General features: G+C 37.0%; 2 protein-coding genes across 7 annotated transcripts; both read right to left on the bottom strand.

Annotated features, from left to right (window-relative positions):
* Window positions 1-16,971: 16,971 nt before the first annotated feature.
* LOC122006687 (probable E3 ubiquitin-protein ligase XBOS32) lies at window positions 16,972-32,045 on the bottom strand. 2 transcript variants are annotated; one of them, XM_042562277.1, is made up of 10 exons: window positions 31,473-32,045; window positions 31,319-31,378; window positions 31,075-31,146; window positions 30,800-30,975; window positions 30,559-30,719; window positions 30,315-30,373; window positions 30,187-30,233; window positions 18,414-18,554; window positions 18,189-18,280; window positions 16,972-17,670 (listed from the first exon to the last, which is right to left on the bottom strand). In XM_042562277.1, the coding sequence occupies exons 1-10, from the start codon at window positions 31,665-31,667 to the stop codon at window positions 17,246-17,248; spliced, it is 1,428 nt and encodes a 475-aa protein (XP_042418211.1). In that variant the 5' UTR covers window positions 31,668-32,045; the 3' UTR covers window positions 16,972-17,245. The 2 variants fall into 2 exon arrangements, with proteins under 2 accessions (XP_042418211.1, XP_042418210.1); XM_042562276.1 differs by having other exon boundaries at window positions 16,972-17,745; window positions 31,473-32,044.
* A 3,911-nt stretch (window positions 32,046-35,956) lies between these two features.
* Window positions 35,957-40,390, bottom strand: LOC122006685 (probable alpha,alpha-trehalose-phosphate synthase [UDP-forming] 11). 5 transcript variants are annotated; one of them, XR_006118742.1, is made up of 5 exons: window positions 38,306-40,390; window positions 37,252-37,525; window positions 36,309-36,838; window positions 36,217-36,226; window positions 35,957-36,141 (listed from the first exon to the last, which is right to left on the bottom strand). XR_006118742.1 is itself a non-coding variant. In XM_042562275.1 (3 exons), the coding sequence occupies exons 1-3, from the start codon at window positions 40,258-40,260 to the stop codon at window positions 36,518-36,520; spliced, it is 2,550 nt and encodes an 849-aa protein (XP_042418209.1). In that variant the 5' UTR covers window positions 40,261-40,390; the 3' UTR covers window positions 35,957-36,517. The 5 variants fall into 5 exon arrangements, 1 of the variants encoding a protein (XP_042418209.1); XR_006118740.1 differs by having other exon boundaries at window positions 36,217-36,838; XR_006118741.1 differs by having other exon boundaries at window positions 35,957-36,226.
* Between the last annotated feature and the right edge of the window lie 31,699 nt (window positions 40,391-72,089).

The following is a 72,089-nucleotide window of genomic DNA, read 5'->3' as shown; positions in this document are numbered from 1 at the left end:
TTTTGAAAGCTATAAAGGCTTCAGATTTTTTTTGCAACAAATAAATCCATATTTTGTGACTATAATCATCAATAAAGGTAATTATGTATCTTTTACCTCGATTAGAATGTGGTCTTATTGGTCCGCAAATATCTAAATGAATAAGCTCCAATGCCACCTTGGCTCTCCAAGATTTTCCTTGTGGGAATTGATTATGGTGTTGTTTGCTAACAACACATTCTTCACAAACTTGAGAAGGAGTTGTAATTTGAGGAAGACTATCACCATATTCTTCTGTTTTAGTGTTTTCAATCCACCAAAACTTCGATGCTCGTAGCGAAAGTGTCATAACCATGGCTCATCATCAAATTTTGCTGAAAAACATGAATGTGATGTACTATGAAGATAAAGTGGAAACATATAATTTGTTGTCATGTTAACTTGCACAATTAAGCCCAACTTTGCATCTTGAATCCGACAAACGCCTTCTTTAATAGAAATTTCATATCCATTTTCTTATAATTGACCCACACTAAGCAAATTAGTCTTTAAATTTGGTACAAAAAGAACATTAGGATAATATGGGTAGAATCACCTTTTGCTTGTATGGTTACCTTTCCTTTTCCCATAACAAAAATTGTAGAATTGTCGCCAAATTTTACAGAACTGCGAAAGGATTCATCTAAGTCTGAAAATGTATCCTTTTCTCCACACATGTGATTGATGCAGCCTGTATCTAAATACCAGAGACGGATTTATGTTATGGCTATAGTGGGTTGTAGCACACCCTAAATTAATGATTAATTACCAATAGTGAGGGCTCACACATCAAGATGTTGAAATGAGATTCATTTCCTTACCTGGTAGTTTGTTATGACATCTAATCAAATGGAAACAAATCAAGTGACACAATATAAATTATGGGGGGAATCATTCCTTAAAAAAGAAAATCTATCATGTCTAAATCATATTCTTTGATTGTGACGCACGTGAGAGGGGGGGATGAATCACGTGATTTTCAGAACACTTCCTTTTTGGTTTTAAAAACTCGAGTACGCAGCGGAAAGTAAAAGAAAAGTAACAAGATGAACACAAGCGATTTTTTACTTGGTTCGGAGCCTTCGGTGACTCCTACTCCAAGGCCTAGGTCCCACAGACATATCAATGGAAAATCCACTAAAAATCTCTTCTGGTATCCCTGGAAGAGAGAATCAAGTATAAAAGATTAGGTCAAGTGCAACACACTGCATTTGTCCTTTGATAGTAATTAGGTACAAAAGAAAATGTTACCAACACTCTTCATGGAAAAATGAAAGCTCTTCTTATGTTGATGTCTGTCTGCCGGGCACGACCGGAACTCCTCAGATCAGTCATCAGGCTCAGCAGCTTCATAGTAGAGTCGTAGCAGCAATCGGAAGTAGTCGGAGGCTCAGATGTGTGCGCAATAGCTCATATGTAGTTGTTTTGAAGCTCTGGTGGAGGCCTTCTTTTATATGAGTGCTCTGGGCACCCAGATCCTTTCCGGGCACCTGGATCCCTTCCGGACACCTGGACCGTGACGTCGTCAGACCAATCGACGCACTCCTAGCTGTCAGGATAGAATTTACCTTCCGGGCACCCGGATCCCTTACGAGCGCCCGGACCACCATTTTCCAGAAACTCATTTTCCTGCAAGAAAATGTTAGTCCGAGGCAAAATAAAAGTTATACTACCCTGCAAAACGAAGTGTTAGCACAATTATATTCAAACAGAGTAGTAATTAGATTCTGTCTCCCCGAGACCAGAATATAGTTACGATCTCAACTTAGATTTCTGAAATGGTTATAAGTTGAATCGACGCCTAAGTTCTCTAACTGGGAATGCATCCTCACCAAGTCACTCCCCTCCAGTGACTTACCTTAACTTACCTGCCAGGCATCCGGTCAACCCATCGCCTTGTCTGGACTTTGTGCCAACTATCCGGTCGTCCCGTTGACCTAGCTGGACTTCGTGCCAGCTATCCGGTCAGCCCGCCAACTTAGCTGGGCTTCGTGCCAGCTATCCGATTGACACATCGACCTAACTAGGTTTTGTGCCAGCTATCCGGTTGGCTTGTCGACAAAGCTGGGCTTCATGCCAGATATCCGATCAACCCATCTACCTATCTGAACTTCTCACCAACTATCTGGTCGGCTAGTTAATCTAGCTGGATTTCTCCTACACACTCAGTCAAAGTGTTAGATCACAATAAACCTAACTTAATCTACTTTGTCATTCATCAAAACCTAAGTTAGACCATTAGTGCTAACCGCACCAACACATATAACAATTTTATTACATAAATAATAAAAAAAATATATTTGGATGAATAAATTTTTTTGTAGCATAGTTATCCAGAATAATGAGTTTTCTAATTAATTAATTATGTCTGTCAAATTTAATATAACATTAATGTGATGTGTTAGCGTACTAATGGACACAACTGAGTATGCTTATGTGTAAACTGTTGGGTCTGCCACATTTCTTCATCGTATATCTCGATGATATTAAGGATTTCACCTAATGTAATAGACTCAATTTTATAAACCCAATATATTAAACGAGATTTAGTTAAGAATATAGATGTAAATTCTATTATAAATAAATTTATAATTCAAAATTTCATATGCACAATCTCATTAAACAATATCATGTACGGAGTATATCTTTAGTTTTTTTTTTTTTTTTTTCTAGCTCTCAGTTATGTCAATTAAATTTTATCTTTCGGATTTAGGGGTTGAGTTAATATTAAACACAAAAAAAATTAAATGAAAAAAACAGGTGCTATATATATATATATAATTTAAGCCCAGTCTATCTCTTATTTCTGGATCCGTCCCTACTAAATACCATATATTCCGTTGAGTTTTTCTTTCTCATGGTATACCATTAAAAGAGACACTTCTTCTTCTTCTACAAAGTTAGTCTTATCTTTATTTTGTTTCTTCAAATTAGTATAACATTTTGATCAAAAATGGTCATACCTATGACATCGATAACATTCAACATTTGACTTGTCTGCTGACTTTTTTCTATTAGTTGTAGAATAATGGCATCCACGCCCTCTATCTCTTTTTTTAAAATAGCTTTCCTGGTGTTGATTTTGTTATTGGTTCCCATGATCATTATTGTTTCTACCTCCTCTTCCTCTTCCTCAGCCCTTGCCTCTTCCTCGTCCTCTATCACTTTTACCATTTGTAGAGTGATTTTCTGATAAAGCTTTCAATGTTTGCTCGTCTTTTTCATATTGATTGATTTTCTACTCATGAACTAATAATGAACTTTGTAATTCATCAATTTAAAGTATACTTACATCATTTGCTTCTTCAATGGCATTGACAACAAAATTAAATTTTGGTGTCATAGATCGATGAATTTTTTCAATAATGAGAGCATCCTCTATCTTGTCGCCAAGGATCTACATTTTGTTAATGATTGTCATCGTTCTTGAAAAATAATTTGAAACTGATTCTCCTGATTTCATTCAGAGCATTTTGAACTCCTAATGAAGTGCTTGAAGCTGCTGTCTCTTAGCTCTTGTCGTACCTTGGTACTTTTTTTCCATAGAATCCTAAATATCTTTGGCAGTATCCTTGCAAAGAATGATTTCCAATATTGAGCGATCAATATCTTGGAAGAGATAATTCTTTGCTTTAAGATCTTTCAATTGCACATCTGTTAGCGGAACACCTTCTATCGGTTCACCTACTCCAAAAATCATGATCGTCCAATATTCTTTAGATCTTAAAAAATTCTCCATGAGCATGCTCCAATGGTCATAGTGACCATCAAATTGAGGAATGACAGGTTGTACAAAACTGTCGAAAGATATAATTCTCTTCGAAATCTCGTTCTGATACCACTGATAAGAAAATTGATGAGTCGAGGACAAAAGGAGGATAAAAAAAAAGTCTTCACACATTTTCATTGATCATTACATATCCTATTTATAGGCTAATACATCACACATATTCAAAAACCCACTAACTCCACTAACACCACAACGTTAACTACTAACACTACATCCTATTTTTTCTCTACCACTAACTCAACATACCAGTTCATCAATCCATTGACACCACATTACAACATACCAACTTATCAATCCACTAACACCACATTACCACTATTATCACTAACACACTAATTTTATCAACAGTGCAACCACCAACAACTTTATCAGTTTTTTCATACTTCCTCCTTCCTTCCATAATTTTCTTTCTCTTTCCTAGTAGAGATTTTTTCCTACTTTAATTTCTTTCCTTCCTAAATCCTCCAGAAACATAACCTAAGTGTATAAGGAAAATGGAGCAAGGATCAATTATCGGTGGACATATGGCCTAAAAAAATAACTCCTTCCACTCCCTAGCTACTTGGCAATTGGTTATAAGCCGACCTCGTAATTTACCTCCCTTCATATAACCTGGGGATGAATTGTGAAGGGTGTATGGGGTAGGGTTGTAAACAAGTCGAGCCGAGCTCAAGCCAACCTAGACTCTAGCTTAGCTCAACTCGATTTATACTGGCTCAACTTGAGCTCGAGCTCATTCGAGCATGTAGAGTTGAGCTTGAGCTCGAGCTTGATATTTAATTATAGGCTCGAGCTCGATTTTTTTTTGTTATTTTTAATATATATATTAATATATTATATATTATAAAAATATATATTATTACTAGCTCGTTTGGTTCGACGAGCCAGTAAACCAGTAATAATTAGGCTCGAGCTGGGCTCAATTTCTAATCAAGCCAGCACGAGCTCGGCTCGAGCTCGGTCAACTTCGAGTTCAAGTCGAGTTTTGATTGAGCCACTCGTGAGTGGCTCACGAGCGGCTTGACTCATTTGCACCCCTAGCCTAGGGTGAATGTAATCACCTTTTGCTATAATAAGTGATGCTGGATTAACCCAACATAACGTCTTGAACTTCAAACGATTATAACATTTTTGACTCGAGACTCAAAAGTTGGCTTTATTGGGGGCCATACGTGCAAAATTTAGAAATCTACGTTTGTTACTAGGGTACCCATAACCTCCAATTTCTATGCTTAAATTCTAATGTTTAGGCCCTCATTTGAGCCTCCAAAGACTTTATCACTATTTTTAATAATTTTTATTTTTATGATATTTAGGATATTTTTAGCATTCTTGATAATTATGAGGTCATAATTAGTCTATAACAATATCTTATTTTATTAATTTTAATTTCTGTCAAGAGATTTTTTTTAAAAATATCCCTCTTCTTTCTCTACAAAATTGGAATTAAGGTTCATATATTGAGATTTCTTTCATTTCTTTGTCTTAGGATCAAAAGTCTATATAAATGCATGTCTAGTTATATGAGAATTAATCTCTTTTTATTAATAAAGTTTTCTTTTCTATAAATCTGACGAGTTTTTCTTCTTTTTTTTTTTTTTGGCATTCTCTCCTCTTATGTTTCTCCTCTAATCTTCCCTCTTGTTAGCCCACAGGATAATCACTATCTTTCCCGATGTCAGTTGGTATTAGAGCCAGCAGTGTTTGATTAAGGAAGTTGAGCATCAGATTCAATAGAGGGTCATCGTGGTCGTGATTATGGTTGCAACAATGAGTAGGTTCACCATGGGCACAGTGTCTAGGATATAATGACAATTGAGGAATTATGGAGGCAAGTTGTAGAGTTAACCCAATAGATTGCAACAATGGTGGTGGCGTGAAATCTTGAAGGTCAGGAGTTTTCATATTAAGGATCTGAGTCTACCATCGAGAATCCTTATTACCATCAGACTGCAAGCTAGGAACGTCATGTTCATGAGTAGCCTTATGAAGACCATGGTTTTCGAGTTGAACTACTTGAATGAAGTTGAGCGAATCTTTGAATATAAGCAGGTTTCAAATCAGATGAAAGTGATGCTAATTGTCACAGACTCAAGGGGTGAGCATTAGCTTGGTGGGAATAGATGTGGCCTTCACGGGACATACAAGGCAACTCCAAAATAGATGACTGGGAGAAGATGAAGAAGAAGCTGAGGGGTCACTATTTACTTTTTGGTACACCCAGACTATGTTTCGACGACTTCACTCATTGCGACAAGGCGCGAGATCGGTCGATGAGTATGCGGATGAGTTCCACTAGTTGATTGCCTGAAATGACCTATCTGAGATGGAGGAGTAAACAATCGTACAATACTTACGGGGGTTACGTTAGCCCCTACAAGATGTCCTCAGTCTTCATTCGTTGTTGACTATGTCTAAGACCTACTAGCATACACTAGTTATTGAAAAACAATAGAACCGAAAGTCAGTGGTGAGGGGCGACTAAAACAATTGATCAATTCACCCTCAAGGCTCAAGTTTTATACTACAGCAGCCTTCTCAAGTTAATCCTAATGCTCCTGTCATGTGTTATCGTTATGGCGAACATGGACATAAGGCTAACTGATGCATGAAACCTTCTCCTGTTAATCAGAAAGGTAAAAATCTATTGATAGAGGAAGACATAGAAAAAGAGACTGAAGTAATTGATGACCTGAAGTATGATGCGTCTGATGAGGTGACAGCCAAGAGACATTGGTTGTTCGTAAGAGTTTACTAACTCCCAAGGGTGTTGAGGAAAATTGGTTGAGAACCAATATTTTTTATACTATCTACACCATCGCTAATAAAGTTTGTAAGATGATCATCGACATCGATAGTTGTGAGGATGTAGTGCCCCCTGAGGTTGTCCAAAAATTACAGCTGAAAATGGACCATCATCCTAAACTATATAAGTTATCCTAACTAAATAAAGATAGTGATGTAACTGTAGACCGACAATGACACGTGTCTTTTTCAATTGATAAATATTTTGATAGTGTTTAGTGTGATGTGATATTCATGGACACATATCATGTATTATTGGAGTGACCTTGGCATTATGATCGCAGTGCTATTCATGATGGGCAACAAAATATATATACCCTTCAAATCAAGGGAAAAAAGATTGTATAATATATTGGCGCCATGGCGAGAAGGAACCACTGCAATTCCGATTGTCAAGAATACTAATCTGTTTTCTATATCTAGGTCTTTTGATGAGATGGAGCATGGAGGCATTGTTTATGCTTTCCTACCATTCCAAAGCGAAGTCGTATCCACGGACGTTGACTTACCAACCGAAGTACAACAAGTGCTAATAGATTATGATGAGATGATGCCAGAAGATCTTCCTTTTGGGCTACCACCGATGCGAGGTATCCAGTATCAGATTGACCTTGTTTCAAAGTTGAGTCTACTTAACCGCCCAGCATATCGTCTCACTCCCAAAGAGGCTGAAGAATTACAGTGACAGGTGGTGGAATTACTGGAGAAGGGCTATATCTGTGAGAGCATGAGCTCATGTGTAGTTCTAGCCCTACTAATGTCAAAAAAGTGTTGGAACTCCAAGGTTGTTTTGGTGTGATCAACAAGTTAAGTTAGGTCCTGCGTTGTTTTAACCTTGTGTCTAAGTGTGCAGGAGGTTAGGAGCACAGGTACTCGAGCGGAAGACGCAGCTAGCGAGAAGGACGGCACGCGGTGCGTTTGAGGGACGAGGCGCTGCGGAAGAGTACCCCGGTGGACGAGAAGGAAGCGTGCGGTGGTTCCGAGGGACGAAAGCCGGAGCGGAAGATTGCTCGAGGAGCAAGAGACGCAGCTAGCGAGAAGGTCGGCACACGGTACGATCGAGGGACGAAGACTGCGGATGAGTACGTTGGTGGACGAGAAGGAAACACGCAGTGATTCCGAGGGACGAGAAGCCGGAGCGGAAGGCTGCTCGAGAAGACCGGAAGTTGGGTTCGGGTGAGCCCTTTTCCGGATGGCAGAGATCACCCAAGCGAGCGGATCCGGAGGAGAAGAACCGGACCGAGGCGGGACTGAACCAGAGAAGAAGTCCCAGACAAAAAAGTCAACAACTGTTAACTTTGGGCTCCGGGGCGCCTGGAGCAGTTCGGGGCGCCCGGAGCCCTCCAGGGCGCCCGGAACCCTCCGGGGCGCCCTGAGCAGTGAAATTGACCAGATCGAGTTTTGACTCGATCTGAACGTTGGGGGATAAGTTTTATCCCCCCTAGGGCGTCCGGAACCCTTCCAGGCGCCCCGACCAAGGCTATAAATATAGCCTTGGTCCAGAAGCTTTTGAATAAACTCACTGATTGTAAATCCAGTGCTTGCACGCTCTCTTTTAGTCTAAGCTTCTATTTTCTGCGCTATATTGCTGTACGAGGCTTCTCCGCCTGAAGGAGATTTTTATTGAGCTTAATCTTCCTTGGATTAACAATCACATCGGTTGTAACCAAGTAAATAATTTTGCCTCGCTTTTTCTTTATGCTTTTAATTTACTGCTTAGTTGATTTATGCAAGTGTTAGCTTAAAGAGTTCGAGGAGGGTTTGTTTTTCTTTTTGTGTTAGCAGGATATCCAACAACCCCCTCCTAGCCGGCCCAATGGTGCTACAAAAAGATGATTCATGGTGTATGTGCATTGATAGTTGAGTCATCAACAAGATCATGGTGAAGTACAAATTCCCAATTTCTGGCTTGGATGATATGTTGGATCAACTATTTGCTTCTAAGTTTTTCTCAAAATTGACCTTAAAAATGGTACCATTAGATCAAAATATGGTCTAAAGATGAATGGAAAACAACATTCAAAATGCAACATGGGCTATATGAGTGGATGACCATACCTTTTGGATTGTCTAATGTGCTCAGTACCTTCATGAGGTTTATGCATTAGATTCTATGATCTTTCATGGGAAAGTTTGTAGTAGTATACTTTGATGATATTCTCGTCTACAGTCCAACATGGACATCCCCTTTGTTTATGTCCGTGCTATTTTTGAAAACCTGATGACAGAGTGCTTATTTATCAATATGAAGAAGTGTTCTTTCTTTACTACATCGGTAATTTTCCTTGATTTTATTGTGTCTAATGATGGTGTGCACGTAAATCAAGCAAAGATAGATGCGGTCTTGGAGTGGCCGCAACCGAGAACCTTGCACGACGTCAGAAGTTTCCACTGCTTGGCTTCTTTCTACTGTCGATTTATCAAAAATTTTATCACTCTACTTGCTCCCATTATCGAGTGTCTCAAGGGACAAGACTTCAAGTAGTCTGAAGAAGTAGAGGCTAGTTTTCAACAGGTCAAATAGAAGATGATTGAGGCACCAGTTCTAGCACTTCTTGACTTTGGCGAAGTGTTCAAGATCAATTGTGATGCATCTAGCATTGGCATAGGAGGTGTTCTGAGTCAACATGGGTGTCCAGTTAGTTTCTTTAGTGAGAAGTTATCCGAGTCTAAGAAAAATTATTCTACCCACGACTTGGAGTTTTATGCCATTGTTCAGTCCTTAAAGCATTGGCGTCACTACCTAGTACAAAAGGCATTCATCCTGTTTACTGATCTTGAAGTATTGAAATATATCAATGGTCAACACGAGCTGAGTAGGGGGCATGCCAAGTGGGTGACTTATTTATAGAAGTTCACCTTTATGCTAAAACACTAAGCTAAAAGTCTGAATCGTGTCGCAAATGTCTTGAGTTATAGTTCTTTGTTACTCACCACCATGAGTACAGTGTTGCAGGCTTTGAGGTTTTTCCAGAAATATACATAGTTGACCCATCATTCCGAAGAATATTACAGGAGGTACATGATGGACACCGACATGATTTTATTTTGCATAATGGTTATCTATTTTGTGGGTTACAGTTGTGCATTCCAAATTGTTCTCTGAGACAACAGATCATGAGTGGGCTTCATAATGAAGGACACTTCGGACGTGATAAGATGTTGACCCTCATCTCTGTCGATTTTTATTGGCCCAAATTGACGAGTGATGTGGCCCACTTTATGGACCGATGTTCTGTATGCTAATGATCTAAGGGGGTGCTCACCAATGTAAGCCCCCTTGCTTGTCCCTAAAGCTCCTTGGTTTGATGTCAGCATGTATTTTGTATTGGGATTACCCCGCACCCAATGAGCCTCAGATTTTGTTCTTGTTATGGTTGACAGGTTTTCAAAGATGACATAATTTGTAACTTGCAGGAAGATTATGGATGTTGGCTGGATTGCCCATCTTTACTTCAAAGAGATCATGTTAGTACCCCAGGGTAGTTTTAATATGGTCAACTAAGTTCAGTTAGGTTCTGTTGTGTTTGATCCTTGTGTCTAAGTGTGCAAGAGCATAGGAGCATAAGAAGTCGAGCAGAAGACGTAGCTAACGAGAAGGATGGCACAGGAAGGGAGTCGACGGGTTTGGTACATCCGAAGGATGAGATGCTGCGGAAGAGTACATCGACGGACGAGAAGGACGCACGCGGCGGTTCAAGGGATGAGAAACCGGGGAGGAAGGCTGCTCAACGAGAAGGTCGAAGTTGGGTTCGGGTGAGCTCAATTCCGGTTAGCCAGAGTATCACCCATGCGAAAAGATAAAGCTCCTTGGTTTGATATCAGCATGTATTTTGTATTGGGATTACCCCGCACGCAATAAGCCTCAGATTCTGTTCTTGTTATGGTTGACAGGTTTTCAAAGATGACACAATTTGTAGCTTGAAGGAAGATTATGGATGTTATCTGGATTGCCCATCTTTACTTTAAGGAGATCATATTAGTACCCCGGGGTAGTTTTGATGTGGTCAACTAAGTTCAGTTAGGTCTTGTTGTGTTTGATTCTTGTGTCTAAGTGTGCAAGATCATAGGAACATAAGAAGTCGATTCATGACTTCAAACCATGATACCAAGTTTATCAGCAATTTCTGGAAAAACTTAGGGGGAAAACTAGGAATACAATTAAACTTTAGCAGTGTCTATCACCCCCCAAATAGATGGTCAGACTAAGGTGGTGAAGCTAAGAATGGCAATGGGGCGGGGTAGGGGCGGGTTTGCCATCCCCATCCCCACCCCGTCCTCATTTTTTCTGGTTCGGGGATTACCCGAACCCGAACCCATAGGGATCAAATCCCCATCCCCACCCCATCCCCAAATTTAATTTTATTATTATTATTATTATTATTATTATTATTATTATTTTATCATTATTATTAATGATAATATTAATATCAATATTAATAATAATATTATTATTAATATTTTCAAAAATTTTAATATTAATATTAACACTATTATTAATACTTTTAAAAAAATCTTATTATCATTTAATAATAATAATAATAATAATAATATTCGGGGCGGGTTCGGAGATGGGGATAGTATTCCCATACCCACCCCGAACCCGCCCCATCCCCGAAAAAATCAGGGATCCCCATCCTCGTTTCGAATTTTCCCCGTGGGGCTCCGAACCCGCAGGGAAAATTGTCATCCCTAAGAGCAGTGGAGTTTGGACAATCTTCTGAGGTGTCTAACATGAACTAAGCCAAAGTAGTGGGACTTAGCATTACCTTGAACAGAGTTTCCCTACAATAGATCAAAAAACAGGACCATAAGTTTGAGTCCTTTCGAGATTGTCTATGGGCAGAACCCATCGAGGGTTCTAGATTTAACCCCTGCTCCACGTATGAGACGATTTAATCCTAAAGCAGATAAGATGTCAAAATATCTTTGGAACACTCATGAGCAGATGAAACTGGCAATTCTGGATAGTAATACCAAGTACAAAACTCAGGTTGATAGTCATCATTGTCAAGTATTTTTTGAGGTCAAAGATTTTGTCTGGGTTGTTTTAACTCTTGATCGTTTCCCTGTTCGTGAATACAATAAGCTGAAGGATTGGAAAATTAGATCGTGTGAGATATTGTAAAAGATTAATGACAATACCTACATGTTGCACCTTCCTAGTCATCTAAAGACATTTGATGTCTTCAATATGAAACACTTGACTCCTTATTTGGTGGATGATGATGAGGCTACTATGAACTCGAGGGTGAGTTCTTTTCAAGCTGGAGAGACTGATGCAGGATCAACTCAACATAATCCCTTGAATTTCAAACGGTCATAACTTTTGACTTGGGACTCAAAATCAAGCTCTGTTAGTGGCCACGCATGTAGAATTCAGAAATCTACATTTATTTTCAGGATACCTATAATTGTCAATTTTCAAGCCTAAATTCCGCTATTTAGGCTCTCATCCGAGACTCCAAAGATTTTATTATTATTTTTGTAATTTTTATTTTTATGGTATTTAGGGTATTTTTAGTATTCTTGATAATTCATAATTAATCTATAACAGTGTCCGGTTTTATTAATTTTAATTTATATCAAAAGATTTCTTTTTTTGGAAAGATATCTTTTTTTCTCTACAAAATTAGAATTGAAGTTCATATATTAAGATTTCTTTTCTTTTTTTCTCTTTAGGTCTAGAGTTTATATAAATACATGTCTAGTTGTATGAGAATTAATCTCTCTTTTATTAATAAAACTTTCTTTTCTGATAAATCTGTCTGTCGAGTTTTCCTTTTTTTTTTTTTTTTACATTCTCTCCCCCTATGTTTCTCCTCCAATCTTCCCTCTCGTTAGTTCACAGGATAATCGTTATCATATTCGGTATCAATAAGGGAGAAGAGATCAAAGAAAATTTAGTTAATAATAATAAAATAAAATAAAATTTATTTAAATATGGATAAAAATATATTATAAGATTGAAGAAATGCTTTTTCAATGATTATTTTTATTAAAAAAGTACTTAAAATATCATAGCGTATAAATTATTTTATAAAATAACATATAGTCATATTTTTTTATTAAAATAAATTCTTTAGACATAAGAAAGTACTAATATTTTAGCTACAGTTTAGAAACTCAAAATAATTTAATGATTTAATTATTTTAATTTTGAATGTGCATGATGATTTGCGAATTATTTTATTTTTGACTTGCACTTATAAAATTAGATTAAAAAAATATAAAATTATATACGGGACGATAATCCAAAGTAATATTTATATCAGTCGAAAATTGAATCATACCTCACTAATATTTATATCAGTCAAAATTTGAGTCATGCCTCACTCTGATGATAAATCTTATCCAAGTACCAAATCGATTATATTAGGGAGGGTAGAAACTTGATGTTCTACAAAGCATATAATGATCGCAATCAATAATTTTGAAGGTATAAGTTGATTAGCAAATTAGTTTGCACCCAAAAAATTAGCATACAATAGGTGTACAATGTTTGAATTTTGATGGTTATTACATCTATTAACATTTAAGTGTAAAATATTTGAATTTTAAAATAAATTTGCACCTCCAAAATGAAAGATTTTAACCATTATGAGCCTCAAAATATCCTAAGTTGAATTATCTAAAAAAAGCCTTATTTGAATAAAACTCTGTCCCCAAGTTCTTTAATTGTTTTGTACAATAACACGTGCCTTATAATCAGAGTATTCTTCTCTCTATGAAAATTATAATGCAGATTGATAACAGAAGATTATAGAAACGTGTTTTAGTAATTATTCATTGTAAAGGTTGTATTTTAATCAATTTCCTAATTTTATACTACCATTTTTATTTACAAAAAATAAAATTTAAATAAAAATATAATTAATTTATAATCTAAAATTACTATACATGAAATGTTATTATATCAAAAAATAATTTATCAATTGGATCGAAATCACTGTTATTGTACCAATGAAAGAAAAATATACTAATTTATCAAAATACTTTATCAATTTGATCAAGAAAAATATTTTATTTCTTGATCTTCAAAATATTTTATTTTACAATGGTTCTCAATTCAAATTAGAATTTTTACCATCGTTCTCTGACTTTGGGTCTCTTCTGAGATCTCCTATAAAATTGGAACGATACTAAAAAAAAGATTAGTATCAGGGCATAATCAAGATTTAAAATTACCTGAGGTTAATCGTCGATGTAGATATTCCGACGATGATGGTTGCGGCCTAGTTGTGACGACAGGACAGAGTTGATGTCGTTTGTGGTAAAGAGAGAAGCGATGACGAAATTATCAACTAGGATAACAATGAATATAATGTCATGGTGGTCAGGGAGGAAGGTAGCGACGACAAAGTTAGAGGTCGCGGTTGTGGCAATGTCCCACATATATAGTGTACTAACAGGGAGAAGGTTTGTCGTGGTTGTGCTAGTCAAGTCAAGGCTAGATGCCTGAGAGGAGAGACAAGAAAGGCGGCAGTGTCGACTGCTCGTGCGGCAGATAGAGTAGTACACGTAGGGAGGTGAAACAACAAATAAGGAAAAATTTAGGTTTAATTAAATTTTTTGGCAATTCAATATAGAGAAATAAGAACTGAAATAAAATTATTATGGACTATATAAGCTAAAATAAAATGATGATGAAATTGAACTAAAATTTTAATTATAATTTTTAAAAAATGGGTGGAATTGGAGCTCACCTTAGCCCAAGGATGGCTCCGCCTCTGATTAGCTCCGCAAGGATATATAACATATAAATTGAAAAATGTTCTAAATTTTTGCCCCCATGGATCAACATCATTGGTAATTACAGGGGTGGATTCAGCCACACCCTTAGTATTATGGGATTTCATCGATGGAAATAAAGGATACCGTCCCTTGTTAATTATGATCGCTCCTCTATACTTGAATTTCTAAATTTGCTGCTCGGTAATTACACATGATGTTACTATAATAGATTATAGGATCAATTTATAATAAATGTGAAATGTATTATAGATCACCTAATCATTCATGTAAAAGAAATTCGTATGAGATAGTCTTGAAGGGCCGAATGAGAGTTATCATTTTTTTTTTTTACTACAATGATATACGTCAGGAATCTTTCGAGATTTCTTGATGTTCATGTGTAAAAAAACACTAGATTCTATTTCTATCAATCGTCCTTTTCCTTCGGGGACCCAATCTTTTATATTTATTTTAGGTCCATTTACGTTATCAGTCCATTAGAAATAATATATAGAAACCGGACAACGACAAACCTTCACATAGTTAAAATATTAATCAGATCATTATATTATTGAACTTAATTCTTGATTGATGATAAATTTGTGAATTATAAATTTGCATAGGTAAGTGTACGTATAACAGAGAAATAAATTCCAACAGAAGATAGTTATGAGTCTCACAAGAGTAGATGAGACTCACAAATCAGACGTTACGATATGAACGCGAGTTTTGCTTGGTCTCTACTCATGGAGTTAATGAGCGGATGGGGATGAGGATTCATTTGTGAGTAGTCACATCTGAACAACTTAGACAATTTATGATGATTTGGAATTGGACTTCGAATTGGATGCATCTATCCTTCACCCACATATAATACAGATCTATGTCAAACAATTTCTCTAACTGATTTAAACAATTGCAGTCATTTTTTTTTTAAAAAAAAATTAAACTTATATTCTCTCAGTCTCTCTAACCCTAACAGCTGCCGTGAGTATCACCTTTAAGTTTAGGAGCATTTCACTGTCATTTTGAAGATAACTATTCAAAAAAGAAAAAAAAACAGTGAAGCACAAGAATGGTAAGAAAATTATTTCTTTAGAATCTTCTAGTGGAAGCAGTCACTTTTCACATAAAGGCATATGACACAGCTCAAAGAACATTATCCATTGTTGACAGTGAGTTTGTAAATGTTTATTTTCAAATGAGGATGCAAGAAAAGATCTTATAGAATAATTTATTGTAAAGTCCAAGTTATCATTCCCAATGATTAGTATGAGCGACTTTGAATATTTTTGTGAGAATTTAAATTTGACCTCAACTTTGAAATGTATGCAGAGGCACAATAGTGACTAGGGATTAGTGATTGTTCTTACATATAAAAATTAATACTACTTTTTTTAGCAACAGAAGTAAGAGACATAAAGAATTCAAGCATACTAAGAAGCTAATAGGCTCCAAATCCTTATTTCTACTTCATGACTTATGACTGTAAATAACCTACGTACCCATTGGATGGATAAGTTTGTTGAAGTGGTCAATTGAGTCGATTGGAAAGCAACGAGTTGATTGACTTGGATTTAAGTTGATTCGTTGACAGATAAGCTTACAATCCTGACCTGTTGAGTCATTTGAAGGAGTTGAATCAATTCAAATGGATTTGAGTCAATTGCCGATAAGATTTCCTTATTAAGATTTAAGTCAATTGAACATAAATTAATCAGCCAGAAGCTACCTAATGAGCATCTTATCCTCTATTTAAATGCTACCTTAGTAGTATAAACGAGGGTACAAGAGGACATAAACACACAACTATAGTTATTATTCTTCTCTATAGAATACTCATTCTATGCCTTGTAACTATTTTAATGTGATATTTTTTTCTCTTCATCTCCTACTTTTGTTACAAAAAAAAGATATCTTTCATATAGGTTTGTCCTCCTCTAATAAAGGAGTATTTTAATAGTAGGCTTCGGACCTAATCCACCAAACATATATCTTGATTCATGCATATGCAATAGCTCTATAGCAGTTGTTGTAATACACTATAATTTTGCAAATATGTACACCTTCCTTTATTACCATGTACTCAACTTCTGTTACTCGTGGGGCAGGGGTGAGGGGGCCGCTGGGCGGCGGGACCCGCCTTTTGCAACATGTACTCAACTTCTGTTATCAAATTTGTTATAGTATCTAAATTTGAACTTGTTGGAGAGTAAGATTGATCAAGATTTCTATTTTGATATTTGAGCGATATATTGTCTGGCATGGTTGTATTGTGTTAGCACCTCAAGGCTAAAAATGGTTTCCTATAAAAGTAGGGGCGCAGCGAACAAAAGAGAATACTTTGTTTGTCATTGCACTTCATCAAGGAGCATCATGTGGTTTCACAAGAGCCTATAATGTAGGATAGAATCCTTTAATCGATGCAATTCCTTTGGAGAAACTCTAGTTTAGCATGATATAGAATGGAACTCTGAATCAGAAGATGTCGATTGGGTGACCATGAATTGGTAGGCGGAGATAGCCAGATAGAGCAAGCAACAAGAAATCTTGATAAATATCGAAAACAAAAACAAAAATGGTAGTGAAGAAACTTAAACAAAAGGTTGCATGAGATGCAATAATTCATGGAGAGTTGAAAGTAATTTCAGTAGAGGCAATATGAACAGCGTTGTTACATGTCACCATGCTGGTTTCAGATATCAATACACAACATTCACAAAAACAAAACAAAACAAAACAAAACAAAAAACAAAGAAGGCACGCACACAAAGAACTTAAAATAACACTAGGCATAAACCAACATGCATATACAGAAGCAGAAACTTCTCTATGTACAGCAGTACCACAGCTTGAGAGGAAAGAATAGGTATGGCAAGGCACCGATTATTCACACATTCAATTGTTCTCAGCTGTAGCAACAATATGGCTGAAGGCAAAAAGGCAGGATCTTCTACTGCGATCCCCATCCGAAACCGATCGCGTCAAACTAGACCCTGGTCTCGAGCACCTTGTCAAGCATGGGCTCGTCTCAGGAACTCCCATGCAGAGCGTGGAGTGGAGTTTCATGGAGGGGAACCGTTGGCAGCTCAAGGATCTGAAAGAGGAAGAGCCTAAAGGTGGCACCCCTGTGCAATGGATGTCAGGTTTGCAGAATTGAGTGGGTTCATTAGACTCAGATCCCTCAACAGTTGGGCAAGTGGTGCATATAGATAACGAAAGGCTTGTTCGGGGCAGCTCCCTGACTGGACTCATCCCAGGAATCTTGGTGAACGAGACGATGGCATGCCGGCACAGTGGGCAGGGTATCGATCCTGGTGGACCTGAAATAATAGTTGTCGTGCTGTTGGTGGAACACAAGTAAAGCGCACATCTGGTGCAGAACTCGTGATTACAAACTGCGACATGAAGATACTATGGAAGTAAATATGCATATTTTGTAAGTTAACTTCAGCATTACATTTAAAATAGCTTATTGCCTAAAGAAGTGCCTCGCACCAACCAAACCCTTGTAGATTAGATTTGATTAGCTATATGTGAAGCAATATTTCAGCAGTGATCATATCTCAAGATGCATCAAAGTTATATTCCACACTAGAATGAAGGTATGGTGACGACACAACTGCATTTTTGATACATGTCTAGTTCCATTTCTGAATAATCAGATGAGAGGGCATTTAAGAAAATGAATACAGCTGCATTAACTTGAGCAAATAAAGGACAATGTAACAGGATAATTAAGCCGAAAGAGGCAAAAACATATTGGCTAATAAAAATTGCATGCTAGATATAAACTAGCGCCAAGAATAAACATGCCCCGAAAGTGGAAAGAGGCTTGTACCTTCAGCAGCGACTGTGCATCTTCTTTCTAAACAAACTACACATGGATCAATACATGCAGGTGAATGGATTGTGCTTCTCCAACCAAATTCTCTAGAAGAGGTGAACAGGTACATAACATTATTAAATAAATAAATAAACACCATGAGAAACAAGAATTAAGAAAGTGCAAGCCAATAGTATTGAGCTGGTACAGTTAATATGAGCAAGAAGCATATAAACTCACCGAGCAATTTTTATGATGCTCATGAGGGGAAGAGATAAATATGGAGAAGGAAGAATCTTTATGTTAACATGTAGTTGCTTATTCAGAATGCCTTCCAGCCAATTTCTACGCCATGAATGGGCTACCGTTAAAGGAGTGCAACTGTTTAGGAAAGCAGCAATTTATGAGATTATACAAGCATTTCCACATGTGTCAATGGCAACATTGAAACAAATGAAGTAGAAAATTGGAAATAAGTAGTACTCTAGGAACATAAGATCAGGACCTTGGATTATTTTCAATATATAATGATAAAAATATCAGCATTTACTTAGGGCCACTTACACACCTGTTTGAGATAATTGGGAACATTTTGCAATCTTCCTCGATTTTATTTTTTTTCTTTCCTTCAAAGCAGGAAAACTAAATCTAAACTATTGGGTGTCACTATTCAAGCAATTTGCTTGTGTGCATTTTCTAGTGTAAAATGAAACTATTTTAACATCATTTCTGTGACACTTTTAATTTGCATTTCTCCATGTCTGTTTGGCTAATCAACCACAATTCAATGTAGACTCTAAATATTGCTTTTAAATCCATGTAAACTTCAAAGTTAATCTCATTATTGAGTAAAATCTACAGAAACATGTCCAAGCTAAGAGGCTTTTTAGTTGTGAAGTAAGCACCAGTTTTTCCATTCAACTAACATCAGTTACATATATGACAGCCATAACAAAAAAAAAATCAAAGATAAGAAACTGTCACATTTACTATTATTTTGTTGAGTGTTTATGAGAACTACAAAAATTGACTAAATTAGAGTTAATGATTGCAAAATCAGTATTAAATAGCCAAAAAAATTTGAGCATCAGATGGATAGGATCAATGAAGCCAGAATTAAAGAAAAATCAAAAAATATATATATAACTTCAAATTATTTCATACATAAGATTACAAAATGGTGTTCACTAATCTTAAAAAGGATGTTGAATTTCAATTTATTAATAATGGGAACAATAATTAAAAAACTAGATTAATAGCATGCAATATATCACCATAATATCAATATTATAAGTATTATTATAAGACTAACAATATCTATATGATATTATTGGATATTACCAAATATATTTTGATAGTTCAAGTCAAGGTTTAAAATTTCGACCCGTGCCGAGGTTTCGGTCTCAGACCGGAACGATACGGTTTCGGTATCGTATCGTGCCGTGCCGATACAGTTTCGGTATTTTTTATTTATCTAATTATAAGATAAATATGTTTATGGTATATATAAAAATAAGTTGTATATTGATTTACTATAAGTTCTCAATTATTGAATAATTTAATATTGTTAGAAAAAATAATTAAAAATAAATTTATTTAAATAGAATTGATATAACAATAATTCAAATTAAAATGGAAGTATCTATAATAATAATAACAATAATAATAATAATAATAATATTATTATTATTATTATTAAATAAATAAAATAACTATTTATTCATTTAATTAATTAATAATTAAATAATATATATTTTAAATAATAAAAAATTTTAAAAAAATAAAAAAAATCAGAATATAAATATAATTTATTAGAATTTTTAAAAAAATTTAGAATTTTTAAAAAAAATTTAGAATTTTTTTTAAAAATTAAATGAAATTTAAAATAATAAAAAATATATTAGAATATAAATAACAATTATTATATTTTTTTAATTTTTAAATAAAATTTAAAACATTATTTTTTCAGAATATTAATTAATAAAATTTATTTAATTTTAAATATATTTTTTTTATATTTTATTAGGATAATTTAATTAGGTTTGTAAAAGCCTCTTCGGAATATCACACTCCTCCTTAGGAATTGTTTAAATTTATTAAATAAAATAAATAATTATTAAAAAAAAAAAAAAAAAAAAAGGGGCGTACGCGAGATCGCCCGCGATCCCACGGGACGCCTCCGGCTGTGCCGAAGTCGTCGCGCACGACGCCTTCGCTGCCGAAGTTGTCGCGGGACGCCGCCGGTGGCGTCCCGCGTCTCCTCCGGCACCGCCGAGACGGGAGGTGCTCCCGTGCCGGTTTCGGCCGCCCGGCGGAACGGTAAAAACCGTCCGTGCCGGGCGGCACGGAACGGTATTTTATACACTGGTTCAAGTTATATTGTCTATTCTTGCAGCAGCATCACCTCCCTCATCCCTGCCATGTACATATTAGAGGTTAGGATGGCAAGCTCGCAACAATAGGTAATCTTTGATGTTATATCTACTTGAGGAAGGAAGAGAGGAAAGGAAGGGTGTTGAAGGAGGGAAGAGAGGAAGAGAAAATGGAGGGATTCCCTTTTTTTTTTGCCTACTTGAAAGGATAGGAAAGAAGAAATTAAAGAAAAATGACAAGTTAAACTATGATTTTGTCATTTCCAAGACCATGTAGGGTTACATAGGTCTTTTAACACTTTTCTCTCTCTCTCCCCTCTTCTACCCACTTTTGGAAGGAACCAAAAGTGGGGAAAAGATACCTAAATTCTTCCTTTTCTTACTTTACTTTTGATTTTTCCAATCAAAAAGACAAAGGAAATTATTGTGTTACGCCCTAGTATGAAGTAACAATAAGAATTGTTGTGTATAAAATTATCTAAAAAAATCCATCAAAAGACCATATACTTCTTTTTCACAACAAATTGAGTGTTAGCTACAATCTTCTTTTGACATAGAAATCTCACTCCCTCATGCTAACACCACTGGAGTATAAATTTCTCATAGCAATCTCACTAAGTAGGTCTTCCCTAGACTAATGTCAAGCATAGATAAAGAATTTCGGAGATCAAATAATAAAATATAGAGATCATTACAGAAAGAAAACATAGTGCTACACATGTATTGACAAATTTAACATAAAACATCATTACACGTAAAGAATGTGCAATAACGTATGAAGTGAAATCATAAGCAAGCATATAGGGTATCAACAAGATCAAAAGTAACATGTGAAATATAAAAACTTAAGGAATTGCAAATTGGAGGTATTATCCTCTTTATAGGGATCACATACAGTTTTATCCAATGACAGAGCTATCTCAATCAGATGTCCAAAAGACTCAATATCCACGAAAAGCAAGCACATACCCAGGCACATGGAGAATCGCTTGCACTCCTTTGGACAACATGACTACTAATACTAGTTCCCAATATTGTGGCACAAAACAAGTGTTCAAGCATGCTAAGTTGAGTGCATTATTATAAGTCAAATAGAGTCATATCGAGTGTTCAGGTTAAAGACGATATAATGATGACTATTAAGGAATTACTAGATCAACTTATAAAACAACAACCATGAGTAGCAATTAAGATTATCATGGTTCAAGAGTGTTTTGTGATTTATCAAGTACAATATCAATTGTCATGACTTAATCATTAGATTTTGCATTGAATAAGTCGATTACGATCAATTTACCATAGTGGGCATATTCTTTTATTCTATTATGAAGATCACATAGGTCACGATCAAGGAATAAATAAAAGCATAAAGTTATATTGTGTTAAATAATCAAAAGCAATGATTGGTTAATTTATGTTGAGTCTACTAGCCTAGATTAAATATTGAATCAACATCTTTAACTAGTACCATCCTATATATTTATACATATTGGTTATTATAGTTGTATATCTTAGCTAGGTTTATAAATTTAGTTAGGTTTAAGAATTATGTGTAACTAACTCAACACCACCATATGCTTTAATAACTAGGTCATGTGTGCAAATGCTATGAACTTGGCATAAAATCAAGGTTACGAACAAGATATAATGAACTAATTTGTGCTTAAAAACTAATAGTTATAATTTATCAATCCAAATTAAATTAAATCTAATAACTAAATCAATATTAATCAAGGACATTAGTAGACTATAGATACCAAATAGGGAAATTGTAACCCTTGCGTGGGACAGAAAATGCAGCTCTAAATTATACAAATTCAAGTTCATATAAATTGATCCCTACTCCAAAAGTCCGATTAAGATTTCCCTTAAAATATCTAAGTTAGGTTAATAGTGATCAAAATTATAATTATGCTTGCAACCAAACAAGATAATGATATGTTATTAGATATGATAAGAAGGTCAATCCAAGTAATTAGGATATACTACCAAATGAAATTAACTGATTAGGTTAAGATTTGGCTAGAACTGGGTGACAAGCCAATAGATTAAATCTAAATTGAATCATGGTTCAATTATGGTCACAGTTAAAATCAAGATTCGGGCTCCTGTTTGATCTTGGCTAAATCAACGACGGTTGAATCTAACCACATAAAAGGTATTAAATTTAATTGTCTAACATTAATACTAAAGCATAAAGATTTATGTCAAGTCAAACTTATCAAGAGATAGAGTTCAATTGTCAAGATTAGACTCTATTAGTTCATAATTCAAAATAAGTATCCAGTTAAGATTTAATAAGTCAACAATCATTAGATTATGTATTTACTTAAAGAGAATAGCTATTAAGGAAAATATCTAGTGATCACAATTTAACTAATTCAAATTCAATTTGATTAAAATTTTATTTAGAATAAATTAAGATTATGAAATATAACCTTAAGAATAATGAGAAACTCATGATATTCAAAGCTATATAGTATAGAAAGTCCACACTAGTATAATGAACGTGTATCTAACATGCATATCTACTGGAGCAACAGTAATTGTGGATTATAAAACTTATGTTGTATCCACAAAGGAATATGGGTTGAAGCATCTATTAGCATTTACTCACGGAGAAATGAGGTTGTATAAATATATCAATTAAACTTCTCTACTTTCATGCCTACTAAAATTACATATCATGCCTCATCTATTCAATGTATTTGTCTAATTTATTTAATCTTTGTATTCCATCAATTTACACTAGCAACTAAAACAATCATCAGTAATGTCCAGTAAGTCACAACAAATACCACAATGGAATAAAGATAATGATAGAAAAAGAATGAAAATCCCCTAAATATATGCACCGCCAAGATAGAAGGGGAAGAACTACCTCAATTTTGAAAATAAAACTTCCTCTTCTAGTGGCAAAGCCGATCCCAAGCCCGGTTGAAAAAAGGCGAGGGTTGCGCGTTAGGTTGCAAGTCAGCATGAACTTTTAGCTAAATGTTCAATGAATTAATTCATCAAATTATTATGCTAATGTAGGATGTTCGAATGAACACATTGCAGGTCTGACTATAACGTCTTGGCAAGAACAGCTACATATTCATGAGAACTCGGGTGTAGTGCTAAATATGCAAGAATTTGCATTGTAGGATTCGACTATAATGTATCGGCAAAGACAGCTACATCTCCAAAAGAACTTGAGTGTAGTGTTAAATATACAAAAGTTCTCACACCATAGGTTAGATAAGAACAAATATTATAGAAAAACTAATGGTCCAAGATTTGAAACATGAACATGGGAACGCTCATAGGTAAAGCAATGGAGCTAGTCGATTATATGATTAGAAGAATAAATATTTTATGTGTACAAGAGACAAAATGGATAGGAAAGAATGCAAAAATGATAAAGAATTCAGGTATTAAATTATAGTACACAGAAAGGAGTAAAATAAGAAATAGAATAGGTATTATTGTCAATAGTTCACTAAATGACAAAGTAGTAGTAGTTAGAAAGGGTGATAGGATTATAGCTCTCAAGATAGTAGCGGCGAAAAAAACTATTAATCTATGGTAAAAGGTGAAACCGTTATCTTGGCGGCCCGTCCAAGGCAGCCCCACTCTTCCTTGAAGGGGTAAATCATGGGGGCATCGTCCAATAACAATAGCATATGAAGGGAGGGGTGAGGCAACTGGGGCATTCCGCACCCTTTGAGAATTGATCCAAAAGAAACTATTAATATAATTAGCATATATACACCTCAAGTAGAATTAGATGAACACACTGAATCTAGATTTTGATACGACAAAACATTTCGTCAACCGAAATGATTTTAATATGAGATCTAAATGAGCATATAGAGTGAAAAATGAGGAATATGATAGGGTACATGAGGGTCATGGGTTTGGAAAAAAAATGAAGGGAAAATTATATTAGATTTTGCAACGACATATGACCTTATACAAGCTAATACGTTTTTTAAGGAAAGAGAAGAACACTTGATCACGTTCAAAAATGGGAATAATAAATCACAAATTGATTTTGTTATGGTTAGAAGAATGGTAGAAAAATTTATAGAGATTGTAAGATCATCCCTGGAGAAAATTTAACTACCCAACATAGGTTAGTAGCGTTGGATATACACCTCAAGCATAATATTAATAGAATGAAAAAATATACGACTCCTACAATTAAATAATGGAAGTTAAAGGATGGAAAACAAAATATATTTAAGGACAGGGTAGAAGTACAAGTATTAGAAGAAATATACGGTGACTTGAATACGACATGGGATAAGATAATATCAAAGTTAAAAATAGTAGCCAAAAGAATACTCGATGAGTCAAAGGAACGTGTACCACTAACTAAAGAATTTTGGTAGTGGAATGAGAAAGTACGAGAGAAAGTGAAGAAAAAACGAACAACCTACAAGTAATTATATACTTATAAGAAAAAGAAAAACTTAAAAAAACATATAATAGCCAAGAAAGAGGCTAAGAAAATAGTGAATGAAGTTAAGAAAATAGTGAATGAAGTTAAGAATGAAGCGAGAGAGATGAATACAAGAGATCTTATCAAAATAAAATGTATTAAAGATGAATGCAAATAAGATGTATTAATAATGAATGCAATAAAGTACTAGTAAATGATAAAGAAATAAAAGAGCGATGGAAAAGGTATTTTAATCAACTTTTTAATGGTCAGATGACCAACTTAATTTAGGTAATTTAAGTAGGTCAAATGAGTATAGAATTTTAAATTTTTATCGTAGAATTCAAACATAAAAAATAAGAGCAAGCTTTAAATGGGATGCAAAATGGAAAAATAGTTGGACATATTCCGATAGAGGTATGGAAGTGCCTTGGGAAACAAGATATTGAATGACTCACAAAGTTATTCAACTTGATATTGAAAACTCAAAAAATATTTATTGAAGGGTAAGTACTCTAGTTCCCTTATATAAAAATAAAGAAGACGTACAAAATTATGTAAACAATAGGAGTATTAAACTAATGAATCATACTATAAAACTTTAGGAAAGAGTAATAGAAAAAATACTAAGAAGACCACATTGACCGAAAATCAATTTGGATTTATACGAAATTATATGGAGAACCCTAGAAAAGAAAGGTGTTAGCATATCGTATATTGAACTAATTGAGAATATATATGCGGATGTAATGATAAAAGTGAAAACTTAAGATAGATTAACCGAAGCGCTTCCCATAAAGATAAGGTTACATCAAGAATCAACTCTAAGTCCCTATTTTTTTACACTAATCATGGATGAACTCACTAGACGCATCCAAGATACAATACCGTAGTGCATGTTGTTTGCAAATGATACTATTTTGGTTGATGAAACATGTCAATAAGTAAATGTTAAACTCGAATAATGATGGGAAACGCTAGAAGTGAAAGGTTTTAACCTTAGTAGGATAAAGACATAATATATGAAATTTAAGTTTAGCAATATTAGACGTAATGAGACAATTGTTAAGATAAGAAATGACGAGTTATGTATAACTGAGAGTTTTAAAGTATTTAGGATCGTTTTTGCAAAAAGATGGAGGGATTGAGGGAGATATTTTACATAAAATACAAGCGGGATAGTTGAAATGGAGAACGCCAGATTTTTTTGTGATTGTAAAATACCTCTAAACTTATGGGAAATTTTACAAAACAACGATTAGACCTGCTATGTTATATGGAGCTGAATATTGGACTATGACGCGTGCACATGAACAAAAGATAAGAGTTAAAGAGATAAGGATATTAATGTGGATGTACGGACATATAAGGATGGACAACATAAAAAAATAAAAATATTAGAAAAGAAAGTCGAGGGGCACCTATTGAGGGAAAACTCCGAGATACGTTTAAGATTATACAAACATGTAAAAACCAACAAATGTTCTAGTTAGGTGATGTAAAACTATGACCAATGTTTATATCAAACGAGGAAGAGGAAAGTAAAAAAAAAAACTTGGTTAGCAACAATAAAATATAATAAAATTTATTTAAACATAAATGATGATATAGGAGAGGATAGAATCCAATGATATAAAAAGATTCATATAGTCAACCTCACCTAGTGGGATAAGACTTAGTTGTTGTTGTAATAACCAATGGTTCTACAAAAAAAAGAGAGGGGAGGTTTATTTACAATACCTCAAATTTGAAAATAAATACTCTTATACTCCTCTTCTGATGATCTGATGATCAATGGTTCTACTATAGAAAAGAGAGGTCTATAATACCAAGTTGAAGGAAAATTAGAAAATTTTCTCACTAGGAATTAAAAGAACATCCTAGCTCATAAAATTTGAAATTCACTAAAAATAGGAGAACTCAAGCCTTTAGAATTTAAAATCTAAATTACAAATTTCAATTTTAGGTTATAACATTTAATTTTAAATTATCATAAATTAGGTTATTATAGATTATTGTTGATGTTGGATGCACCAAATAATCGAACCTAGTTTTAATATTGCTAAAGATTTCAAAGTTAAGGTGTGCTATGATCTAACAAGGTTGACCAAGTGTGCAGATAGCTCAACCTGGGCAAGGAAGTTTGGACTAGGCAGGAAGACTTGGTGTACACCAAGCGAGAAGTTTAGACATGTTTGGAGGACCGAACGTCTAGCAGTTCAATGGGTCTTGGAGGACCAGACATCGAGAGGAAGTCATGGAGTCGGAGGATCAAATGGCGAGCGAGAAGTCCAAACGGATAACTTCTCCTAAAAGGAGTAGGTAAGAACGCATGAACAATAAGTGTCAGTTCGACCTAGGGTTTCACGTGAAATCCAAAAGTCAAGACCGAACAATCCAAAAGGTGACCAAAGTTAGGGCATTCTAGGCGACTGGAAGGTATCCAAGTGCCTGGAGGTCTGGGCGATCTGGACAACCGAATCCAGCCACGCAAGCAACTGAATTGGCGTGCCCTGGTTGGTTGGCACACATCAGCTTTTAGGCGCTCGGGAGTAGTCCAAACGCCTCGGAAGGGATAAAGGTGACTCAGATAGAGCTTCAACCTGGTGCGGCCACGTCAGCGGTCCAAGCGCCTGAGGTGGTCTAGGCGTCTAGATATGGATAAGTCAGCAATGAAAGTGGATCGGATAGACCTCAGTAGAGGCGCCTAGAGCTGGTCTAGGCGTCTGAGGTCAACCTATATAAAGGCCCTTTGTCCAAGAGCTCGGAACAACTTTTTCTAACATCTTTAAGTGCTCCAACTGTGGTCTCTCTCCCAAAACACCCAAGCTACGCTGAGACTCTACTCCGACAAACGCGCATAAGTCTACAACTTAAGATTGTCGGTATACTTGGTGCATAATTTCATTTCGTCTTATTCATACTTCGTTTTTGTCGGTAAAGTTGTTACCGATCTTAACCTTTGTAATTGACGGATTGATAGTGAATTGTTCATCGAAAGCGATCAACGATATTGGGCCTTGGACTAACAGCACAGGTTGTGAACCAAATAAAAAGAAAGATGTTAGTATTGTTTCTGTTTTTTGTTTCTGCTGTTTTCTCTCAAGTTTTCAAAAAACATGAAAAAGTGACATGTGTTATTCACCTGCCTCTAGCGCTTTTTCGATCCTATAGTGTTGCCTCCTCCCTTCCCTCTATTTGAGCTCTTTCTCTCAAGTAGACACAACATGAATGTCCACCCTCCTACATGAATATCACCTCACTCGAGATCAATCACTAAGATTTATGTTACTTGTGATGACCCTAGAATTTTCCTTTCATTGTGCAACCCTACACATAACCTCCTAGTAGCTTTCACTCAACATAACATTAGTGCACAATCATGCAGAACAATACGCACTCACACTAGCAATGATATGTAGGTACATGCACTCATCTGTCATTTATAATGTGCCATCATTTGCACTAGCCCCTTTTCTTTCAAGGCACCAAGCCTATCACAATTCACTTGTAAAAAATAAAAACATCTGGCTCTTAGTTTAAATTTAGCTACTTTTTTCTATTGGCTTGCTAATCATGGATTTATATTCATGGATTTAAAATTCAGAGCGTCAATGGAACGCTAAGTAGGCATCAAATTTTCAAGTACAAATGAACCAATTGATGCAAGTTCTTATCTCCTTCCCTTTATAGCAAGCAATTCTTATAGCCTCTGAACCTCAAGGACCCTTAAATAGTTGTTCAATGCTTTGCAATGAATTATTAGACTTATAAAGATCAAATTAGGTGATTGATCTATCCTTAGGGCTACACTACAAATTAAGAAATTGTTGCCAGGTAGAGGTGCAAAGCCACAGTTGGTTGAGGTTGGCAGTATAGGGATTGAGAAACAAAAATGATTTAGATTTTTAATTATATTTGTTTTATAAAATTAATTGATATAATTAATTGAGAGGTGTGAAGTGGATGAAATGGCGACTAGGCAAGTATAAAATCAGTAATTAATAGATCATTGATAGGATTCTAACTATTAGATTTATTAGGCTTTAATAAAGTACATGATAGATTAGTAAATTTTGAAAATTGATGGTAGATTGTGTTGTTCATGTTGTCGGATATGCTGAACCCTGCATTGTGGTTTTGTATATGATGTGTTCAAGTGTTGTTACAGCATTCACACATCTATCATGCTCATTATATTGAGGATCATGACACCTTTCACATTATAAGTTGACCATTCGTGATAAAATATCACATGATGCTAATATAATAGTCTACATGATAATAACCAGGTGTCCATAATGTCTACACATTGTAGTTCAACAATGTTGATGTCATTCCATGATGCTGATATAATAATCAAAGCATAGTGATTTAGCTTCAGTGCATATATCAGTTGGGACTTCGACCAATATAAACATATAATAGCTATTAAGACCTTTTGGACAATTATTAGTTATTACAGCTCATAAAGAAATCTTACACGTATTTTATATCAATGAGAACTTCCAGTTGCTGGATGTAACATCATTAGGGCTACCCAATTGATGGTAGTCATACCTGTGTTTAAGAGAACACATGGTATCATTCTGGATGGATGTATGGGGAAACACAAGTCAGGCCAAATACACTGTGAATGCATTGACATGCCTATAGGTTATATTGATAATTGCAAATCATATAATGCAAGATATTCGAGTGGCAGAATGTATTGAAGGAGACAAGATAATGCATGAAAAGGGATGGTTAATGCAAGTGATTGTAATTCCTTTTTTACAAATTTTTTCCTTAGTTCTATGATACAGTAATGAAACTGTCGTTGTCAAGCCTTATTTAAGTTTTAACCCATACCCATGTTGTCATGCAATCTATTTTGCGCATTGTGCTCACTTTCCTTATTTTGCTTCTAATCTCAGGATGATTTTCTAGTTGCTCACACTAGACACTTCTAGTTGGTTGTTTTGTGATTGTGATTGAGGTATGTTGCATAGTTATGTTATTTACTCCAACATGACTATAGATCATGTGTGTCATGCAAAATCTATTATTTGGTAGATTGAATACAGAGGGGGAATGACAATTGGTGTAGTTATTTCACCATTGAGATTATTTAAAAACATAAACAGCAGTAAGTGTTGCATGTGATCAATCTCCAGCTCCAATTAAAGTTAACGTTATGAAAAGTCTAAACAGGTTTAGCATATTCAAAGCATACCCATTCACATTCTCAGTGCTCAAGCTGGCCCCTCTAGCAATAAGAACCTGGATGCACACATGTAATATATAAGCATAGCAGTTAAATATAGCCGTGGAAGAAATTGAATGTCTGCAAAAATTACTTACTTCACAACACACAGCATTTCCACCACAAGCAGCATAATGAAGGGGTGTACTTCCAGCACCTGGTAATTGACATCAATAGATATGTCAACTAAAAGACATACCAGTTTTGGGATCAACACCACAAATAAACTGAAGTGCATGTAGTATATAGAGATCTCATGCAGGAATAACTAAAAGAAATAATGGGATGAACTAGTTTTTTAGTGAAAAAAGGAAAAATGATGTAGTATCGTGAGAAACAAACCTATCAGATCAATTGTTGAGCCATCTTCCGTTGTGACCTCGGAGACTGAAGCACCCAAGTCTAAAAGCAAGCTAACAGTCTCTGCATGGCCATTTAGTGCTGCCATGTGAAGGGCTGTAATGCCCCCATCTGCTTTTTGGTTAACTAATTTAGACAAGGCACTGCCAATCACAAATTGGAAAGATCTAACTTTACGATGAAGACTAAAAACACCAAGAAAACTGCATAGCAAAGGTAATACCTCTTGTCAAAGTCAGAAATAGTAGATTCATGGGTAGATTTTCCCATCATGCTATCCCAAAACTCAGGTATACTTGGAACATAGTCAGCAAGGATAAGCCGGATGCAACGAGCATGACCATTTAGAGCAGCAAAGTGGAGAGCTGTTCCCCCATTGACATAATCTGTTCTGTGAATCTATTGACAATTTCCAAATATTATATGAGAGCTATTAGTAAGGCATAACGAGAACAAAACCAACTAAATATGAGAAAATGAAATGAATAATAAACTTACATTAGGTTTGAAAAGCATTAGAGTTTGAACAACCTCCCAGTGACCATATTGACAAGCTTGCATCAAAGCAGTCTGCAACAGAAAAAGATTTATGATATTAAAATATGAAATAGAATTTTTCCACTATCAAAACATACTACAAATTAAGGAACTTGTGATCTTGCAGTTTCAACAGGAAGAACGTAGGACAATAATAACCAAGAACATGAGTCAATTGGGAACAAACTAAGGGTTTTAGTTCTACCTGTCCTCGTATGTTCCTCAGGTTAATGTCGACTCCAGATTCAATCAAAAGAGATACAATCTGCAGATTAAAATCTCAAATAAACTTCCGCATACGTAGATGAGTAAATCCCGATCAAAGTATGAAATGAAAGAGGGGAAAGGTGAGTAACTACCTCGTGGTGGCCTTGAGCTGCAGAATAATGGAGAGGCGAATTCCGAACACCAAACGTCGAGTACCGGGCGAGCCGGGGATTGTACTCCAAAAGCGCCTTGGCCTCCTGAAGATCCCCATCCCTCGCCGCCGAGACTAGCCTCTCCCCGGATGCGGAGCACCCGAAGGAGTTACCCATGATGCTAAGGAACCCCATTATCTCGAAAACACCGCGACAAATCCGAGAATAAGGGGGGAAATCGAATTTTCGGGGAGCCAGAAACTCTTACCACCACCGCCAAAAACAATCTAACAGAAAATTTTCGGACATCTACAATTCACCGCTATATCAAAACCACCAAGAGCTAGCAACAAACTCCGTTACAATTCCAGTCCACGGCCCAAAAAATATCATCGTTAGGATGAAAAGCACGAAGTTACGCCGGTGTCCCGGACCACTCGACGCGAGTCTCCATCCTCTGCGTCCTGAACTGCCGGCAGATCGGATTGAGGCAGGGAAGGCGCCTGCATCAAGAGAAGAACAATGTCGACTGAATCACCAAAGACGCGGAAATGGTACAACAACAAATGCAGAATAATAAATAGGGGAAAAAAGAAGTGGAAAGGGAAATACAGAGCTGTTAATGGAGTATAATAATTATTATTATTATAATTATAATAAATTATTATTATTATAACCAAAGCCTGTCTCCGTAGCTCCCTCCCCACTGGCAACACATGTCTAATAATAATAATAATAATAATAATATATTATTAGAGTGGGTTGACAAAAAATATAGAGATAGGAGATGAAAACAAACCTTCTATTAAGTCTAAATATTACAATTTAATTCGTGAGATTTATAATTAGTCGACTGAAATAGATATTTTCAGACAATAAACTGTAGTTAGGCAATTTATAGTTGAATTTTAGTGTGTCTGGTGTTAGATGACTAGTGTTTGATTAGTTGGATGGTGCTTAGAAGGAAAGATTGTGTTTTTTTTTTGGAACTATATGAGAGTATTTCTTCATATAGTCTTTGGAGATTCTATCTCTAATAAAAGAGTAATAATTCCCATTTTGATGTTATCATTTTTGAAAAGCTTCAAATATGTGATCTCGAATTCGATCTTGATGTCTAAAACCTCTTGTTCAATGTATCTTTATGTTAATCACCTCATTCTTTGTATTGTGTTTCTCATATTCATTTATTAATATTATTATACTTTGTCTTGGGTGAGTGAATATAGTAAATTGGGAAACTGTATTACATTTCCTTGATCTTTGGTTTTCCTATTTAGCTAGTCGATGAGAATGGAAGAGAGTTCTTTACTTATTATTATGGCTTAAGATGGAGGACGGTGAATTAATTGTTTAGATACATAAAAGATTTAAGGAGATTTGTAATGAACATTTTGTTATTGGTGAAAATTAAGGTAGAGAAATGTGCTTATTAAGTATTTAAAGCCCCACTTATTGTAAATTTGAAGATATATGGAATTACATGAAAGCTCGAATTTATAATACTTAGATGAAAGAAAGAAGAAACAACATCCAAAAACGAAAAAAAAAAAATGCAACAATTGATTTAGGACGATAAAGTTGGATATATTGCCGTAGAGATAATTACAAGCTGTCAAATAAGAAAGGAGGAATGGTTTAGGATAGATAAGCTATCTGAAAGATTGGACTATTTTGTATGGTCGAGCTATCTTATTAATATTGCAGAGTATCAAGCTGGCCGGGTATTTGAGTGTCAAGTTGGCCGGTCATCGAATAAGTCGTGTCAGCCTAGTGCCTAGTCACCAAGTCAGCTAAGTGTACTGTCGAATCAGCCAAGTGCTCTGAGTGTCGAGTGGGTCGAGCCGGAGTAGATTGTTGTACCAAGTTAGGAAAGGAAACGTTGAAGCTTGCGTTTGATACAGTTTCCTTAAAATATATTCGTCCGCTTCCAATTATGCTTCAAGATTACGAAGGATGTTTATTTCCTAAGATACAACGGGAAACTACAATCACCACTAAGTACTAGTCGATTGCAACGAACTGAGTTCATATTCGAATATTATCATCGGTAGACCGTCGAGTGAAATGCATGATAGAGACGACAAAATGAAAGGGGGAATAAAGTGGATGGAGATTTCTTTCTCTTGTATCTACTTTTATTTACTTAGGTCATGGAGAACCTCTTTATATAGGAGCTTCATACCTCCACTGTAGTAAATGACCAAATAAAGTTCATTTATCGCTATTACAAGTCGAGTTGCAAACATCAGCCGTTGACAAACAATAGTCAGTCGTTTCACTCGACGACAATTAGTCATCGATTAATTCATTTGTTACACACTTAAGCAGTTTGCAAAAGAAGAATCCATGTGGCAAAACATTAGTTGACCGGTCTGACATTCAACGTGCGTAAATTGTACTCACACACAATTCAATTTGGTTCAACCCAATTCAGACTCTAGATTTACACCCCCAAATCCATGCATGAAAGTGAATATCTCTTCATTGGAGTAAAAAGATGATGTCATCATCTTAGTGACCCCTCCAAGATGGCCCCACACTCTCTAAAAGAAGGTAAATCATAGGGAGTATTTGCCCTAGCACAATTACTCTTTGCATAAAAAAGATCAAGTAGCTAGTGAGATATTTTGCATCTACTGAGAATTGACCCTAGTGGTAATAATGATGATTATTGAAAAAGAATTATCACACTCTATAAAGAAGGCGATTTGAAATTGTTCGTGTAATCATATAGTAGTCATATTTAACCAACATATTTTATTATATTTGAAAAGAAAAATATTTTAAGTTAGTTAATTGTCTATGCTAGCTACTGAGTGTGCGTGAAGTTTGTAAACATTGATGGCAAAAGGTGAATATGTTCACCCTCAGCGCCTCCGCCAATCCGTCCAAAGGCCAACACGGAGGAGGTAAATCACGGGCGGCTACTAGCCTTTAGAATAGTGACTAGCACATAAGGGAGGTATTTACCTCGACTTTGATGAAGTTTATAAATATGATAATATGGACATGAGCTTGTAGAATGTAGAGCTTAATTTGATGTGGTTGAGTTGTCATGGAGACTTGTATCAACCAAGATTGGTTGAGCTCAAGACTCAAGGTCTGTTGAAGTTCAACCAAAAAATTATAAGATGAATAGGTTGAAGCTGGTTTGAATAGTAAGAAATGGACTTTGGAGGTGAAAGTGAAGGATGACTGGGGAGCAACTTGTGAGCTTGGTGTACCTGAGAGAGACTGAAAAATCTAACAAAAGGTGAACTCTTAGATGATGTAAAGTTGCAACAATTGAAAGATAGTGAGATATAAAAGATTGTATGACTTGTAATCTAATTTTGTGTTAGATAGGCTTCATTGAGAGCCTTCTAGTTGTTGATGGTAGTCTAGTCATGAGCTTGATCTCAAATAATTATGAGGATTTATAAAGGTCTAAATCAAGCAAAATTGAAGAAACTATTCCATAAATTATAAGATATGTTCGTGTAAATAGCTTTCATAAAAAAGGTTTGTTATGTTTTTTTAAAAAAAAATCTATTAGAGTTTTTATTAGAATAATTAATTTTTTATTAAAAAAATTTACTGTTTTATAAAGAATAAGTGATATTATTCCCTAAAATGAAAAAGATAAAATTCCATATATTGGATAAAATTTAAATTAATGTAATTTTTAATTTTTGACATAGTATTAAAGGATTAGGATCAATTTTGAATTTCTTTCTTCCATCCTTCATTTGGTTAATTTAGAGCCAAACTAATTTTTTTTTATTAATTCAGAAATTTTCAAGAAGACCTTTATCGGATGGGATAAAGCTTGCCATTCTCCCATCTTGAAGTGCTCCTATGACAACCAATGATGAAGTGTTGGAGTTATGCTTGTGCATCCTTCTAATGACCATGAATCACAATGGTGATTTCCACCCATGGAGGAACAACTAAAAAGATCAAAATTTGAATTCCAATAGGGACAACAGTTTCACATTTACTCGATAGACGAACTAATAAGATAGGTCATCATCTATATCTAAAATTAATTGGACAAAATTTGAATTATCAAGCCGAGTATTAGAATTAACTGTCAATTCATAATCCCCAACTCCCTCAAGTCAGGCATCCCATCAAAACAATAATAATTACCAATAATAGAGTCGTAGCTCCTCACGATTCTCCAGCCGGCCAATTAATCATAGCAACAGTTGAAGAACAACGATCAAGCCATAGCCACGTAGAGTCAATCAAGTGTCAACTTAAATCATTCAGAGAGAAAGACAAGGGAAAACTTAACATCCACAACTACCTGTGTAGAGGACCTCTTGGTGCAAACTAAGAGGAGAAATCGAGATCATAAACAGAAGCAAATAACGAATTCCATCGAGACATCAGGTAGATAACAGAGGCAAATTAACTGTAACATCAAGTGCTCATGGCAACCAGCCCCGTATCCCATGACTGCACCCCATTTGGAGGATTTGTTTTTGAAAAATGCATCATAAACTGAGATCCTTCCGCTGCACTATAACCGCGGAAGACCTCGGAAGACGATGATAGGGTAATCCATCTGTGGCAATTAGAAAGAGAAGCATCAGATGGCTTTACAGGTTTGCAGAGATCATTGTAACCCGAAAACCAATCGAGCCCCTTCAAAACATCGAGCCTGATATCATGCTCATAGCTGTCCAAGTAAAGTGATGCAGAAGATTAAGTAGTGGCATTTAACTGAAAACACAGAGTCTGTAACTTCATTTACCTGTTAAAATCTACAGAGGAGAGCAAATAGAAGAAAAACAAATAGTTTAGAACATATTTACAATAAAAAAGGATGAACTAATGCTTTTCTACCAGTTCTGTTTATGTGTAATTGAAACTGTATGGAATTCTTTGTCGCTTTAAAAAAAGATCGTGTATCATTTGACTGTCAGCGTAGCTGTTTCCTGCATTCTTTGCCCAACTTGGCTAAATGTTGATCATGTTTGGATAAATATATCGACATCGGTAACCAGGGTAACCAGGGTAACCAGCGCTTGCCAGAAAGAGAGCATATTATTCCTTTATAGAGAATCCTCAAATGACACTCCCAGGTATGCATTTTTATCTGGCTGTGTTGATACATGAGCTAGGCCTTGGAGCATTTTTATGACCTCAACTGTATCATCAAGATAATACCTTGCCTTGCTCGGCTTCTTACCAACTGTGCAAGCAAACACTTCATCACTTGTTGGCAGCAACACATTATTTGCAGAACTAACAATGCTCTCGAACATATCTTCATCAGACTGATCATCACCGATGCACAATACAAAATCTGGACGCTTTCCAGTGCTTGACATGGTCTGCAAAAGATTTCCAACAACTACACCTTTGCTTATCCCCTGCAAATAATCCCACATTATAAGGTACTTAGATATGCGTATTCAACTTAAACATAGGATGAGAAAAGAATTGGGCTTTAGAATCTGACATCTAATTTTTTTGATCTCATAATAGATAATTCAAAGCATGGTCCCTTGTAAATTCACTAATATACATCTTTTATATGGAAATGGTCTGTGTTAGATGTATTGCTTGTGCAACACATATAATACAGTCAAATCAATCTTAAACATGCTCCTTTACTTGATTACGGAGTTACTAGGAATGTGACATTGGAATCAATCTTAAACATGCTCCTTTACTTGATTACGAAGTTACTAGGAATGTGACATTGAGAGTGGTTATTTCTTCAGATGAGAAGAAAAAATTCTGACAAAGTTGGTAAAACAATGAGCATAATGTGGCCACATACCTGGGGCTTCACTTCAACTATATGTTGGCCTCTTTTCACAACCACAGGTTCATTAGCAAGCACATTTTCTAGGTGATCCAGGAGTTCTTTAGCCTGACAACAGCTAAAATCTGGATCAGCATATTGATGATGCCAAACTAAGCCAGTGTCTTTGAACTCAATGTAGGATCCATCTGTTGCCTCAGTGTACAGTTGCATTACAGGTTCTGCAATTTTTTTCCAATCAAAATCAATAGCTAGGGTGAATGACTCCCATGGAGAATCCTTATTCCACCTACAGGAAAAACACCACCATCAAAGAGTATTAGTATTAAACGAATAACATGGACATAATAATAAATGCCACCTCTTGATTTGCTGACTTCCATATGAACAGTTTGCACAAATTCATAAGTGCTTATATATATATATATATACTTCCAAGGATTTGGTATCTATTTTTCAACTCACATAAAAATATCAGCAACCACATCATCTGATTTGATTAAACTAAAAATGGCTTCAAAATTAAATCAAATGCCAAAACAACATTTCAACATAAAATTACAAATTCTAATATAGGTACTACTGAGGATTCAGCATCTATTTATGAATTATAAGATCCAGCATATCTACAACCAAATCATCTAATTTGATCAAACAACTTTGGATGTCTTAAAAATTATATGGAGTGCCAGAACATCACCAGAGTAACTCTGCTCATAATGATAATCACACATCAATAGAATCATCCATTGAATACAATCCAGATCTTCATGCAACACTTCTATCAGCAATAGCCCTATTTATGACAGAATTAATGCAATCCAACAAAATTAAGTATTGGAAAAGTAACATGCAATAATACATATAAGTTTCAGCAAATACACAATCAGTATGATAAATTCATCCGCAAGTCAGAACAATTTGCATACAAATAACATACTGGCATGCAATTAGTATCAGATTAATTATTGTTAACTTGTTATCTTTAATAGAAGGGAGAACTAGCAAATACAACAATGTAATAAGGATGCTAAATCAAAATATAAGAATTGAATGTGTGTAAATATACCTTGTGAAGTAGCCATGTTCTGCAGAGATTCCCAACTTCTCACAGGGAGCAAACCACTTGCTCAATTCATCCTTGCCTCTTCCACTGACCACAAAAACTACATTCTTCGGGTCACTGCACAATTCATTCAAAATTGCAATAACCTCATCACTTGGTTTTTTATCAATAGAAGTCTGAGGCATCATTGTACCATCATAATCAAGCAAAATGAGCCTACTGGTCATACTCTGGTATGCTGATACTATATGCTCAACTGACAACTTCCTAAAATTAGGACCTAGAGCGACAACTCGGAAACTCATTCCAAAGCCAATACCCCAACATCTCCTAAGGAAGTGGTCTTTGCAAGCTCGCTGTAAATCCTGATCAAAAGACCTTGCCCAGTAAGCAACATCATGCGAGCTCACATACTTGTAGTGTTTTTCATGCCGCAATTGCTTCTCTATCTCTGGCATTGTGATGGCTAAAAACATTGCCTCTGCCACAGCATCCACATTCCATGGATTTACCCGAATTGCTCCGCTAAGGGATGGTGAACAGCCAATGAATTCTGAAACTACTATCATGCTTTTCTTCACAGCACCCTCCAGAGCAGCGCTCCGCTGCCTAGACACTGTGTACTTGTAAGGCACCAAATTCATTCCGTCCCTCACAGGATTCACCACACAGCATTCAGCCAAGGCATAGAATGCTGCCTTCTCATGAGTTGGCATTCTTCGATTTATCAACACAACAGGTTCATACCCTGGCTTGCCAAACCGCTCATTGATCCTCCTCGTGATTGCTTGAGCCTCTCCTTGGACCTCCTGCACATCTCTGCCCTGGCTCCTGGCCGGGTTGGCAATTTGGACCAGGATGGCCCGTCCCCTTAATTCCGGATGTTCTTCCAACATTTGCTCCATCGCCAAGAACTTCAACCCAATACCTTTGAATAAGTCCATGTCATCCACCCCGAGCAACAAGATCTTGTCTTTATACCTGTCCTTAAGCTCCTGGATCTTGGCGATCGTCTCAGAAGAAGATAGTACCGATTCAAGCTGACCTAAGTCGATGCCGACCGGAAGGATCTTGATGGTGACCGTGCGCCCATAGTACTCGATCCCGATATATCCTCTCTTGGACTGGTAATCGAGACCAAGCAATCGGGAGCATGAAGAGAGGAAGTGGCGAGCATAATCGAAGGTGTGGAAGCCAACAAGATCACAGTTGAGGAGGGCACGGAGGAGCTCATCGCGGACGGGGATTGAGCGAAATATCTCGGAAGAAGGGAAGGGTGAATGGAGGAAAAATCCGAGCTTTACGCGGGGAGATCGCCTGCGGAGAAAAGTCGGGAGCGCGAGGAGGTGGTAATCGTGGATCCACACGAAATCCTCATCCGGATTGAGAAGCTCGATGAGGCGTTCGGCGAAGAGTTTGGTGGCGGAAAGGTAAGAAAGCCAGAGGGCGCGATCAAAAGGGAGGCCGCCGAGGGAAGAGGGGGAAAGAGGGAGGAGGTAGTGGAGGAGCGGCCAGAGATAGTGCTTGCAGAAGCCATGGTAGAAGCGCTGGTGGAGGTCCGGTGGGAGGAAGACAGGGAGACATCGAAATCGGGCATAGAGCTGGCGGGAGAGGTCAGCATGGTGGGCTGGGTCGACGGCCGCTGGGAGGGTGCCAACGCGAAGGACGTCGGCTTCGGAGGGGAGTCCAGCGCGGAGCTGGAGGGCGAGGGCGTCGCGGTCGGGGGAGAAGGCGAGGCCGGAGGAGGCGGCGGGGTCGGGGACGGCGAGGAGGGGGAGACGGTGGGAGACGACGATTCGGCGTTCGCGGGCTGGGGTGGGAGAGAAGGAGGCGGCCTGGTCGTTGTCGGCGGAGTCGGGCATGAGGAGAGTGGCAGGGGGGAGGCGGGGCGGGCGGAGCGGATCGTCAGCGAGGTTGAGGACAGTGGAGGAGGAAGAGGAGGAAGAGAAGGCAGACATGTGAGTGGGATTAGGGTTGCAGAGGTACGACGAGGAGGAGGAGGAGGAGGAGTGGAGGAAGTGGTGGCGGGTAGAGTTTCGGGGTGGGATCTGTTGGGGTATGCATAGATTGATATATAGAGTGGAGGAAATGGATAAGGGCTAACACTTAAAGGGGAGGATGGAATAAGTATCTCTAGGAAGGATATCTACCTACGTTGAGTTTATTTTGCACAATTAAGTGGAGCTTGGATAAGGGAGAAATAATAGGACAAGGGCGGTTGAATAAATAATAATAATAATTAAAAAAATTAAAATAAATGTTATATATATATTATTCTACTCATTCTGGGCACTTGCGGTGGATGGAGTCAGTTTGATATATCAAAATGTACTTTAGCGAAGGATGACCCATTAGTATATATATTTTATCATAAAAAATACTCCTTAAAAATAATTGAGAGATGGAGAAATATCGTATAAATTCATAACAAAAAAATTAATAAGAAAATAAATATATATTATAATAAATACCTTGATTGATCCCTTGTATCGTAGGGATGTCTCTTGGTGATGAAAAATACAAGAGCACTTATTCTCTCAAACCCTAAGAATCGACCATCAAAATGTGTGTGAGTGTTGTCTTTCAATTTGTGCGAAAATATCTTTTTAGGGTTTATCCGACACCTCTTAATTGATTAAACTTTTCCTCAATCGATTGTCACGTCATCCGACCATTGACGCACCTACAGAACGGTTCTTTTTTAAAAACTTTAATCGATTGGTGAGTCATCATAATCGATTCAGAAGGCTTTAATCGATTACCCAATCGATTTCACAACCCTCTGTGCTCTCGCGAACAAGTCTTAATCGATTAGCCCAATTGATTAAGCTTTTTTAATCGATTATCTCAATTGATTCTTCCTTCTCATGATAAAACACTATCTAATCGTTTGACCCAATCGATTAGCAGTGACTAAATTGATTAGGTCAATCAATTCAACCATTGTTTTCATGATTTCTCTTCGCGAAGCTCCCAATTGATTTGGAATCCATCCTAATCGATTGAAGAGACCCTAATTGATTATCCCAATCAATTAGTCTCGACTTAATTGATTGTCCAATCGATTCGAGCACTTTCTATGTTCTCACAAAAACCTCCTAATCGAATCCAAGTCTAGGGTTTCCTTGCCTAACATTCGATCAACCGTGACCTGTTGAGACTTCGCCGCCAAGTGTTTAGTCAACCTTTGACTCACTTGGACTTTGCCAACTTTCCGTTAGACTTTCGATCACTAAGTGTCCAGTCAACTTTTGACCCACTTGGACATTGCCAACATGTGGTCCTTCTTAATCCACTTGGACTTTCCTTTGCCAACGTGCATTCATATTTGACCCACTTGTACCTTTCTTTACCTAATCACAGTTAGGTCTTCCCACTTGCCAACGCGCGGTCCTCCTTGATCCACTTGGACTTTCCTTTGTCAATGCGTGATTCTCTTTGACCCACTTAGATTTCACCCTTGCCTGACCCTCGTGTTAGGACTTTATCTTCTTTAACCTCTAGTTAGGTCTTTCCAATCAAGTATCCAGCCCTCTATGACCTACTTGACTCCCGTCTCACATACCGTCAAATATCCGGTCTTGACATATTTGACCTCTTCTCACATATTACTCCACATATTATCCAAAGATCAAAACTCAAGCTCGAACTTACTCGAGCTTAGTCAAACTAGTCAACCTTGACCCGAGGACGATTGCATCAACAATTTCCCTTTTTTTGATGTTTGATAATATATTTAAGTTAAGTTAACCTATTAGCCCAACTTCATCCCATACCTAAGCATGAATGAGGCATTCTAACTTAAACCTTATATTTTTATCCCCCTTTGACACATATCAAAAACTCTCCTTGAGAGTCAATTTTGTCAAAAAAAAAAAAAAAACTCAATGAAAGTCTTATACCTTTCATTGTATCATATACTGAACCTTTAGCATAATTCTATCACAATGAAGATTTTCAATCTTTCATTGCTTCCAATGCTCATCCTTGAGCATTCATAACAATAAAGATTTCCTACCTTTCATTGTTTCTTCATCCTTATAAAAAAAATTATGCTTTTAAGAAATACCTCCCCCTCAAAACATACACTAAACTCTATTATTGCACCAATAATGATTTGGAGTTCCTAAATCTTTAGAAAATCTAAAATTAAAGTTTGGAGATTCAAAATTCAACTCTAAACCTAAACATCCTCCTAAACTCCAATTTAGTCCCCTTTAACCATTCATTTCTAATTTTCATCAAGAAAATTTACCCTTAGATACTTATCAAAGCATTTTAGAGGCTTAGGAATGGTTAACTTAACTAAACATGACTTAATATAATGGATTGAAATCAAACCATTTCAGCCAAAATCAACATTCTTAATCAATTGGTTTCAACTACCAATCGATTATAACCTCTCTAAATCAATTAAAGTTAAGATTCAATTGATTATACCCCTGTTAATTGATTGTCTCAATCGATTATGGCATTGTTAATCGATCACCTGATCAATTCCGTGAGCCTCTATACTCGTAGAAAGCATTCTAATCGATTTAACCATGCTTGATCGATTACCTAATTGATTACTGTTTCTAAAATTTTCTGATTTCAATTTTAGACCAAAATTTAGAAATCCCTAAATAATTCTATGATTTTCTAAAACTCATGAAATTTATTTTAGACATTATTTATATCATATATTATAATGGAAAAATAGCTTTCTATGAAAAAAAAAACCCTTATTTTCAAGAATTGATACAAAATTAGAAACCATTGAAAAACTTTAATGTTTCACTCTACTTTGTATCTAACTAATCAATGGTAATTTCTATCAAAAGATAGACTTCACTAAGGTTTTCCAAATAATTTTTAAAATAAATTTCTAACTATGTTCTTTAGGTTAAATGCACATAACTTGTACACTTGATTTTCCAATGGTTGGAATTCACATAATCTTATGTTTTGATGATACTAAAACTTCAAAAGGATGCACTAAATCAACATTTTAAGTTTTGTTCATCTTTCTAACATCTCACTTGTATCTAATGTGTCTCAATACATATACAAGTCAACTCTATAGTTCTTGTGAGATGTATAATAGGTTTTTCCTAAACTAAGGGAACATGCACTTTAACTAGACATTTAAAATTTTGATTATCCAACTTAGAATGTCAATTTATGTCATTGTCCTTAGTTACTAGGATTTTCAAAAAATGCATGAAAATAATTATAGCATACATTGAAATGAGTATTTCCAAAAAGAAATCTATCATATCTAATAATGTATGTATGTCATTGAAGGATCGGAATAGCGATAGAGAGGGGTAAATATCACTCGTTATCGTTTCTTTTATCATAAAAGTGGATCAGAGTAAGTAGCGGAATAAGATAGAAAAAACAAAACTCAAGAGATACAGTTAGTTACTTGGTTCGGAGTCTATGTCGACTCCTACTCCAGGACCTGTGATCCTTAATCGTACTATTGGATAATCCACTAAAATTCCTCTTTCCAAAATCTTCAGAGAAGAGATAATTCGTACAATGAAGTTTACAAGGAGTTATGCAAGCTAAAAGTAAATGTACCAATAATTAAGATATAAGATGAAGATCATCGTAGCTCTTTAGTATCATAGCTTGCACATAGAGTTGAAACATAGAGCAATAGCAACACGAACAAAGAGAAAGAAGATTAAAAGGTTGTACAGAAGTTATTCCTGGCTCGGAGCTTGAGATGTACTTTTATAAGCATTGTTTGGTGGACCGAAAAAGCCTTCGGTCAACGGATCCTTTAGGTCGATCGATCTCCCTATCAGTTGATTGATCAACCATCTTTCCTTCTTTAATGAGATCCGATCTTCGTGCCATTAATGTCATTTAATATTCGATTGACTGATCATCTTGATTGGTCGACCGATCCCTATATTTTCTAACTTTGTCGAGATCGATCGAATCTACCACTATGTTTACCAATTTAGGTTTGGTCGACTGATCCCTGGGATCGGTCGACTGATCTGTCTAACTTCCAAGTTTGCTATGCACAATCTGAACCCTGCCACATTAGCTAGGTTCGGTCGATTGAAACTTCTGTTCAATTGATCGATCCCTTTGAATTCTACCAAATAGTGTTAGTTTCAATAGTATAAAAAGCACCCCTATAATACAAAGTTAGCATAGCAGTATAATGTTGCATGAGTAAAAATAGACAGTAAGATATGTCTTAATCTCAATATGAAAATCTCTTGGTTTTTTCAGTTGGATCAGCGACCTAGGGTTTATCCCTTCCCGAGATACAACCTCCCCGTCATTCCACTCCAGTTGCTTACCTCAACCTACCTGTTTAACATTGAATTGGCTCTCTAGGGCTTCCTCGAGATATCAAGTCTGGCCTCCAAATCTTTTGAGTCTCGTTGCTAGGTGTCAGGTCCTCTTAACCTACATGGACTTCCTATCTACTTTCCACGATTTACTAAAACTTTCATGCCTAACCGCGACTAGGGTTTTTTCTGATTGAATAAATAGCCTACACACTTAGTCAATTTATCAAATCATAATAAGACTTAACTTGAACCTTTAACAACATCAAAACTTAGGTTTGATTATGATGCACCCTGCACCAACAATCTCTCCCTTTTTTATTTTTGACAACCAAGGTTCACAGTTAAATTTAAAATATATAGAGTTGAGTCAACAAATATTTTTCCTTAACTCTGCCCTTGAGTTCAATAACTCTTCCTGAATCTATACAATAAGTTATCTTCCTCTTTGCCACACATTAAAATTTAGGGTATTAGCAAACACCCAATATGAAATATTTTAAGGAAAATCTAAGGTTTGGAGTAAATTACTTTGAAATTTGTTGAAAAACTAAGCTGTAGTATGAGTTGAAAACCATGATTTTGAAAATTTTCAAGAAAAATATTGTCCCAAAAATTTTAGTTTAAAAAAATTTATTATAAAATTTCTAAGGAATAAGTTTTAAAATATCTTAAAAATGATTAAGATAAAATTTGAAAGTAATTTTAAAAATTACCTTAAATTTTGAAAATTAGAATTTTGAAGATTTTTCTAAGGAAAAATACATTGCAAGTATAACTTTTAAAAAAATTCGTAAAGAAATTTTAAAACATATTTTGAAAGAAGCTATGAATTTTTGAAAGGTAAAAATATTTTAGAAGTAAATATTTAAAATGTAAAAATATTTTTGAAAGTACATAGGTTTGAACTTTTCTAAGAAGAAATAGTTCCATATATTTTAAAAAGATTTTTTTAGGAATAATTTTTCAAAAATATGAGTTTTGAAAATTTACATGAGTAAGAAACTTTAGGTTTGAAATTGATTCAAAAGTGATGCTAATACTCCCCTTTCCTACAAGTCCAAGCATGCATGAAATGCATAAGTTTTAAAAATATTTTAAGGAGAAGAAAACCATCTATAAAATAGTCCTTAAATAAATGTCTAACATTCGTACTTAGTTGACTATAACAAGATAGCAGCTGCTAACTTAGGTTAGTTAAATTGAGTTTTGGTCTCCAACTGTTACGGGCTAGATTACTTAAATTGATCGATATATTTGTTTAAAGCTCAGATTTATATCGATGCACTGATATAAGGAGAAAATTATATTTTCAGTCCTGTAACTTGCATCTTTTTCAATTTTAGTCCTGTTATGAGTTAATTTACGTTCTTAGTCCTGTAATTTGTAATATTTTTCAATTTCAGTCTTTTTTCCTCCAAAATTGAAATTTTTCAACGGGAAATGTCTATTTTGTGGTTGGAATATAAAAATCACATGGGTCATAAAAAATCAAAATCCCCAAAATTCAATTTACAACTCATCATTCTCCGTTGAAAAATTTCAATTTTAGAGGAAAAAAGATTGAAATTGGAAAATATTACAAGTTACAAGACTAAAAATGTAAATTGACTCATAACAGGACTTAAATTGAAAAAAATGTAAGTTACAGGACTAAAAACATAATTTTCTCCTGATATAAGTATCTAAAATCTTAGGCTAAGTCCTAAACATCTCACACTATTCTATATTTCACAATACATAAATAAGGGATCTTACTATACTTGTGAGATGTTGACTACTAAAACTATCAGATCATGCTATTCTACAGTAGAGCCTATGTTAATCCATAAAGTAGTGTTTGAAAACCAATTTTAAAAATGAATTTTGAAAAAAACTTTCGAAAGGGGAGTTTAAAAACCAAAAGTTTACCAATTTATGCCTAGAAAACGACTACTATCATAAATATTCATGCCCTAAAACTCCCCAATAAAATGGATTAGTAGAACAGAAAAATAGAACTCTATAGGAAGCTGTAAAAACAATACTAAATGAATATGATCTACCAGCTACTTTTGGGCTGAAGCCATTAATACAATTTTCTATGTTCAAAATAGAATTATAACAAACAAGTTGCTAAACAAAACATCATATGAAATCTATTTCAATAAAATACCTAACATAAAATACTTAAAAGTATACCAATTGAAGGATCAAAATAACGATAGGGGGAGTGAATATCGCTCATTACAAATTGTTTCTTTTATCGTAAAAGCAAATCAGAGTAAGCAATTGAATAAGATAGCAAAAACAAAACTCAAGAGATACAATTGGTGACTTGGTTTGGAGACTATGTCGACTTCTACTCTAAGATCTGTGATCCTTGATTGCATCGTTTGGTAATCTACTAAAATTCCTCTTTCTAAAATCTTTAGAGAAGAGGTAATTCGTATAATGAAGTTTACAAGGATTTATGCAAGCTAAAAGTAAATGTACCGACAATTAAGATATAAGATGAAGATTGTCATAGCTCTTTGGTGTCATAACTTTCACACAAAGTTGAAGCGTAGAGCAGTAGTAGCATGAATAGAGAGAAAGAAGATTAGAAGGTTGAACAGAAGTTATTCCTGGCTCGGAGCTCGAGATGCACTTTTATAAACATCATTCGGTTGACCGAAAAAGCCTTCGGTTGAAGGATCCTTTCAATCGACCAATCTCCCAATTGGTCAACTGATCAACTAGCCTTCCTTTTGTAAGTATCTCGAGATAGTTTTAGTGTGATCAATCAAGTCAAGTTAGGTCCTGTTGTGGTTTGATGCCCTATGTCTGAGTGTGTAGAAACTTAGGAGCACAGGAAGTCGAGCAAAAGACGCAGCTAGCGAGAAGGACGACACGGGAGAGAGTCGACGAACTCGGTGCGTCCGAGGGATGAGGAGCTGTGGAAGAGTACGCTGGCGGGCGAGAAGGAGGCGTATGGTGTTTTCTAAGGATGAGAAGCCGGAGCGGAAGGTTGCTCGAGAAGATCGGAAAATGGGTTCGGGTGAGCCCTATTTCGAATGGCCGAAATCACCCAAATGAATGGAGTCGAAACGGGAGGCAGTCAACAAGGCTGTTGACATGTCAGACTAGTCCTAGCACCCGGACCTGGTCTGGGCACCCAGACCCCCTAGGGCAGCCAGGGCGCCCCGGGCTAGCACTATATCTGCGGGCTGATTCAGCCCAGTCCGGGCGCTCGGACCTAGTCTAGGCTTTTAGACCAGAAACCTTATCACTTCACCAACTATCGCGATCCGTGTGATGTATATAAAATTTTATCCACGCTCAGGCGTTCGGAACCCTTCCAAGCACCCTGATCAGGGGTATAAATACAGCTATGATCTCAGTAGCTAAACAGAACACTTGTAAACGATTCTTCTTCTGTTTAGTTTTGTAATTGAGTGTTTTAACTGTTGTAAGAGACTTCTCCGTCTGAAGGAGATTTATAGTGAGCTTTCAACGTCTTGGATTAGCAATCCCTTGATTGCAAATCAAGTAAACCTCTATGCCTCTTTCTCTTTTTAATTAGTTTCTTAATTCTTTTATACAATGTGGTTTATTATTATTTTCAAAGTCGAGAAAGGTGTTTATTTTTATTATGCGGGACAATTTACCCCCTCTTGTTGGCCACCAGGGGACCAACACCTTCTTCACCGAGATCCGATCTTCATGTCATTAATGTTATTTAATGTTCGATCGACTAATCACCTTGATTGGTTGACCAATCCTTGTGTTTTCCAACTTTATCGAGATCGATCGAATCTACCACTGTGTTTACCAAGTTAGGTTTGGTCGACTGATCCTTGGGTTAGGTCGACCGATCCGCCTAATTTCCAAGTTTGCTCTACACGATCTAAACTCTGCCACATCAGCTAGGTTCGTTCGACTAAAACTCTTGTTCAGTCGACCGATCCCTTCGAATTCTACAAAACAGAGTTAGTTCCAACAATATAAAAAACATCCATGCAATACAAAGTTAGGACAGTAGTATAATATTGCATGAGTACAAATAAATCGTAAGATATATCTTGATCTCAACCTGAAAACCTCCTGATTTCTTTAGTTAAATCAGTGACCTAGGGTTTATCCCTACTCGGGATATTTCTGTGTTTTTGTAAGAATCTCATAATCGAATCCAAGTCTAGGGTTCTCTTATACAACATTCGATCAACCGTGACCTATTGAGACTTCCCCACCAAGTGTCTGATTAACCTTTGACCCCCTTGGACTTTGTCAACTTCCCGTTGGATTTCCGATCACCAAGTGTCCAGTCAACTTTTGACCCACTTAGACTTTGTCAACTTACCAAAGTACGGTCCTCCCTAATCCACTTGGACTTTTTTTTCCAGTGCGCGGTCTTCCTTGACCCACTTGAACTTTCCTTTGCTTAACTGCAGTTATGTCTTTTCACTTGCCAACGTACGGTCCTCCCTGACCTACTTGAACTTTCCTTTGCCAACGTGCAGTCCTCCTTGACCCAATTGGACTTTCCTTTATCTAATTGCAGTTAGGTTCCACTTGCCAATGTGCTGTCCTCCTTGACCTATTTGGATTTTCCTTTACCTAATCACAGTTAGGTCTTTCCACTTGCCAACGTGCGGTCCTCCCTGATCCACTTGGACTTTTCTTTGTCAACGTGCGGTCTTCCTTGCCCCACTTGGACTTTTCTTTGCCAACGTGCGGTTCTCCTTGATGTATTTGGACTTTACCCTTGCCTAACCCTTGCATTAGGACTTTACCTTGTCTAATCTCCAGTTAGGTCTTTCCAATCAAGTATCCAACTCTTCATGACCTACTTGACTTCCATCTCACATATCATCAAATATTCGATCAGCTTTGACCTATTTGATCTCTTCTCATATATTGTCCCACATATTATCCAAATATTAAAACTATTTGAATTGTACATAAGTTAAAGTCTTCATTGGATAACTATGGCAAAGTAATACAACAATTACTACTATCATGTCGCTAGAAGAAGTTTGAATAAATAATATAGAATCAGGATGATAAAAAGATGAATACACTCATCCAGCACTAAATAATATAGAATCATCACTACAACAAAAACTGCAAACGACAACGGATATTATCTGTTGTCATAGGGTCAAAAAATCATTGTAACTGAGGGTGTTGTAGAATGTATTGCCCTACGACAACGGTTTTGAATCCGTTGTCTTTGTAGACATTTGACAACGATTTTTATCCGTTGTTGTTTATATGCCCAAAATTTGGCTACGAAGGATATGACAACGTTCTAAAAACGTTGTGGTAGATAATTTCAACAACAGAAATAAATCGTTGTGGTAGACATTTTTTACAACATATATAAATTGTTGTGGTAGATAATATTTGATACGTTTTATTTTTTTTACAATAGTTTTAATATATTTTACAACGGATAAACCCGTTGTCTTTTATCACTTTTTACAAAAAAATTCTGTTGTGGTTTACCTAGTTCTTACAACATTTTTAACTGTTGTCTTTAATGTTCATTAATACCAAACAACCAATCTTATTTTACTATAAGCAAACCACCAATACAAAACTAAATATTTACTAAATTAAATCCAAAATAAATATCCATATATAATTCATCTTGTAGCCACACATATACAAGATGAGTAGTATCAAACCATGCATAAATCACATGTTTTCTAGTACTGTTCTCCATATGACTTTAACACATTAGCAAGGCAATTTACAACCTAACAAAGCTCACTCCTTGCATCAAAAGTCTCAAGCTACACGAATTGACTGAGTTACGTACCTGCAGTAGAAAAATTAAACAAAACTTATCAATTCCAGATTTAGATTTATCCATATAAATCTACATAAAAAACAAGCAATATAACCAACTTATGGCCTAAGAAATAAAACTTATGCAATATAAACTTATGCAATACAAGCAATTCTAGGATTTCGCATAGCTCTAATATAAAATAATTCCATGACAACGGGTAATACCAGAGTTCCAGAATTCTGATTTAGATTTATTCATATAAATCTACATAAAATACAAGCAATATAACTAACTTATAGTCTCAGAATTTAACTTATGCAATACAAACTTATGCAATACAAGTAATTCCAGGATTTCACATAGCTCTAATATAAAGCAATCCAATGACAATGGTCAATACCAAAATTCCAGAATTCTGATTTAGATTTATTCATATAAATCTACATAAAATACAAGCAATATAACCAACTTATAGTCTCAGAATTTAACTTATGGAATACAAACTTATGGAATACAAACTTATGCAATACAAGTAATTCCATGATTTCATATAGGTCTAATATAAAACAATTCCAGGACAACACTCATTTCTAGAATTCCAGAATTAGATTTATTCATATAAATCTACATAAAATACAAGCAATATTGTTGGTGCAACCTTAGGTCAAGGTTGACTTGGTTGACCTGACTCGAGTTGACCTGACTCGAGTTGTGTTTTGATGTTTGACGATGTTTGACGAGAAGAGAGTTGTATTCTTGATGTTTGACAAGAATAGGTGTTTGGGAGATTGTAGGTGCAACCTTAGGTCAAGGTTGACCTGATTGACCTGATTCGGGAAAAGTCCAAGCAGGGAGCTTGGCACGCGAAAAGTCCAAGTATGGAGACTTGGCACTGGAAAAGTCCAAGTACGGAGACTTGGCACGGGGAAAAGTCCAAGCAGGGAGCTTGGCACGCGAAAAGTCCAAGTATGGAGACTTGGCACTGGAAAAGTCCAAGTACGGAGACTTGGCACGGGGAAAAGTCCAAGCAGGTAGCTTGGCACGTGGAAAGTCTAAGTATGGAGACTTGGCACGGGGAAAGTCCAAACAGGGAGTTTGGCGCGAGGGAAAGTCCTGGTAAGTGAAGACAGGCAGTTGGAGAAAGTCCTGGTGAGTGAAGCCAGGCAGGGGAAAGACCTAGTGAGTGAAGCTAGGCAGTTTGAAAGTCCTGGTGAGTGAAGCCGGGCAAGGGAAAATCCAGATGGATCAAGGGTGATCGGACATCTGGTGTTGAGAAGGTCAAGTAGGTCAAGGGAGTGACCGGATACTTGACACAAAGAGGAAAGTCCAAGTGGGTCAAAGGGATTGACCGGACACTTGGTAGGGAGTCTTAGCAGGTCAAGGGAGTGACCGGATGCTAAGCATGATGTACCAACAGGTCAAGGTTGACCGGATGTTGGTTTGGGAGACTTGGGACTTGGTTTGGGCAAAAACCAAGCTCTGGATCGGTCACCAGACCGATCCAGTGATACGCTTGTGTATTTGATCGGTCTGGTGACCGATCAGATAACAAACAGAAGGCAGGGATCGATTCTGTGAGCTTACTGATCGGTCTGGGGACCGATCAGGCGATATCCTGATCGGTCTGCCGACCGATCAGGTAACGATCTTGAGGAGTGCGAGGAACCGCACTCAATAAGCCCTGATCGGTCAGCAGACCGATCAGGCCATACCCTGATCGGTCAGCAGACCGATCAGAGCACGATCAGTAGCTAGCGGAGTTCGGGAGAAGGCGCTGATCGGTCTGTGGACCGATCGGTCTGTAGACCGATCAGGGAACTAGCCGTTGCGACGCAACGGCTAGATTCCTTCGTGTTTTTCTTCGCAGGTATAAAAGACGCTACAGGGTTTCGTTGCTGCTACTGCTTCCTCCTTAGAACTTCTGTTCTTGTGCTCTAGAGCTTCTGCTCTTACCTGCTATCAGAGCTTTGCTGAGCTCCTCGCAGCTGAAGCTTCGCGTGAGCTTCTCGACTGGATTCTCATCAGCTGCTGCTGGTGTGAAGTCAACAAGAAAGGCAAGCAAGTGTTTCATATTGTCTTTGGCTTTCTTGTATCTGTTGTACTCCTATCTTGCTTGTGCAAGAAACATTGTGGCGAGGTTTCTCCACCCAGAAGGAGTATATTGTATTAGCCGGTTCTCCGGGGACTCATCCACCGACGGATTGACTGGACTCGTCCACCTTACGGACACGCCGAGGAGTAGGAGCCCTAACCTCCGAACCTCGTTACATCGGTTTGTTTGAGGTTTGTTTTCTTCTCCTTCGTTTCTATGTGTTATTTTCCGCTGCGCTAACCTAGTTTGTAGAAACGCGACGATTTGGGGTCGGCTATTCACACCCCCCCTCTCTAGCCTTCGTACGAAGGATCCTAACAAATATAACCAACTTATAGTCTCAGAATATAACTTATGCAATACAAACTAATGCAAACAAACTAATACAATACAAACTAATAAAATACAAGCAATTTAACCAACTTAGAGTTATCTTGGCAACTTCCATTGGAAAACTTATGCACATATATTTAAATTCATAGAATAAGTTTACTCTGCCTGTGCCTGTCTATTAGATCAATGAATGGCATTGACCTTGCCATTGAGTTTCTAAATAATCAGTCAAAAATATTCTTAAAAGATACTCGTGGCAATAAGAAATTAACTAAACTTGCAGAAAATACATCTAAACATTGATTTAGGATGCAGACTTGTTGAGTTATAGGCATGATTGATAAAATGACAAGAACTTGTCTAGGCAAATGTTGAAAACAGACGAGGAAATTAAAATCAATTAAGTTCACTATCAACATTCAAAATATATATATGCTAACTTTAATACAAATTCTCTGTGTTGTAGAGAAAAAATAGCAATCTATGGAAGGTTCAAGGAAACAAGCAATTAGAGAATCCGACTATTAGAATTACACAAGGAAACAAGTAATGTTATCTGTTAGAAGTACTGTTATAACAATTATCTCTTCAATTAAGAAACAAAGCAAATGGAAGAGAGACAACTAACTGAGCAAATGGAAGTATTGATTTCTTATGCTCTGGATGTCGATACAACAACCTACAAAGAAAGAAAAACAAGCATCATCAAGAACAATATATCGAAAAAAAACCCTTAAAATATTCTATGAGAACAGTTTCTATGCATCTTTATGAAGGTCTTAACCAAAAGACAGTTTGATCAGATTAGTATCACTGAATTATTGAATCTGCAATCTGAGTTATCGATGCTCACCCACTATTTCAAGCAACAGAATGTGTAGATCTTCATGCCGAATAGAGCACGAATGGTACTGCAAGGCATGTAAACAAAATCAGCTACTAATGCATTGTGTACAGCAAGAAGAGGCATTCACCATTTGTTGCAATCCCGATAACTTGCATAGTGAGGTTAGTATCTAAATTAACTTTCTACCTACTCCTGCCTTGATGATTCTTCTAGGTGATACAACTAAAGGAATGGAACATATCAATTCCTAGAAACTTTTGCCTGCAAGTGATAAATGGATGAAGATGTGCTTGCATAGTGAGGCGTGAATGACTTGGTTTATCACCTGCAAGTGAAAATTTATTAGTGTGTTGCAACTACAGACATCACAAGCTAGGACGCTTCATCCTAAGTTGAGAATTTTGCATACCAGGCACAGTTTCAGAGAGGAGTTAATGGCTTGGTTTATCTCCTGCAAGTTTAGAGAGGAGTGAATGGCTTGGTTTATCTTGTGCATTATGTACTCCTGCCAGTTCATCTCCTGCAAGTGAAACTTTTTTAGAGAGGCACGAATGACTTGGTTTATCTTGTCCATTATGTACTTCTAATGGTTCATCTCCTACAAGTGAAACTTTTTTAGAGAGGGGTGAATGACATGATTTATCTTGTACATTATGTACTCCTTGTGGTTTATCACCTGCAAGTGAAATATTTATTAGAGTGTGTTGCAGCTACAGATATCACAAACTAGGACGTTTCATCCTAAGTTGAGAATTTTGCATAATAAGCACATTTTTAGGTGATGGTCTATGTTGAATAATGCTGCCAATAGTAGCATCCATCTCTTGAAAAAGGCTCACCATCCTTTCTACGTGAAAAGCATGCCTAGTGTCTGCAAATATTTAGAAGAAAGGCTAACACATGAAATGATTTATAATTTCAGAGCTGTGTAAAAGTTGTTAATTGTAACAAATTTATACCTTCGTATCGAAAAGGGTTTTGACAAGAAAGGTAAACAGAACGTTCACTGGTTAAAGGAGTGATAATACAGTCGCTGAATACGTTCAGAGCAATGACTTTGTATTTAGTATTATCTATAATTAGATTTGGAATAACACACAAATGAACACAAATACCTGCAAACTATGTGATTACGAGGTAATAATTTTGGTGTTCTAAGCAAATCATTGCTGCAAGAAAATAAACGATAATAAGACATATTATTTCATTCTAAATAAACTCTCAAATGAAAAGAAAATTATTCTTATCACTGAAGCTAGAGAATTGAAGCCTTAGAATGACTGAATAACGCTACCATATGAAGCATTTCAGCTCCTTCTCTAATTTGATGAGATAGTTGAGAAATGGACTCCACAATTGGGATATCTCTTCCGCATCAATCATCTTTGTAACACTACTAAAAGAAAGAAAACATTAAAAAGAGAAATCCACATGAGTTCTTCCATTTTACATCTATATAGCCTCCATTGTAGAGTTGAAAGTAAACACAATAGAATTACCTCCTTAATCACGTGGCTTGTAGCTTACAAAAAGGTTGGTCTTTGGGTGCGTTGGTTGAAAACGTAGAAATATTATGACGAAGGGGGAGAAGATGAACAAAATAACAGTATAAGGTAGGAGTCTCTCCTGCTATGATTTCTTCTTTCTAATAAAAGAAGTAGCACTGAGGAAGAAATGCATAGACATAAATATAAGAACAGAATTTAAGACTTTGCTGCTGCCTTAAATTCTGATAAATGGACGGAGAGTGGAAAAAAAAAAGACACATCTTCACTCTAAATCTTAAAGTAAAAAAAAATCAAGCATGACCACTTGTCTAATATTTTCCTTTTCATTTTTGTATTTTCCTACTATTTGCTCATGAAAGACATCCGCTGGTACATTAACAGTATCTTTTTCAGCGTTTAGGAAAAGAAGATGAGTCGGAGTACAGTAAATGGATTTTTTTTTTTTTACCTTCACGTTAGCCTCATGAAAACCCGCGTAGAAGAACAAACAAATCTTTGGCAAACAAATTCATCGATCCAAATCAAAGTATAAATAAAAGATCAAAACTTGGAGACGGACGACTAGCCCCACTCAGGGAAAAACCAAATAAATCTAATTGGTTTCAAAAAAAACCTAAACACTAAAATATATTGATCGAAGTTCCCTACCGAAGTTCCCTGCCCAACATCGGCAACTGCACGGTTTTATGGCTTTCTACGAGAAATTGGAACAACCCAACGAAATCGAACACAAATCATAGAACATAAAATTAAAATAAATAAAAATGCTCCACCTGCGGCGCGTCAAGCACGAGCTGCTAAATATCCTCCCTGGTCGTTTCAGCGGACAAATCAACTCCTCCTCCTCCTCCTCTTCTGACGGCGGTGAAGATGGCCCGGTGAGAGCGAAACTTGGTAGTGTTTTGGGCAGGATCGAGAGAGGGAGGAAGATCCAGTAGAGGCGGACGGTCGGTCGACGACAGCGTGAAGAGATTGTATGAGGAGAGGGAAAGAAAAATGGTTAGGGTTGAGCGCGAAGGGGAAGACATGGCGCCAAAAAGATATTCAAAGAGAGGGAAAGCAAAAACTGCGCGCGAGGGGAAAAAAGACCAAAGTCAAACACAACGGTTTTATCAAAACTGTTGTTGTAACCCCTAAAAACGTGGATAAAGACAACGGTTTATAAAACCGTTGTAAAAAGTGTTGTCGTTTTAAAAAGAAGTCGCTCAATGACAACAGTTTTCACAAAACCGTTGTCTTTTATATTTAATGGGGAGTTCAAAGACAACGATTTTGGCAAAAACCGTTATCTTTGAGCAAATACGTAACACTTTCTCTTAAAATCGTTGTCGTAGGGGTGTTGTCTTTTAACATTTTTGTTATAGTACATGCTTGTTGGGACAATGCTTACTCCCATATAATTAAGTTTAATTAATTAGGATATATTTTTTTAATTGGTGTTAGATATTCAACTTAGGTTAATTAATCTTAAGAGCGATCAGTTCTATTCTACGAAAATATTCCATCGCAGCGAGTAACACATCAGTCTAACGTATCAATTATTCATTAAAAAAAAATATTCATTAATTCATTGAAATTAAGATTTAATAATACTTAAAAAAACCTAAAAAGATGTTTTACCGTTGTACCATTGATGTATTAGATGTCTTTGATGGGGTGCATTACGTGAGCAGGACTTTGCATATCAAAGTGAAAAATTAGAGATCGAGCTGGTAAGATGGTGAACGTCCGAATAATCAAATGAGATAGTAAGGGGGTTCTAAGCTTGCAAGATTAAAGATCAAGCTTTCTAAAGTGTTTTCATTGTAAATCTTTAAGTGATTATAAACAAATTCTGTCTCTGAAAAAGATCAGTGGCTATTCGCGGATAAATTACTCTTGAAATTAAGATCTATAGATTACGAAACAGAAGATGTTTTAATTTTTTTTTTTCATTTATTTCTGAACATAAGATTTGACATGTCCATTAATTAGTCACCCCTCTATAGTCAGTCATGTTATCCCAATAATAGTCCCCTCGAATGGGTCTAGTGACTAGTACATGAGGTGTTGTCATCATGAGATCTGGAGTTCAAATCTCGACAAAATCGAGGTAAATACTTCCCTTATGTGCTAGTTACTATTCCAAAAATTAGTAGCCGTCCGTAATTTACCTCCTCTGTGTTGGATGATCGGTGGCCGGCTTGAAGGGGGGTTGGATAGACGGCGCCCCCAAATCCTTGCTTCCTATGATGTTAGTGCAGCGGAATACAAACAAACACAAATAGAAAGCTAAACACTAAATACAAGAATGGAAATACAAACCGCTAACACGTTCGTTTACGTGGTTCGGAGATAACTTGCTCCTACTCCACGGCGTGTCCGTAAGGTGGACGATCCCTCAATCCGTCGGTGGATTAGTCCCAGGCAAACTCCGGCTAGCTCAACCTCCTTGTGGGTGGAGAAACTTCACCACAACACTCACCAACAACACTTGGACACAAGGGAACCTTGAGCACTTTGGTGACTACTAATTAGGCTTTAACCAAGTCTAATTTCGTCACCTTGGCTGGCCATACCAAGCTCCTTCTTATAGAGCTTGGAACAAATCAGAACCTGATTTGCCCGTTACCAGTCGACTGGTCCTTGCACCAGTCGACTGATGCCAACCCAACGGCTATCTCACATACATCACCGACCGGTCCATACACCACCGATCACATAAGACGCTACAAGAATCGATGTCAAGAATCACATCCACAAAGAAAATCCTAAAACTAGAATTTTACTCCGAGTACAATCTCTCATGCACTCGCACCTCACGACTCATTTGACTCTTCTTTGCGGCCTTGACATCTTGCCTTCAAGCCTACTTCCTCTGGCTCGCCCTCGGATGCATCCAAGCCCGCGGCTTGTCTCCAATGCCATCCTTCGCGTATGCCTCAAGTCGCTTCCCTTGTCCTTGCTGCCTTGTCCACGGTCCCTCGGATGCTCCATCCTTCACTGGACCTGAAGCCGTCAACCTGAGTCACATGTGTCACCTGCAATCCTGCACAACTCAAGTACACATATCAAATAACAAGGGTAAACCTAACTTAAACCCTTTGCCCAAACACCAAAACACATGATCCCGCGAACCATTGGGATTGCTCCAACAATCTCCCCCTTTTTGGTGTTTGGCAATACGTTTAAGTTAGGGAAATCATATAGCAAATAAACATGCTAAAAACAATGGACTTACGATGCCAAGGCTACACACTTGGACTTACACCGCCGAATGGACTTACGTTGCCAAGGCTACACACTTGGCAATCGCCGAATGGACTTACGATGCCAAGGCTACACACTTGGACTTATAATGCCGAATGGACTTACGTTGCCAAGGCTACACACTTGGCAACAGCCGAATGAATGTATCATGTATTGGAACCTATCCCAAGGCTCCCCCTACACCTATGCTCCCCCAATGAACTAGGATTTTTACAACGGGCTTTTTAAGAACTTATCCCAAGGCTCCCCCTACACAAAAGGACTAAGGTTTTCCCAACTAAACCTTACTTCTCCCCCTTTGCCTAACATCCAAAAAGTTCTCCAACAATATCCCAATTGTTGAAAACTTATCATCCAAACTGACCCTAAACTCATGTATTAATCCCCCTTGGATCCCATACATCTAAGCGAGTTGACATGGTCACAAACCAATGCTGAAAACAATTTCAGACTGGTCTCAGTCGACTGCCCTAAGTGCCAGTCGACTGCCCCCTTCTACAGAACCTTACAGAAGCATTCTGTGGTCGAAATCTACTGTTACCAGTCGACTGGTATCGACAAAATGAGCTTACAGAGACATTTTGTGCTCAAAAACACTGTTACCAGTCGACTGGTATCTGCACCAGTCGACTGGTACCTTAATTCTGCAAAAATCAGCATTTTCAGGCCAACTTCAGAAATGCACCAGAAATTCCCTAGACCTCCAAAAATTCCCAAATTTTGTGGAGAGGTCTATTGTACCCTTGTCTATTTGGAAAAAATACATTACAAAATGTATCTATCACCAATCCCAAGATTGACATAAAATCCAAAACTAGCTAAATGGTTCAATTGAACCTTGACCTAAAGTCCTAGTTTTGGCTTCCTTTTGATGTATTTGCCCATACCAACCCACAATGCATCCCTAGCATTGGTTTATATGGCATCTATACATCCAAAACCAATTATCATGCAATATGACCCTTAATGTCATATTTCCATGCATGAAACATAATCCATGTGTGCCAAATCCCTAGGTTTGAGACTCAAATCCGTCTCTAAACCATTTGGCACACTCCATGGCTCCTCTAGACCCTCAAGTAGAACCCACCTGAGATCCATTGGTCATGGGTCCCAATTTGACTCTTTGAACTCCCCCTAGAGCTCTTAACCTTAGCCATCTTCTTAGATGCTTTCTCCATTATGGCTAAATCACAGTGGTGCACCTTGGACACATCATCTTTGCCATAATCATATGCAACCCTAGCATATTTCTTCTCATTGGCTTTAGATGACTCTCCCTTGCCCTTATCATGTGCCACCCTATCACATGGTCTCCTTTTGGCCTTGGAGGGACTAGATTGGTATCCCAAACCCGATCTATCATTATTGGGTCTTTGACTACCCAACACCATATTTAATCCTTTAGATCCAATAGTGAATCTCTTAAGAAATTTCTCTAAACCATCAAGCTTTGCCTTCAAAGCTTGATTCTCCCTTTCTAGGTTCCTAACCCTAGAGTCAACATGTCCACCTTGGACATTCCTAGACCTACCCTTTCTAGGCATATGTCTCCCCTTCTTGGGATTAATGCCTTGGGTCTCCTTAGGTCTACCATTTTTAAATTTATCATGCATAGATTTCCTAGGGTTATGATCCACATTTACCCTACTCCTATCATGATATCTAAATCCAAAATTTTTCATTGCTACATAATGATAATCATTATTTCTCCTAGCATGCATGGGAACATAAGAATTTGAATTTGAATTACACTTCAAATTAGGGTATACCTCCCTTACCCTTGAAGCTCCCCCTTGACTTGAGCTCCTCTTCTTCTTCTTCTCCCATTTCTTTAGATGCTCCAACTTCTTGAACTCTCCCTTCCTCGAGCATCTTGTGTGGTAATGTCCAAGTTCTCCACACGTGAAGCATCTAATGTGCTTCTTCTCCTTCTTCTTCCTACAACTCAAATTAGATTCTAAAGAGATTGAATTGAGTTTAGGAGATACCTTCTTCTTACCCATTGGACACCTACTCTTGTAGTGTCCCTTTTTATTGCACCCGAAGCACACAATGTGGTCCTTTGACTTAGCTTTGGTGGAGGTGCTCACTAGGTTGACCTCCAAGACCTCTTCTTCATCCGTCTTGGATTCTTCTTCAACCCTTGAGGATGTCGATGATGCTACATCTTCCTTCTCCTCCTCGGATGTTGAGCATGGCTCAACTTCCGTTTGCTCGTCCTCAACTTGAGCAATTAAACCCATCTCCTTGGGTTCTTCTTCTTCTTGTGTAGGTTTAGGTTCTTCCCGTAGAACCATCTTCACCTTGCTCCACAAATCATGGGCGTTCTCATATTTACCTACATCACTTATCACATTAGGAGGCAATAAATCAATTAAAATTGCTATTACCTTTGAGTTTGCCTCCGATCGTGAGGTTTGCTCTTCCGTCCAATGTCGTATTCGGAGCTTCTTTCCTTTCTTGTCCTTTGGGACTTTGAATGGCTCTTTGACCACCATCATTATGTCCCAATCCGTATTGAAGAAGGTCTCCATCTTCATCATCCAATAGGTGATGTCCCCAAGGCTTCCTCCTTCGAACTTTGGAGGGACAATCAACCCGACCATCTTCTTATGCGTTGCTCTTCTCGGCGGTTAGTCCGATGAAGTGTGCCCTTGCTCTTATACCACTTGTTGGATGATCGGTGGCCGGCTTGAAGGGGGGTTGGATAGACGGCGCCCCCAAATCCTTGCTTCCTATGATGTTAGTGCAACGGAATACAAACAAACACAAATAGAAAGCTAAACACTAAATACAAGAATGGAAATGCAAACCGCTAACACGTTCGTTTATGTGGTTCGGAGATAACTTGCTCCTACTCCACGGCGTGTCCGTAAGGTGGACGATCCCTCAATCCGTCGGTGGATTAGTCCCAGGCAAACTCCGGCTAGCTCAACCTCCTTGTGGGTGGAGAAACCTCACCACAACACTCACCAACAACACTTGGACACAAGGGAACCTTGAGCACTTTGGTGACTACTAATTAGGCTTTAACCAAGTCTAATTTCGTCACCTTGGCCGGCCATACCAAGCTCCTTCTTATAGAGCTTGGAACAAATCAGAACCTGATTTGCCCGTTACCAGTCGACTGGTCCTTGCACCAGTCGACTGATGTCAGCCCAACGGCTCTCTCAACGGCTATCTGCTACAGTGCATCAGTCGACTGGTCCATACACCAGTCGACTGCTACATTACGCTACAGTAACTGCTACAGTGTGCTGCAGTACTGCTACAGTGCCGCTACAGCAAAATCCTAAAACTAGAATTTTACTCCGAGTACAATCTCTCATGCACTCGTACCCTCACGACTCATTTGACTCTTCTTTGCAGCCTTGACCTCTTGCCTTCAAGCCTACTTCCTTTGGCTCTCGTCCCTCGGATGCATCCAAGCCCGCGGCTTGTCTCCAATGCCATCCTTCGCGTATGCCTCGAAGTCGCTTCCCTCGGCCCTTGTCCTTGCTGCCTTGTCCACGGTCCCTCGGATGCTCCATCCTTCACTGGACCTGAAGCCGTCAACCTGAGTCACATGTGTCACCTGCAATCCTGCACAACTCAAGTACACATATCAAATAACAAGGGTAAACATAACTTAAACCCTTTGCCCAAACACCAAAACACATGGTCCCGCGAACCATTGGGATTGCTCCAACACTCTGTGTTGGTCCTTATACGGATTGGCGAGGGTGCTTAGGATGAGCGTATTCGTCTTTTGCCATTATGTTATCTAATAATAAAAATTATAATTTAAAAACTGGAGGAATATTTGATAATTTAGAAGTATTTTTTCAAAATTAAAAAAAAATTATGAGAAGTAAAATGTTTTTTTTTTTTCATAAATTTCTAAAATTAATGTTTATAAAAAAATCGCATAGAGGATTTGCCTTATTTGACGATCATGTGAATGTAATTCCTCCTCTATTAATAATTGCATGAGGTGCAATGGAGGGTCCCCTCGAGACGGTGCGATGATTAAGATATAGGGTGTTGTTACATGAGGTCTTGGGGTTGAAACTCGGCGTGACCGAGCATAATCTCCCTCATGTCTTGACCATTTGCACTAATGGCTAGTAGCCGCATGTGATTTACCTCCTCCGTATTGACCCTGAAAAGGGTTGGCAGGGGTGCTCGGGCGAACGTATTCACCTTTTTTGTCACAATAAGGTGCAGTGGATGGTGTCCCCTCTGAGGGTCTAGTGGCTAGCATATGAGATATTTTCATAATGAGGTTTGGGGTTCGAATCTCGGTAAAGCTGAGGTAAATGCATCCCTTATGTGCTAGTCACTATTCCAAAGGCTAGTAGTCATCCGTGATTTACCTCCTCTGTGTTGGCCTTGGGACGGGTTGGCGGAGGCGCTGGGGGCGAGTGTATTCGCCTTTGTCACGATGAGGTGCAGTGGATGAAGTCCCGAGGTCATTAATACCGTGATAAGATATTTAGGTTGTCATTTAGATATCCGTGATTTAAACTCAAATTATGGTATATTTGTAAAAAAAATTCCTCTAATAGGGGCATAACTAAAGGATATTAAATTTCTAGGTTGACCGCTATGTACCTTTCTCGATATATTCTGATAGTTGATAAAAAAATTTTATAGGACCAAATCCATCATCTTAAAGATAGACAATAAAATAAGATGGACAATAAAACTAACTGTGAAATCTCACATATGGTGCAATGGATGAATCCTTAAAGCAAACAAAAATTATTACAAAACGAGAGAGATAGAGATCCACACCCTAATATGATAAATAGTTAAAGATGAATATGATTATTTCTATAAAATAATTCAATTCATAATGGTTTAATATCAAAGTCAATCGGTGGAATCAATGTTATGCATATTGATTTTCTAATACCAATTATATTATTTGCATTGCATCGATAACTTTAATTGTTATATTAAAAAAAATAATAATGAACAATAAAATACCTCGTTCCAATCATAATAAAGTAATAATTATACATAGTTTCAATGCTTAGTCTTAATTGTCCTTCCTGTGAGAATGGCCATTAGTTTATAGCACCATAAGGGATGCAATCATCGCAATGGTATGTGAGAGTCATGAGGGACCGCTAACGTGATAGTATCATGTTTTATAAGGGATGCAACCATAAACTTATCCTCTTTGTTATTATTATATTTACATTGGATAAAGATGAACATAGCAATAATTAAAAGCAACCTTTTAATTATATGCAACAATAATTATATTTTTATCCATTAAGTGAGTTCACATAAATGAATCCTCTTCTAGTACTGAATTTTATCCCCTATGATATTCTTATTTATATTTAAATAATATTTATCTTATTTTAGCATTATTAATTAATTTTTTAATCTCTTTTCTTTATTCAATTTTCTTTTGTGCTATTTGTTAGTCATATTTTATTTTTGTTATATAAAACTAATGTTAATTGAAGGTAAACCTACACAGTCTGAAATAGTTCAGATTCTCTGTCCCTATTTCTCTTTGTTCCCGTATCTCATTGTCGATCGGACGTATCAGATTAAATTTCAAGGCATCATGACATCTTTAAAATATGTGCAGTATCCTCGTGATATGTAAAATATCTTTGAGATTTAATCTGATCCGTCCGATAGATAATGAGACATGGAGACGGAGAGAAATAGGGACAGAAAATTTAAACTGTAATATGAAGTGCTTATGATAATTCATTCTACTATTTTCGCAAGATATTATTGATCGTATTTATAACATATATATTTAGGACATTTAGATGGACATCTAAATAGGCACCATGCAGAGATATGCACGTCGAAGGGTGGGGGACGGCTGAGATTCAAAGATCTAAGGGCTTGGAACCTAGCATTATTGATCTAAGGGCTGCGATTCAAAGAATAATATATGCACGTCAAAGGGTGATTTAATTTGTACAAAATGAGATTATTTTTTTTAGAACTTAAAATATATTATTTATCTTATTTTTTTTAAAAAATAAATCCTTAATATCGCATCTTTTTTCCACGTTGACAATGCTCCTTTAATCATTCCTTCTATATTTTTGTAATTTTAACCTCAATTTCAACAAATCTAAAGACAAAAAAATTTAAAATATTATAACAAGAAAAATAATTTATTATAAAATAGACATACAATTTATTAAATGTAAAGGTTATGTGTCTTACTTATTCATATCCATATTTCTTTTAATTTAGTCATGGGAATCTGAAACTTTTAATTATGTTTCTTCGTCGAACTACTGATGATCTTTATATCAAACATCATTGATCACATCATTTTCTTAAAATTTTCTTCCCTCTTCATCCTATAATAAATAAATATATATAATATATATACTTTAATAAATATATTATAAAATTTACGTACATGTATTTCATTTGGTATATTCATTATCATTAAAGTAAATGTTATGTAATTCAATGGTTTTTTCAGCAATAGAGAATATAAAAAAAAATTCAGCAAAAAGAATTATAATAAACAACAAATAAAATTTAGCAAACACAAATTTCTATATGACTTTCCTGCGGTAAAAAAAATAATTCCTAATGGTAAATAGCAAATAAAATTAAAAAAAATAACGGCAAATAAAATTTCTACAGAACTATTCTATCGTAAATAATAAATATAAAATTTCTACACTGAACAACCAATAAAATTCAACAAAAGAGAACTGCATTAAATATACTTAATGCCATGTTCTATGTAAACCTTTACATGTTTTCATGTTCAAGACCAAGAAACAAAATATGTTATAGACAATGTAAAAAAGAAAAATTCAAAATTGACATGCTAGTTGATAAAATAACCATATAATGTTGTTATCATACAACAAAAACTAATTTCCAAAAAGATGGAGATGCTATTATGGATATTATGAAATCAGAGTCACCAAACCAAATACAAGCAGAATTTGTTGATGCATGCCTCAGATGGCCTTTGGGAGGAAAGGCGGATGACTACCAACTTGGAGGAACGAAGTTAATGCAACAAGATAACTAGTACAAATATAAGAACCAACATAATTTAACATGATTTCAGTTTAGCATTTAAATTTCCACATGAGATGAAAATTAATATTTTGTAGCTCACATAACTGATCACCCAATTCTACATATATAGATATAGGGCGTGAAAACCACAAAACAGGAGTGCAGACCAGAAACACAACCGTGCACATAGAACACAGTTAGACAAACAAAATGATATTGCATAAGCTTGTTCACATTACTGCTCATCAGTATTGTTGTGACAAAAGAAATTCCTTTATAATGATATAATGTTATCCAATTTGGACATAAATTTTTAGATCTCATATCAATAGAGATATCTTTTTTCCTTTTAAATTCATGATCTTTTTTATGTTTTTCTGATGTGGGACTTTGATTATATTCCCAACATTCTTCCTCTCAAACGAATGACCATCATTATTTTAATAGTTCAGGCCTCCCTGTAACTGATGGGATCCTCTGTCCCACTTTCTCTGTGTCCCCGTGTCTCATTCACTGATCAAACGGATCACATCAGATTATGTCAGATCTCAATGATGCATAATTTGATGTGGTTCGTCCGATAGTGAATGGGATATCACCCATAAACATCCGATCATACTGACCTGCTTCGAGTCTTCTTGTAAATATCCAATCACTCTTGACATGCTCTAAACCTCCATGTAAATATCTGGTCATCCTGACCTGCTTCGGGTCTTTCCTTAAACATCTAACCATTTTCGACATCTAATCACTTTTGATTTGCTTTAGGTCTTCTCTCGACTTTATTCAATGTTACCCCCACATGACACCCGGTCTTGATCATGTCTTTGACTCGTGCTTCTTCGAGCGGTTAGTCTGGTGAAGAACAACTTCACTCTGATACCATTTGTTAGGACCGAAAGAATTCACATCTCTAGAGTAATATGATATTAATTATCCACTTTGAGACTAAGCCCTCATAATTTTATTTTTATACTCTATCCAAAAGATATCATACTAATAAATATATCTTTATCCGTTTCAAACTCATGATATCTTTTATATCTTTCTAATGTTGAATTTTAATCATATTCCCAACAATTATTTCATCATTTAAAATGTTTCTGTTGTGTTTACTATGATATGTTCGGATAGGGACCAGAGCTAATTGATTCATTGGTTAAACACTCAGACAAGGTTGCAAGCAATACAATTGAAGTAATGCAAAGAAGTATTCAGTGACTTGATCGATGATAAGAGTATGATTTAGGAGGATTACAACCTTAGGCCATTTCTGAATTCTCACAAATTAATTTCTATATAAGTACTAGCAACCTTATTGTAATTAAGATAACAATCTCACAAATTAATTTATGCAATTTGGTTGCTCGTGCGTCCAAGGTGACTACCACCTCAAGTGATTATATGGTCACGCACGTGTCTGCAGCAGTGGCCGCTAACAAGAGCAAGGAAGTGCGGCGTGGCAGTCACAGCAAGACGAAGAAGTTAGGGAGAGAAAATAGATAAAGTCGGCGAGATACACCTTCTGAGAAGAGAGTCTCTCAACGGACGAAGTCGGTTAGATAACATGAAGTCAGCAAGATACACTTTTACAGAGGAAAACGGATTCTCTGTCTCAATATTTTTTTATCTTCTTGTCTTCTTATTGATCGGATGATCATGAGAATTCTCAGCACGGTATCTTTAAAATATGATTAACTTGTCAATTCTGTATTAAATCTATTTCTAATTTACTAAAATTTGAAATGAATTTTAATTCTATTTCAAAAATCGATTTAGGAAGACATAGTTTTCTTGTAGTGTATCTTGAGAAAAGGTTGTGCACTTTTATATGGATAGGTTAAGGAGACAAAAGAACATCTAATTTTCATATGCCCAGTTATTAAGGGGCTGTGGAGGAGGATTAGAGGATAACTTCACATGTATATATTCAAAGATGTTCACCTACAAACGAATGATCTAAGTCTTTAGGTAGTATTAACGAGGGACCATGACCTTGACTAAGATTAGGCACCTAACCATGACATTCATGATATACCATGTGTAGATGGTTAGGAATCATATTATCTTAGAGACTAGCATGGTATATTTTGACACATGATATATTTCAAAAAAGATAAATTAAAATATTAAGGATTATTTAATTATTATTAAAAACTATTTTATAAAAGGAAGTAACTTGGATGAAGGATAGAATAAATTTTTTCTTAAATTAAATATGTTTTAAGGATATGATCATTGGAATAGATTGGAACTCACCAATAGTCATTTAAGATATTGTTGAGAAAAAACCACTCAACCTCGTATAGCTAATTATAAAAAAGTAATCCATAAATTCATTTAATTATTCAATTTTAAAATTAATAATAGATATGCTTATAGATGAGCAATTATTATGATCAATGTACCATATAAATAAATAAAATACATTTTTAAATAATCGAGTATATCTATATATTACCTACAACCCTAGTTCTTTGTAAAAAATTTCTACCTCAACGTGAATGACATTTCAAATATTTAAAATACTAAAAATCTAAACTTTTGTATTGATTCAAATATATTATTGTTTTTATATATCTATTTTTTTTAATTCAGCTATGCAGTTATTTGAATTGATTAATTTTAAACCTGATTCATTTATGCTACGTTTGATTGAGCATAATGTAATTGAGCTTGTAATGTAATTAAATTTGTAATATAATGTAATGTAATCTTGATTACATTACTATGTTTGGTAATGAAATGTATGTAATCTTTGATTACAAAGGTGATTACATTCTTTTCTTTGGTGTCCATTATTTTTATAAGGAATGTAATTCGTATTATTATAAAATGATAAAAATATCCTACGACTTCTACCGGCGGACGTTACATCTCTGTCGAAGCTTGCGGTGGCCGCTGTCGTCGGTTGCTGGCCGCCGCCAGTCGTCGGCCATCGCCGGTCGTCGGTCGCTAGCCGCCGGTAGTCGGCGATCGCCGGCCGTCGGCGGTCGTCGGTCGCCGACCGTCGGTGGTCGTCGGTCGCCGGCGGTCACCAGTCGCCGACCGTCAGCCGTCGGCGGTCACAGGTCGCCAGCCGTCGGTGGTCGCCGGCCGCCGGCTGCCACCGGTCGACAACGGTCGTCGTTCGCCGGCGCCCGTCGGTCATCAGCCGCCAGGGGGCGGTGGTAGTGGCGGCGGGCGAAGATGGGCGGCGACAGACTAGGGGTATATTTGACATTCAAATTTTTGTTAAAATGTGACCTCGTAATGTAATCGGATTACAATGTATTTGTTTTGTAATCCAGATTACAAAACTTCATTACATTTTGTAATCCAGATTACATTACATTACAAGTTAAAAATGAAACCAAACAAAATAATCAACCTTGTAATGTAATCTGGATTACATTACAAGGCAGATTACACCCTACCAAACGCAGCCTTAGTCCTATAAAAATTTTCTACTAACTATTAAGATAAATAAAAAAACACTTATACAGATAAATAAAAAAAAAACACTTATACAAACCTATCCAAACAATCAATATTCTTAGATTTATAGTCTCACTAAAGAAAGTGCTCGGCTACCACTGCTGTCATGAGTTTAGAGCTACTGTTCGAAAATAAGAAATATTGTAATCGCTTTAAGCCCCGAATTGAGAGTCATCGCTTAACTATTAGTTACCGACATGGGTTTAGAGTCGCCGCTCGACTATCATAAATACTGTAGTCACTTCAAGCCCCGGATTTAGAGCAGTCGCTCAGCTATCAGTTACCGGCTGACTTGGGTTTAGAGCCACTGCTCGACTATAAGAAATACTATAGTCACTTCAAGCCCCGGGTTTAGAGCCGTCGCTTAGCTATCAGTTATCGACCTGGGTTTAGAGCCGCCGCTCGGCTATCCTGAATGTTAACAATGTCTCCGCTCGACCGCTTCTCAGTCAGGGATCCTTGCCGGTCGGGATGGTTGGCAACGACACTCAGTGAACTTTCCACTTCTTATCGCTTCCTCGGACGAGTGCTTTTTAATGGTTGTTGACGTCATCCCCTTTTCTAAAAGACTTTGCAAATCTCTGGTCATTATTGCCGAGCACGCCACCCATGCCTTTTAATTAAACCTCATTAACGCACCCCTGTCGCCAACCGCCACTTGTCCAGATCTCTGCCGCCACACGCTTGATGTGATAGGCGGATATCCGCGGTTGATGTGATAAGTGTCGTTTTGAATTCTACTCTTGATCTCGACTTTGATTCCTATAACCCTCGATCAGATAACTCAGAGCGATCACCCACTGGGTTTATAAGTCCTTATTTGTTGTCATCCCCCTACTTCATAGCCTTTCTCCTTTGCGTACGTACGTGGTCTGCCGATTCCCTTCTACCTCTTCATCGCGGGCGATCTTTCTCAGTAAGCTTTCTTTTTCCTTCTCTTGCCGAGTCGTTGATCTTCTTCCTTTTATGTTTTCCATATATGGCCGCGTCTCCTCAACCTCCTGCGTTCGTCCCCGGGTTGTGGTATAGTTCTACTGAGTCTAAGTTCAACGATGATGAAATCGATCAGATGAAACTTACCTACCATTTTCCCTCCGATTATCAAATCACCATCCCTTCTACTTATAACAGGCCCCATTTGCCTCCCAATGGCTTTTTGCCCTTCTTTAAAGACCAATTATGCGCCGGTCTCCACTTTCCTGTTCACATTTCTTTTCCACCGTGTGTAAATATTTTTATATCTCCCTGCACCAACTAGTATCCAACTCCTTTAGGTTGCTATGTGGGAGTGGTCGTGCTATTCCATCTGCACGACATCGCTTTAGTACCTAGGGTGTTTCATTATTTTTACTATCTCAAGTTGTCCGAACCAGGGATCTTTCTCTTTCAAGCTCGAGTGGGCACTATCTTTTTTAATAAAATGTCATCCTCTAATAAGTATTGGAGAGAGTATTATTTTTTCGTTCATTTTCCTGCTCGGCCCGACTTTCTTACCTACTGGCAGATGGAAGTGATGAAGCTTCCATCGCTCGGGAGATATCGAAGTCGATCAGACTACCTCCAAGCAGTCTCCAGTCTGGCCGATTAGAAATATCATATCCACTGACTATTGTTGGAGAGTGTCTTATATGTGTTCGAGTTAATCCTGATCCACACACCCCTTACCCTAGGTTTGCTCTTTCTTCTCCCTATCTTTGGATCTAACTGATTTCTCTTCCTTTCTTGCATCTCAAATCATACTAAGGGCACGACTGAGCGGCAAAAGCAAGCTCGTTGACATGGCAATTAACGCCATGGGCGTTGCCAAACTAGAGAGTCATGGCTTATAGCCAATTAACCAATCCGATGATCCGATCGGCAACGTTGCGATTAGCGAGGCAGGAGGAAGCCAAACGGTGACTAGCAACGCCACAACCACCACAGCTGAACTCCCTCCGGAGTGGCCTTCACTATTGCCGATCGCGATGCCCTCGGAGTCGGCAACCTCGAGTGAGCCCTTAATCCATCGACACAAGAGTCATCGAGGGGAAGGTTCGCCCCGTTCGGCTACCTCTACACTGCAAACCCCCACCCATACCTCGTGTTTGTCATCCGAGCGGGGTGAGACTTCATCTCCCACCTTTCTTGAATAGGGGATCACCATGGTTCCCACTCCTCTGTCATCTGACCGGACACCTTCGCTCTCTACGCTGCCATCAGGGACCATATGCGCACTGCCCGTCGCGTATATGCCACCCCAGTTCTCCTTGTCGGCCACCCAGGTGTTCACTATCCACTCCTCCCCTTTGCCTAAGTCCACATGCTAAGCCATCTCCGAGCCATCAGGTCTGAGCGGCCAGAGACACATAACGACCATCATCCACCTACCAACGGACGAATGGCACCATCCCGACGACGCCAAGCCATGCTCCTCCGAACACCAAATCAGAATTCAAGGATCACTGGCACAAGTTTGGGATGATACTCGGGCCTGTGCGGCGACTATTTCACCTGGGGAGCTCGTGGACGGACATACTCAAAAGTCCACTGGGGGTATGTATATTATTATATTTGCCTTCATATTTCCCAACCAACACTCAATTTATTTTATTGCAGTTCTGGGTCGAAAGCCTAGCCATGTGCTAGAGGCTAACCTTTTTGGAGCACGAGGTGCAACAGCTGCGCGCCTCGGGCGGACATCCGAAAGCCTCCCGAGCTCACCTTGAGCAGTTGACCGCGGAGGTGGCTTAGTTGAAGGCCGACCTAGAAAGGAGCTTTGAGCAGCTAATAGGCTCCGAGCTGGTGCTAAATGTGGGGAGGAGCAGGAACAACGATCATGCCTTACAACGAGCGGGCGCTCGGAGATGTTCTCCTCTTAGGCGTATGACTCAGTAGATCATCACTGTCCGGCCGGACAAGCAATCCAGTCAGACTAGCCTTTATAGTACCTCGTTCAGTAGATCGCCCTCCGTCCGACCAGATAAGTGGCCAAGTCAGACTGGCCATTATAAGGTCGTCGTAGCTATGAACATCTGTTTCCTTTCTCTGATCACAGAAATATCAAGGCACTGCCTTGGTCCGGCTGAACGAGCAGTTTGGCCGAACAAGCGACTAGGTGACTATTTGATTATGGGTGTTGGATAGCGACGACCGACTAGAAGGGGGATTGAATATCTTGCCAAAACAAAAAGAGACCCTTCTCGAACTTTCAACAAAATACTTGCATAA

Source organism: Zingiber officinale, chromosome 7B (assembly GCF_018446385.1).
Source record: "Zingiber officinale cultivar Zhangliang chromosome 7B, Zo_v1.1, whole genome shotgun sequence".
NCBI lineage: Eukaryota > Viridiplantae > Streptophyta > Magnoliopsida > Zingiberales > Zingiberaceae > Zingiber > Zingiber officinale.
Note: the sequence above shows the minus strand (reverse complement) of the source record. Positions and strands in the feature narration are given on the sequence as shown.

Coding starts and splice junctions, on each gene's coding strand:
- LOC122006685 (XM_042562275.1), bottom strand. CDS start 40,260: ATGTCTGCCTTCTCTTCCTCCTCTTCCTCCTCCACTGTCCTCAACCTC. Junction 37,526..38,305: donor GAACATGGCTACTTCACAAG/GTATATTTACAC, acceptor TTTTTCCTGTAG/GTGGAATAAGGATTCTCCAT. Junction 36,839..37,251: donor TAGTTGAAGTGAAGCCCCAG/GTATGTGGCCAC, acceptor GATTATTTGCAG/GGGATAAGCAAAGGTGTAGT.
- LOC122006687 (XM_042562276.1), bottom strand. CDS start 31,667: ATGGGGTTCCTTAGCATCATGGGTAACTCCTTCGGGTGCTCCGCATCC. Junction 30,976..31,074: donor TAATGCTTTTCAAACCTAAT/GTAAGTTTATTA, acceptor AATTGTCAATAG/ATTCACAGAACAGATTATGT. Junction 30,374..30,558: donor CTCAACAATTGATCTGATAG/GTTTGTTTCTCA, acceptor GTCAATTACCAG/GTGCTGGAAGTACACCCCTT.